General features: G+C 33.8%; 3 protein-coding genes and 1 pseudogene across 5 annotated transcripts; 3 read left to right on the top strand and 1 right to left on the bottom strand.

The window, feature by feature from the left end:
• The first annotated feature begins 1644 nt into the window (after positions 1-1644).
• LOC125840915 (uncharacterized) lies at positions 1645-7958 on the top strand. 2 transcript variants are annotated; one of them, XM_049519894.1, is made up of 5 exons: positions 1645-1772; positions 1847-2030; positions 2108-2314; positions 7470-7658; positions 7767-7958. In XM_049519894.1, exons 1-5 carry the CDS (start codon positions 1690-1692, stop codon positions 7920-7922), a joined length of 819 nt encoding a protein of 272 aa, XP_049375851.1. In that variant the 5' UTR covers positions 1645-1689; the 3' UTR covers positions 7923-7958. The 2 variants fall into 2 exon arrangements, with proteins under 2 accessions (XP_049375851.1, XP_049375852.1); XM_049519895.1 differs by having other exon boundaries at positions 1689-1772; positions 1880-2030; positions 7767-7952.
• Positions 7959-16906: 8948 nt separating this feature from the next.
• Positions 16907-18160, top strand: LOC125840913 (NAP1-related protein 1-like). The gene is made up of 3 exons (XM_049519893.1): positions 16907-17164; positions 17254-17349; positions 17459-18160. Exons 1-3 carry the CDS (start codon positions 16907-16909, stop codon positions 18158-18160), a joined length of 1056 nt encoding a protein of 351 aa, XP_049375850.1.
• Positions 18161-21656: 3496 nt separating this feature from the next.
• On the bottom strand, positions 21657-37383 carry LOC125840906 (katanin p80 WD40 repeat-containing subunit B1 homolog KTN80.4-like). Of its 2 annotated transcripts, none has more exons than XM_049519882.1 (18): positions 36863-37383; positions 36417-36547; positions 35577-35694; positions 35253-35479; positions 33454-33556; positions 32260-32330; positions 32052-32126; positions 31818-31961; positions 31486-31711; positions 30785-31312; positions 29455-29511; positions 29255-29376; positions 24691-24816; positions 22837-22911; positions 22556-22668; positions 22356-22472; positions 22207-22275; positions 21657-22111 (listed from the first exon to the last, which is right to left on the bottom strand). In XM_049519882.1, the coding sequence occupies exons 1-18, from the start codon at positions 36891-36893 to the stop codon at positions 22048-22050; spliced, it is 2397 nt and encodes a 798-aa protein (XP_049375839.1). In that variant the 5' UTR covers positions 36894-37383; the 3' UTR covers positions 21657-22047. The 2 variants fall into 2 exon arrangements, with proteins under 2 accessions (XP_049375839.1, XP_049375840.1); XM_049519883.1 differs by having other exon boundaries at positions 21657-22108.
• Positions 37384-48022: 10639 nt separating this feature from the next.
• LOC125840855 (phytoene synthase 2, chloroplastic-like) lies at positions 48023-62677 on the top strand (annotated as a pseudogene).
• The last annotated feature ends 9412 nt before the right edge of the window (positions 62678-72089 follow it).

The raw sequence follows: 72089 nt of genomic DNA, 5'->3' as shown, positions 1-72089 counted from the left end.
CACGAGACTGACTCGCGAACCGTCAATGGATCTACGGTCCGTGAGTCCCTTTCGTCAGCCAGGACTTGGAAAATATTTCAGCTTCCAAAAATCAGCCTCTTTGAAGCAAACGACGGAACTCCAGTACGAACCGTAGATCAATCTACGGACCGTCAATGGCCGACATGGTTCCACGTCAGATTTCCCTGATTTGCCTTCCATGCCTTGCCTGCTAATCTACGTTCACCATCTACGGAGCGTCAATGGACCTACGGCCCGTAGATCACTTCTGTAGATGCCCTTTTTTGCATTTCTTTCAGCTATCTCTTTACTTCCGTGCCTAAACATCTTTCCTGCAAAACATGATAAAAACACACAAAAACCAATACAAAAAGGCCCTAGACACACACAACTCTTACGTGAAATGTGTTAAAAATACTGTAAACTCACGGTATATCAATATTGTTCCATATAATTTTTCTTTATGTCACAAGATACACTCCTTACTAGCTATATAAAAATAGATAAGAAAATAGTGATTGATCATAAAATGATCTTAAATTAAATTAATGATTCTATAAATAATACTTTAAATTTTATTCATCTATTAATTTTAATTATTGAAAAATTTATATATTTTATATCATGATATAACTTCTATAAGATACTAGATATTTTCATTAGACAACAATTATATGATATGTATGCGGCAGAAAAAAGGAGAAGACTACAATTCCACAAAGATAAGGTAGACACTTAATGAAATGAAATATTTTTCACCATAGGTGATGTTATTCATATATTAAAATCAATTTTTTCTACTAAAGTATATATAACCATCATTCATGATAATAACCAAGTACATTTTTTGGTAAAATTGTCTCTCTATGATAGTCTTACTCAAATATTAATTGAGTAATAATATTTTGTAAAAGATATGTTACATATAAAGATAAAATATTGAAATACTTATGGTAATTCTTATTAGTGTCATGCACATACTAAATTTCAAGTATGAATATTTAAGACAAAATTTTTACTTAAATGGTGTACATCATTTATGTTCATAACCTCAAAGAGGAAAGGCTATTAGTGACAATTTTTTAATGGATATTTTTTTCTATTTTGTTGGTTAGAATTGTTTACAAAATTGAGTGAAGTAAGAAATAATATTATTAAAGAAATGTCACTTTCTCCCATATTTAAAGTTTGAATTTATTTTAAAATGTTTTAATAATATCTGGTCATTTTGATGTCAAAATACAAGTAACTCTGTGACAATATGTATTAATAATTTTAAAACACTTCTTATTACTCCTTGTTTACTAAAAACTTTAATTTAGTAATATTAATTCTATTTTACAACATCATATGCTATATATATATATATATATATATATATGGCTTAAGTCATCTACGGTCACGTAAAGTTGTCCGCATAATTCACTTAGACACTTCAATTTATCCCTGTGCCAATTGAACACCTTATTTGTTCAAAAGTCATTCCAATTAGACTCAAAATGTTGACATGGCAAAAAATGTGTGTTTCACTTTCTTTGAACGCGTTAAGTTATCAAAAAATAATTATTATTTTTTTCCCATAACATATGCACCTGAATTAATAATAAAAAAAAAAATTAACTAACAAAAAAAAAAAGGAGCAGTCGTCTTCTGAGTAGAATAGAACAGAAGCGATTTGGCAAAAAAAACATGTGTATAGCGGTGTTCATATGGAAAGCGCATCCGCTGTATCCCTTCCTCCTATTCCTCAACAGAGATGAATACCACAATCGGTAGGCTATCTTTTTCTTCTTCTTCTATACATTGTTTTATTGTTTATGATTCGTTTGTTAATGTTATCATCAAGTCCAACGAAACCTTTGTCATGGTGGGAAGATAGTGATATACTTGGTGGAAGGGATGAAGTTGCTGGTGGGACTTGGTTGGCTTGTACTCGCACTGGAAGACTTGCTTTCCTTACTAATGTTCGAGAAATCAATTCAAATTCACATACCAAAAGTAGGGGAGACCTTCCTCTTCGATTCTTGAAGGTCATCAATTTTTATACCCTTTTACCTGGGCATTTCTATTTATCCATTAAAACGCCTAATTAACTTTTGATTTGCAGAGTGTAAAGAGCCCTCATGATTTTTCAGAGCAACTTTTGAAAGAAGCAGGTGAATATAATGGGTTTAACTTGATAGTAGCTGATCTTTGTTCAATGACTATGCTTTATATAACCAACCGACCAAAACACACCGGTATGTCCGTCACTGAGGTTTCACCCGGTATTCATGTTTTATCAAATGCAACACTAGACTCTCCGTGGCCTAAGGTAACAAATTCCTTTGTTTCCTCATCCACTTCTTTCCTTTGCTTCCTCATCCATCTTCTTCTTGATGACTTTGTTAGACTATTTATATACTTTTAACTGCACCCTGGGACTTCTATCACCCACGGCATGGTATCCATATATTGCTGTCAAGGTGAAGTGCATACCTCCAATGGTGATTTTAATATGAATTAACTCGTCATTTGTTTGTATGAAATGAACATTGATGTTTATGCTTATCCCAGTTAAGCCATATATCCTGCCCTGCGCAGCAGTATTATAATTTATTGTTATGTTCCCAACTCCACTCTTGAGCAATTCTCTTCACAATTCTGGATGCATGCTTTGCTCCTACTCTATGTTCTAAAATATGTATGAACCCCACATCATTCTCCTTTATAAATTTATTCATTTCCCTATGCGTATTGAAGCCCCTCACATTCCGTGTGATGAGCGTATTGAAGTCTCAAAGGCTCTGAAGAGCTGGGAGGAAGCACGAGTACATGCAAAAAACAGAGATAGATGGAGAATTATCCCTGCTGCTATAGGGTGGTCAACCAGGAAAGAGAGGAATTCTAGGTGTTTTGAGGGCACAGAGAATAGTATGCAGAAAGTTAAACTAAACTGCATTGTGTTGTTATATTTTTGGTGTAATTAGGTATACTCAATTGAAATTGTCTCTATAGTTGATGTTTAGACTCAATTTAGGTTCAAAACATTGAAATTTGTTGTATATAATTTTGAACTTGTAAAAAAGTAAAAATATGTGCTGCAAATTTCACTGCTCTGAACCTAAATTAAGTCTAAAACATCAACTATAGAGACAATATCATTTGAGTATACCTGGTTACACCAAAAACATAACAACACAATGCAGTACTTATGTATATAAGGTTTCAGTACAAGAGTTGTACTGGCTGTGATATAATACAAAGTTACTGAGTTAAAAAAAAAGAAACTATAGCAAAGGAGGTGCACTACCTCCAGGTGTCTCATCATGATAAGACCCTATCCTGCTGTGCATCAGGATGTCCCTGTCCTCCTAATGCTAGCTTGGGTGATAAGACCTCAAAATTATTACCAGTGGAAAAGGTATCAGGTTTAGAGGTTGATGTACCGTTTGTTGCTGATCTCCTCTTAGTAATATGCCATTTATCCTCCAACCTAGCCTCACCAGAAGGAATATGACTAGACCCTGTCTCACCATGCAGAGGATCTTCCGTTGAAACTTGTCACTCCTGCCTAAATTTCAGAGGACCTTGCTGATAGGAAATTAACCTTCTCTTGGTTTTTTGGACAACCCCTGATGAGTAGGTTTTTCTTCCCTCCACTCTGAAGAACATTCTGGTTAGTCTCTTGTGCCTGTTGCTTCTGTTCCCTTCTCAGCTTGCCTTGGTCTATCTCTGGCACAGTCATCACCTAGCTGACAAACATGTGCCACGGTACATGGGTTTCCAAGCATATTGATTCACTTGATCAAACGTCCTACTATTAGGATGAAGTACCAGCACAGTTTGAGGGAGAGGTCTTGTAATGTCCATTTCCACCAAAACTCTAGCATAAGAGATCCTTTCAAGGTGTGTGCTACTTTCATCAGCCATAAAGAGCGGTTCCTAGTTCTACTACTAAGGGATTCTGCACTCCTACAATTGAGAGGGAGATTGGGAAACTTCATCCACAAGGGAATAGTCTTCAGAACTTCAGTAGCAAAGTCAAAATCAGGAGTCCAAGTTTGGATAATAATAAGCTAGCATTGGGCATTTGAGGTCCAGCACATAAGATTTCATTTCTATCTTCGAAATAAGTGCATTTGAGGACAAAATATCCATCATCATGACAGTGTATCTTAGATTTGGCTGTAGAAGACCATTTACTAGCAATGAACCTTTCCAAACTTGCAATGGTCTGTGAAGCTCCTATCACGTAGAATATAAGAACAGTCTTCCACTTCTGAGTCTCTTTATCAATTTCAACTTTCGGAAGCTCCACGATCTTCTGTGTCCAACCTGGATTTTAGGAGCTATGAAAGTAAAGTCTTATACCTTTCTCAGCTAGCTTATTGCCCTTAAACAGGTTAGACCTAGCTTTGTCCCTTGAACCCCAATTACAATGGCCTCAACAGTTGCCTGAACACCCAGGTAATTTGGCCGGCCTCATGGATGTGGTTTACATCTAGTGTACTTCCTTTCCCTTTACCTTTGCTTCCAGATTCAACCCTAGCAAGCCCAGATTCAGTTACTGTTCCATTGGCTGGAACAGATCTAGACACTGAGGAAGTGTTTGCAGTCACTGCATGTGGCGCACTCGATCCTTGTGGAACAAGGGAAAGGTTTCCAGTAGTAGTAGAAGGAGGAGTAGAGGTTTCACTAGTCCGCCTAAGTAGCGCTGGCCATGCCTCTGAGGCTTCATTATCGGTGCTCCGAGGTGGTGATAACACTCTTTTGGCTAGATCCGACTGTTCACTCTTGCGCTTCCCATAACCAGTGACATGACAATCAAAAGGAACGAGTTTTTTCAGTCGGAAAAGTCTAAATCTTCCTTTGCTTTCCTTTCTCGGCCTAGCCATGCCGGCGAGCTGGTGCACTATAGTAGCACATTGACCTGTATAGGTAGGAGAGAGGACAGAAAAAATTTAGCTTTTCCTTCCATGAAGTAATTTAGATGGTCAATAACAGCAGTGTCAGCTATTAGTAGTTAATTTAAAAGCTTGAATAATTTCATCCGCATAGAAGAGGCGCGAAATTTTTGATCTTAAAGGGCTCCCAAGTGTGGTAATCAACTGCAAGATTAATGTGGTGTGAGAGCATTTCCATGCATAAAATAAATAAATACGGGGATAAAGGATCTCCTTGACTAATCCCTCTAGTTGGTGAAAATCCAGGAGAACATTCTCCGTTAATGAGAATTTGAGTTGTGACTGTAGAGATACAACTCATAACAAGATTTACAAGATCAGGTATAAAATTAAAATTGACAAGGGTTGGCTTAATAAAGTTCCATTCTAGCCTATGATTGCCATTTCGAGGTCAATTTTTAGTAAATCTTGGTTCATTTGGCTTCAGAAGTTCTAAAGTGATCCAAGATTTCCTGAACTATAATAGCATTATCGGACGCTCTTCGATTTTGAAGCAAGCAGATTAGGATGGATGGATGAGGTTTGGCATATGAGGTTTAATATGATTTGCGATAATTTTGGGATTAGCTTGTATGTCCTATTGCATAAACTAATTGGTCTGTATTGAGCCATGGAAGATAGGCTTTGGACCTTAGAAATAAGACAAAGGAAGGTTTCATTTATTAGTTCAGAGATCTGCTTAGCGGAAAAAAAATGTTATTGCAAAAATTGATGACTGACATCTTAAGTTGGAGCCAAAATTTTTGGTAGAAAACTGGGTGTAATCCATTCGGCCCCGGAGATTTAAAAGGCTTAAAAAATTTAAGAGCAGTATTAATTTCCATTTCAGTTAGAGGAGAGTCTAACATCATTAAGGAGTGTACCACACTGGGAAGGAGAGTAGTATCGTGGAGATGAATCATGATCAGTAGTATATAAGTTTTCATAGTAATTAAGCACAGTACCCTTTATAATCACGCTTAATTAGTCAAAACAAAATATTCTTTAAGAGGCAGAAAGAACATGCAACATTTCTGAATTTAAATTGTTGGATAATTATGTTGTGGAGCGTTGAGATATATAGGTCACCACGCATTGATGGACGAGATTGATGAAAAAAGGGCCAGGTCATGGATATTATTAATTTATTTTAGCAACATGCAATTCTGGTAAAGAGAGATTCACTACCTAGATTAAGGGACAGCTTTATCAATTTATAAATAAGAAACTCACCCTGAGATTGTGTTAAATAGTTTTTAGGACCTCCCTATGATAAAACTCGACAAAGCTTATATAGAATAAACTAAAAAGTTCTGAGAGCAATAACTCAGTTCAGAAAGAGACGAGCATTACAATTTCAAGCATCCACATGAACATGAACATAGTAACAACAATTCATATGGAAAGTGTTTTTTTGTCTTCCCACACTTAATGTTCAATTCCAAAACTTCCTTCCTTTGATGACAGACTATTAACAGAGCAGGAAAAAATAGTGTTGCAAAAGTTGGTAATGGTTTATATCTATAACTGCTCTACAAATGGTTGTTTTGGATATATTAATGCTAAGTCACACGCTCATTCCAAGACCAAAAGGGGTAAAGGAAAAGAAGTGAAAACACAGATCCATACCCCTAGCTTTTTCGAAGGACATCAAACTTAAATGTAAAATCCTAAATTGTCCTGTACTTGTTGGTTGGCATGGTCTAACTTGTAACATGAGAGAAATTGAACAGTCTGCATTCGCATTGTTTCTCTAACTTGCAACTCAGGTTTTATGTTATAATACTGAAAGCATTAATGCTTTTGGCTTCTATCAGTTCTCAAGTGTTTTTGCTTGCTGTCAACCTTGTGGAGCAGATTTCATTTTACTGGCTTGCCTGAGTTTCCCCTAAGCCAGTTTATCTTTTATGTTTCATTTGATTTTCTCTCTTATGCTGTTGTGTCCACTCTTCTCTTTTCTGATAGGTGCCTACATTTTTTATTTTATTTTTGATTTGGAGAATTCTAACTGTGTATTCAGCAGCATTAAGGAATGTTGGACACCTTATTTACCATTCAGATCAGCAAAAAAGCTTGTCCTTTTTACAAGTACAAAGCTTCTAGAAAGTCTAGTAATGATTAAGTATTCTCTACATATTTTCCTTTACACCAAAAGTACAAATACTGTTTACATTCATCTTAATTCTCTGATTAGAGCTGCTATTGTCTTCAAAACACCTTGGATTTCTCTCTTTACACACAGTCCACCATAAACAAGCCTATAATAAATTCCACCTTTTCTTCTACCTTTCCCTTCCACATTGCTCCAGCACTTCACAACTTCAATCGTAAACTCTGCATGATCCAATTCAATCCAGTCATGCTCAAGAAAATCTGCCAGACTGATCATTCTCTTGCAGTGTAACAACAAATGACTATTATTCTGAGCATTATCATGACATAGGAAGCATCTTGAGCTTAAATGAGTTCCCCTTCTTTGCAAAAGAAGTGCCTAAGATTATTAAGAATGCCGTTGCCTCCATATACTAACAATCTTTTTCGCAGTCTCAACGGCTGGAGTACAGTTTCAAGCAATTATTGGATGAATATGGCGAATCTGAAATTCCAATAGGGCACGCAGCTGAAAGAATAATGAGAGACTTGGCTAAAGAAGATAGCAACCTGCCAGGCATCTATTCCCCCGAGTGTGAGTACCAGTTGAGCTCCATATTCGTTGACACTGAAATGTCCATGGTATTACTTTTACCTCCTCTCTTAATCTTTTTTCAACTTAAAGAAGCACTCACGTATTTGCCTGTTCTTGATTAAAACAATAAATAAACCTTAACGGCTGGTGCATAGGGGCGTTTTGGCACAAGAAGCACTTCTTCACTGGCAGTGAGAAGTTCTGGTGACGCAACCTTTTATGAAGTGTATCTTGAGAAGGATGTATGGAAGGAGCAGCAGATGACCTTTGTAATTGAGAAAATGATAGATGGTGTTGTTTCTACATCCTAAGGCACTCTTCGAACATGAACTACCAAGATGCAGACACGGTGATCTTTCCAATGGACAAAGCGCAGAGTTATCTTCCTGTCCTAATCTGCATAATCAAATACTATTTTAGTTATCCTATTGTTGAATTTCATTTCTCTTGCTCCAGGACGTCTTTGCAAAATCTTCTATGGATGATGCAGTGGTTCTGCTTATTAAGAGGTACCATATTAGTGTATATCTAAATCTTAGCTGCTGGCATTAGAATAAGTGTTGCAGCTAAGCTGTGTTGTATATATAATATGAATGTACACTTGACAGGCACTGATACTGATTTATGAAAAGCATATTTAAAAAAGATCTGTATGGTAAGGATGGCCGAAGGTACTCCGTACTCGTTGGAAGGGAGTCAGTCAGTCAGTCACTGATGACAAACTTAGCTCGAACTGTTGAAAGATCTGTTGACCTCGCAACATAATTAGGATGGAATCCAAGGCATGCTAGAGTTGATTCTCGATAGGCCTCCTGCTGGCCAAGATTAATGGAGGAGTACTGAATTTGATAGAATTCAAGAAATAATTAATCACTACATTTGACAAAATTAGGGTGTTGATATGAAGAGTTCAATAAACATGGACAATTGATGAGTTCCTAAAAATAAGACAATTTCAAAATATATTACTACTTTCTTTTGTAATTTTTTTAATCTTTAAAAAAGAAGAACAAAAGAAACTAAAGACAATTCGAACAAATGAGGAGGAGCATGCAACGCTGGAAAGAAATACACAACCCCCTAAATATGTAATTCTTATTAATTATTTTTTATTTTTACTAAAAAATTAAGAATTACTTAAAATCAACGTGACATAACCATTTTATTTAAAATTAATTAAAAATTTGAAGATCTGTTTCAAAATTATAAATTAAATATTTTCAAATTTTTTATTTAAATAAAATTGCAATATAAAAATTGAGTAACTAACTAAATATTACAAATCTGTATTTTGCCAGAAAAAAAAAAACGTATGTGAGCACCAAAATAGGGAATTTAGTTTTTTCTGGTATTTATCTTCAAATAAATAACCATATCAGTTAGGTTTTTTTAACTCAGTGTTAAAGATATAATTGTTTACAATACAACTGAAATAATTTATCTATGTATTACTTTTCCTAGAAACACACTAATCCATGACACTACACTCAAAATAAGAAAACAAAAAATTATAACACATTATTTTATCATCTCAAATAACCATATCATAAATCAGATATCATATATAAAAGATGCGCATCCACGAAGGAGGATTTTCACTCATCTTTATTTCTCATTTTTAAATCATTTTTCTTATTATAGTTTTTGAATATTTAAAATTTTATTTTAAAATATCAAATTAATATAATCTAATTTAGCTTTAAAAATTAGTCAAATCGATTCTCAAAAACAATAACATAACAACTAAAAAGAAATGGAGGAAGCAATGTGAACAAAGAGTAGAACTTAAAAAGAGATCTTCACAACTAAGCCCAAACTAGGGTGAGCATGATATGGTACGGTACGATATTTGAAAGTTTCGATATCATAATTTTGGTTTTCGGTTTTTAAAATGTTATATCATTATCATATCAATTTAATTCGGTATGGTTTGGTATATTGAAGTTCGGTTTCTATATTTTACGGTATGGTAATCGGTAACCATAATTTGTTCAACTTCGACTAATATATACTTGTATAATAGAGTATTATGACTTCGACAATTAAAAAAAAAGTCTTAATTATATCATACTAACACATTACACATGTAGAAATATATATGCAAAATAAAGTACAAACAACTCCTTTTGTTAATCAATTACAATTCAAATACATTTCAATCAAAATAGAGTAGTTAAAATTTTAGCTTCTAAACATTTAGTTTATACTAATACTAGGTTGCATATTTGTTACTAGTAGTTTAATAATGTATATGTTATTTATGTAACTATATACTTCGGTATGTCATATCTAAATATCAAATAAGTATCGAATATCAAAAAAATTAAAATATATATCATATACCACACCAAATACCATAATATTAAAATTACAGTATTAAATTTTTTGATATAATATATATGAAATTTTGATATATACCATACCATGCCTACCCCTAGCCCAAACTCTCTTTTCATTATTCTTCATCGGTTTCGTAATTAGAAAATTTTGCAACAAAGATTTCACAAGAAGGAATCAAAAGGCTTGACAATTGACATGACTATTAATGAAAGCTAAATTATTTTTTGACTGTAAATTTTTGTTAGGATCGAAATAATTAGGTGTAATGCGAAAGTTAGCAAAGTAAACCTCCAAAGACTACGAGTAAGAAGACAAATAAGAAATATACCAAAAGACACAAAAATTTAACGTGGTTCGGTCAATCGACCTTCATCCACAAAGGAGATGCGCAATCCACTATATCAATATGAGGTTACAAAATATAGAGAAAAATAACATCAACCAATTCACTCGGAATACAAGGAGGTTCACAAATTCTCTCCCATAACCAAAGCTCTCAAAACCTTTAGGACTACATTGTGAATGTTGATTAAGTTAGAAGGAATAAACCTATATTTACAGAGTCTTAAATCTTTTCCTACAAGAAAAAGACCAGTCAAATCTTAAACCTTCTCCTAAAAGAAAAACTTATTTATGGCAAGAAACTCAGGGTAATTAATATCCAACAACTTTCACTCTTCATATATTAAAAATATATTTTTTTTAATCATTTTGTGTGATTTTTTTTGTATTTCACCTTTAAAGAAAGCAGAATTTGTTATTTTCCAAAATATTTCTCTTTCTTTCTTACTATTTTTTTTTAGGGCAACTTACGGAAATAGCTACCATAATTAAAATAATTATTCTCCTTAACTATTGTTTTAATAATTACTGACTGTAGCTATATTTTTAGTTGCTATAGGAATGATCGTTTGTATAATTCACTTCTTTTCAAAGTTGTATACAAAACTAAATTCATTTTTTCTTAAGGTAATGGCGGTAATCTCGGTTGGGAAAATGCATACAATGTCGTAATTCGCGGAATATTAAATCGTTAGACTTCATACCAAATACACCACAATTCCTTCGTAGCAACAATCCAGTAATCACACTTTGTTATACAAACTTATACAATGTTATACATACTTTGAAATTGTTTTAAATTGAAATCGTTGCGCAATTGCATATTCCTCCATTACACACTTCAAGGGTAGCATTATTAATGTATACCTGGTCTACCTCCATTTAAGCTTGTTTGACAATAAACTGTAATTCATAATAAATTGTATAAAAATGAATTATACAAGATACAATCTGAATACAATGACAACAAATATAGAAATATACAATTTGAATTACAAAATACAATCATGAATTTATACAAATTTGGTACACTGTAACAAAAATCCCAAATCAATGACAAAAATATTTACAAATATATAATTTGGATACATAAAAAGGGCACCTGCATAAAATCAGCCTTATTTTCCCAAGTAATGTAAATTCTGGAATTGTATAAGTATTATAAAACTAAACAAGTCAATATAGTTTATACAAAACACAAAACATCATAAATATACAATTCAAATAACAATATATAATTTCGAGTATAACTGAGAAAGAAATCCCAAAACAAGGACAAAAAATATACAAATATACAATTTGAATACCTAAAATCGGATTTCCTTTCCGATATAATATAAATTCTAAAATTGTATAATTATAGTAATACTAGACAATTCGTTATAATGTATACAAACATAAACATCAGAAATATATAATTTGAAAAGGCATATATACACGAATGCATTTTGTACAAAAAATGAGTACATATGGAGATTCAAAGTTTAAGAGTTTATACAAATTATAATATACATATTATTATTTTTTTAAATGCAGGAAGAAAGTAAAATTGCATAATAGTAACCCCAAAAATCTGGTAGCAGATTTGAGAAAGATTGGATGAAAATTTTAAATTTTGAAATCAATTTGTTTTGAGTGATTAAAGGAGAAAATAAGGTAATGGATTATGAAGAGAGAGAAGGAATGAACTTGTATGTAGGAAGAGAGATAGCTTACACGTTTATATAAAACTAAAAAGTCGTGCCACGTAATTGTAACTTAATGTTAGAGGCGAGCTGTAATTTTCAGAAACTATAGCTATAACCAATAATAAAGTAGTATATATTTGCTTAAGTAGGTAATTTTCCCTTTTTTTATCTTGTGTGTAAATTCTCAAACTACTATTCTATTTGTTTCGTAAAGTTTTGAGATAATAACTCAAATAGTGACTCAACTATGAACTTTTTTCTGAGAAAGTCACTCAATTATGAGTTATTTTCTCAACTTTGATAAAGTCACTCAATCATGAGTGTTTTACTTAAAAAGTCACTCAATCTATTCAATTAATTTTTTTAAGTTAAAATTTACTTACATCCAATTTTTATTTCTTAGTAATTTTTTTTTAAAAAAATAAATAAGTATCTATTTGAACTGCCAATTATACTATGCTAAAATAATTATGTAACATCGTCAGTATACTATGCTTATTTTTTTTTCAAACGGTAGAGAAGTTCCCATAAACACAGATTAAACATAGTGTAGGAAAAAAATCATAAAACATACCGAATTTAAAGGTTCTTAAAATAATAAATCATAACTATTAAATTTTGGGGGAAAAGGTAAAATATTTTTTAGCGGATCGAGTTAAGTAGGTGGATCATCTTTTCACAATTTTAGTTAGAAATAAAAATTTTCATTTAAGTAAATTTTAATTTTAAAAAATTAATTGAATAAGTTGAGTAACTTAATAAGTAAAACACTGATAGTTATAGTTGAGTGAGTTTATAACTAAAAATTAATATTGAGTTAAAAATCAAAGTTGAGTTTTTCATTCAATTAAAATTTTGTGTTTTAATTGAAGAGAGAGAATAGCTGAAATTTTAGGTGAAAATATTTTGGGTTATAGTAATTCATATTTAATATATTTCCAAAAAAAACCTTGTCGGCTTCATAACACCTACTCTCTTCATAGACAAGCATTAATAAAACCAGTGGCGCTATTCTTCTTCTGGAACTAGTATATTTCCTTCGTCTCCCATAAAAGATATATAACAAATGATGATATTTGGAGTTAGTTTGCTCTGTCTGAATTTTGACTCATCGAGTGACTATTTACTATTACAATTGTTCTTTGTCCAGCGTTGAAACGATGAAGGGAATTTCTCTGTTTGTTTCCTCTTTTGTAGTCGTCTTTGTTACAAATGTTCGAATCTCATATTAATTTGTGAGTCCGGATGGATAAATAACAGGGACTTTTTAAAACATTGAAATCTGCTCCAAGTTGAGAAAAACAAGGAAGATAGATAACAAGCCACGAAAATAGTGGACTAAGAATTAATTAATTAATTAAGAGTACTTGTTTTTTTATTCCTGTTCATGTTGCAAGTTCAAATAAAAGTCCTAGTTATTCAATCAAGGAGGATAGTATTTCCAAATTCATTCATATCTAATATAGAGGAAGATAACGAAAAAATTTGAAGCAAATAAAGTAAGTGAAAATAGTTAATATTGGCATTCGCAATGGTATTTTCGGTTATATTTGAAAAGAATTAAGATAGCCGGCCAGTGCTTTACCACATTTTTAAAGATTCATTTGCTACTTAATGAAGAAAAAAATATATTACAAGAGTATACCATTTTATAAGTGGGATTGTTTATAATTAACATAGAGGAGATGAATTAATGCATTTAGATATAGAGACTCGAAATTAGAGTATTTATTAATTTAACAGTTAAAGCCAAGCTTAAGTGTATGTTTATATAATATCCCACAAAGAAATAATGACGGGAGTGTGCTAATATCCCCATATTCTATCAAATAAAGGTCACAAACATAATAAAGATTATATTGTTGTAGAAATGTCTATTATCATGAATCCAAATTAGTCAGTCCCAACATAATTAAATATGTCTTTTTATACATTAGATTAAAAATTGCAACGCTTTATATGTTTTGAATGTATTGATCGAAACCAAAACAAGTAAAAATGTCTTTTGACAATGCAAATTAATACCATCAACGATTTTGAAGGACTTGCTGAGACGTCAATTCAAATGGTCATACGTTATTTCACCAAACTCAAAAAGATGTACTTTTGTATTTACATTAACTTTGACAACTATACACCAAATATAATAAGATATAAGCTAATAGAGGTAGTTTATTTACCTAGTGTGAAATATATAAGTACCACTATTTGATTATGAACCACACATAATTTCCAAATGGTTTTGATGTAATCAAAATTAACCTTTATCTAATTTCAAAACACTTTGTAAATTAATGAATATTAATTTATTAATTAAATAATATTTCTATAAAATAATAATATTTCATGGTACCACCTATATTAATTTAGTGAAGTTTTAGTGTATATATGTTTAGGAAGTTGTCAAATACTCTATAACTCCTATGGGAAATAATATTATTCATTTCGTTCATTTTTATTTGTTCATTATTCTAAAAATAGATTTCTACTTTTATTTTGAAAGACCTAAAGACTAAATATCAATTAATATTAATATTATGATAAAATTATACTTTCTCCGTCCATTTTTAATTGTCATATTGTGTTTTTTAAAAGTCAATTTAATTAATTTTTAAAATTAAATTATATTAGATTAATTCGGTATTTTAAACAAAAAGAAATTAAATATTCAAAAACCATACAAAAAGTAGTATAAATTACAATTTTTTGCATAAAAAATATATTGTATAATGTTAGTCAAAATTCTTATAATCTGACTCTAAAAAAGGAAACTAGGAGAATTAAAAGTGGACGGGTATTAATCAAATGTAAAGCGAAGAGGTAAAGGTGACGGAGGGTGTAATAATAAGTATTGATATTGAGATTTGACAAGTTGATAGAAGCAGGTCAGGTCATGTCATGTCTGCTTAATTTTGTGTGTTTGATGCTTGGAGTTGCTTCTTTCTGTCTGTATCAAAACTATTTCTTGTTGCAATGTTGGAGCTTTCTTTTTCAGTCGGAGTTCGATGTTGGAGTTGTTTTCCCCTCTTTTGGATTATTAATTAGTAATATATTTACTTTTCTTTTTATAAATGGAATTTTGTAGAAAAAAAGGACTTTTGGCAGTAGCAAATCGTTTGTGCTTAAACCGAGTATACACATGCACTGAACTTTTTGGTTCAATTGTTAGTTAGTTTGCTTGAAATTATATACAAGCATTTGAATGAGTATGTAGACAGGTTTCGTCTTCCTCCATCTCTACTGCTCACTTTTAAGCATTCTGACCCAACACATAACATAGAATTTCGCTTTCTAATTGTTCTGCTTTTGATTTTGTATTACCCTCTTTGATTTTTCTCTGCACTTTGAAAAATATTCCTATTGCTTTTATCTCTGCTTAAAACGAAGTGAACATCACCAATTTATATATTACTGAGCCACCCACTTTTTCAAAACAAGTTGCTCCAACGCTTTCGCGCAATTTATTATCTTTGACAATGTGTGTTAGTAATATACCTGCTGTGACATTATTATTGCTCATGCTTTTTAACATCTTCCAGCTTATGTTTTACTTGCATGTCTGCTAATATCACTATATTACAGATTACTGAGGACCCGCAATTTCTTCAAAGAACTCAAACTAGAGCCATATATATATATTGAGAAGAACAAAAACAGTAAGACAATATATCTCTTACTATTTTGCTTATATTAAATTTCAAGTTATAACTTCTTACTTCTGCTCTCATCGTTCCCCATACATGTATCACCCGATAATAAAATAGTATACATTGTATAATTGCTTACATCCTGACCTCACCGTGAGTGAGTGCTAATTGACATGGTAAACAACAATAGACATCTCCAACATTTGCTCTTTTAGTTTTTCGTTATGATGTATCATCTATCTCTATTTACAATAAAGTTTTCGTGAGTTTACTGTTACATGTTGTTAATCATGAATTACAGTCTATTTGGACTCACTTATTTCATTTCCTCTTCCGTCACATGCTTTTCTCTGTCGCAAATACATCTTCTTTGTTTAACATCTATGATTTTTTCCCACAGTAACGTCTACTATCTGGAAAAAATTAATCTTTGTGATTGTTTATAGCGATAAACTTCATATGTTCATTGCCAATGTCGATAACCTCCTTAGGCTGTCCAACACTTTGTCTCTATGCTGGTTACATTTCTGCTTATTTAAGTGTTCATCGATTCTTGGTGAACTACTTTGAACTCTGCAGATCCTCATTTCAAAACTAATTTTTTTCAATTTTATCCAAACACCTCAAAAGTGCTTCAATGCAATGGACTCTTTATTTGGGTCTTTTCCTCGTGTATTTCAGTTCTGATCTCTTCCATTTTCGGTCAAAATTATAGATGAGACAGAGGAAGAGGGAGATGGAAGTGGACACACACAATGCATCCATATTTTCCCTAAAGAAAACAAGTTAAAAGTTTTTATGAGAGTGTAGCTTTTGTCTTCTTCTCTTCTTCGTCCCTTTTCAGAAGTGAGGGATGACTGCCAATGTTGTTGTAAGATATATCAAGTAATGATCAGAAACCTCCTTTTTTCCTCAATCTATCAATTTTTGCTGCTCGAATTTAGCGTTATACAAACTAGGCAGATACACAAAATAGCTTAACCTCACTTTTATATGTATCTGTTTTCCATTAGTTGTATAATAAAGCTCTTTTGTTATAGTTTGATTTTCCAGTTGCTGGATCCATTTATTCATATATCTACTACTACACACCGCTTATCTTTGTATTCCTTCTTTGCTCTTTAACTTTATTGCATGTATCTAAATCAATTATGCCTGGAAATACATAGATATTACGGGCACCACTTATCTAGTCTTGTTTAGAGAAATGTAGTACTTTTGAGCTACTCTTTAATTTCTTTACTCAAAAAATCTTTTTTGGTTCCTAAAACTGAAGGTATGATGAATATGTGTTTGTGGAACAAAAAAATGGAGGGCAGCAGGTCCAGGTTGATGGAAGAAAAAAGCAAAAAAAGATCACTTGATTGGGAATTTGATATAAAAAGCATGGCAGAAGATATAAATCTTGTTTTGAAAACCATGGTTTGGATTCTAGGAAATCATAAAAACACAACTGTTCTCCAGTTTAAATTGTTGTTGAAGAGCTTACAAATTCAAAAGCTATTCATGACCCTTGTTCTTAGGGTTCTCAACAAGGTATAAATCAGTGTCTCTTCTCTTTAATTTGTCTCTTTTTTATTATTATATGCACAAAATTCATGAATTACTAGTATTGTTATTTTTAGGAATATGCTTGTGAACAAGAGACATTGAATAAGATTTGGGATTTGAAGATGGAGCATATGAAATTGATTACCGATGCACGTGCTGATTTGAACAAGGTACTCAAAATTTAAATAATATGTATCTTATTAGAAATTTGAAGGAGTAACAACTTAAGAGTTCATATAAACTTATTTACTTCGGGGGACTAATGAATTGTCAATAAAGATTGGGAATGACAAACGGAAGAAGAAGAAGAGGAGGAAGAGGAAGATGGAGAAATTAGTTGAGGATGATGAAAACAATAACGTTATTGATCATGTTGGAAATCAACTCGTTCTATGCATTGAAAAATTGCAAGAGTTACAAGAGGAGTTGGAGAAGATTAACAAAGAGGCGAGTGGTGAGTTGTTGAAAGTTGCACAAAAGTACAATCGGAACCGTCAACCGTTTTATGACAAGAGAACAAATATTATTAAAGATATTCCTGGCTTTTGGTCGACAGCTTTCCTGAGGCATCACGTACTTGGTGGGCTTGTATGTACTGAAGAGGACCGCAAGATTTTTGAGTTTCTAAGCTCAATCGAAGTGGAAGTCTCTCAAGATGTCATATCAGGTTATATCATTATCTTCAATTTTGATTCAAATGAATATTTTGAGAATACAAAGCTTTGGAAGAAGTATGGGCGTACTAAAATTAGTGCATCGTCAATACAATGGGCACAAGGCAAGGGAGTTGATGAACGAAGCTTCTTTAAGTGGTTCAGTGAAGTTGATAAAATGGATGAAATCGGTGAGATAATCAAGGATGAGCTGTGGTCCGATCCTCTCTTTTGTTTTCATCACGAGGCAGATGAAGAAAATGTTGATAATGTGGCAGTGAAGAAGAATGAAGATGGGGTAGTGAAGGACAGTGAAGATGAGGAATAAAATGATTAGAGGTTGGGCCCTTGTTATTCAAATGCCTTAGAAATGGTTTTGCACTATTCACAAACTTTACAGCAGGGGCACTCTATAAATGAGTTTAAATTGTCTCATCTTCATGTGAGTTTACCTTACTATGTTTGATAATTTGGTATTAGTCATGTGTACAAATTTCTTTTGTTTAAAGGTATATATGAAATTTTTATCTCCATAGAAAGAAGATCAGTACAGCAGTTCATTGTCCGTTTATTCAGATGTGTGATCTCATCTCCTTAGCAATAGAACTGCTTAATTAGTTCGTGGTGAGCTTGCTGATTAATCTGAGAATGGACTAGATTACAAGTATTTCTTTATGTACAGTAACATTGTGCGTGCATGCAGTTTATTATTTAATATGATTTTTCACACAGAAATCAGGTTATAGTTTCTCATTGAAGCTGGTTACTAGCATCCGTAAAGACCAAAAGCTTCAAACTACAACTTCCATCTGAGCTATGCACTTAGGTGTTACACTATTGATTCATTGTAGTTTGTCAGGTTTAATTTATTTTGAGTATAGGTATACCTGGTTGTATTGTGTGGTGAGATTATAGTTTTTTTCTTGTATATGCATGTCGTCTAGAACTTTACCACAAATGTGATTTAAGGCAAAATCCTAAATATGGCTTGTCTTGGAAAATGACCCTAGGCCCTCTTTGAATAGTCACTTTGCCTAAAGTTTTCTTCCCTTGGCATTAATCTTAGTTAACGTATTCCTTGGAAATCATGTAGCACCACACCTTGACCTTTTCGAATCTACCATTCTAGCACTTATCCTCCTTAATGGCTAGTGATGAAAATATGGGTTGAAAGCGTAAGTTTGAGTGAGGGAATGCAAACAACGAAGTATAAATCAGTGATGTAGGCAAACACCTATGTTTGGGGCTCATCAAAGAATGAAAGAAGAATGGGCTTCAATGTGTTATGGCACCAAATGTGTGAATCGAAAAGTGCTTTATTCAGGTGTGTTCATTGTGCACAATTGACAAATCTATTAGTCTCCTAAAGTCTCTCAGCCCAATTAAGAGAATTTCACCCCAAGTCTTTGTCATTACTTAGGTGTCAAATTAATTTTCTCATCATCATATGCCTTAAGTTAGTTATCCTATCTCTGGCTCAACCTAAAAGATGCGGGTTGGTAGCCCTAAATCCCTAATAATGATTTGTTTTCCTAATCTTAACCTCTTTTGTCAAGCAAGTTAGAATACAGACGAGTTCTTAATGTTTGCAACCATTAAAAACGATCTTTCTATAAAATGATCACCCATTCATGCAAAAATTTTGTTATAAAGAATCAATTATCCTCATCTCTACTCTAAGTTCAATAACCCTTACTCATAATTAGTTGTGAATATATGTGTGTTCATACTCAAAAATTAGCTAAATTAAATATGAATATGGTGATTGGATGTGTAAATACATCCAGATCAATAATAATCACAAACAGTCTTTAACACGCGGGGTTACATCGATAATTTGTTAGCTATTAAGTGAGCGACTAGACCCTTTTTGTACGTATAGTCTTTCAATTTTCTTCTCCAATTTATAGCTATAAGTAAAATGTAAACATATATTTTGGAGCTAAAAAAATAGGGGGCCTTGAAAATGTTTGTCTCAACCAAATGAACACCATGTCCACACAACTTCCAAATAATCAAAGTCGTCACATCCTCGTTTTCCAACAAAAATGTCAACAACCAACCTTTTCATGAGGTGGAATTTTTTTTACAACTAACAACACCAAGTAGGTGATTCATCTACTTGACTGATCACTTCAATTTTTGGTCATGCATCCTAAAGTAGGTGACACGCCTATTTGTCCTACTTTTTCATCCTTTATCCCTTTCATTTAATATAAGCCACGTATATAAGTAGCTCTATCAAGTTGAACGTCTTAGCAAGTAGCTCGCTTAATCAAGTAAGACATCTAAATAAGTAGGTATTTTTAACCTACATTTTGGCTTTCGGAATTTTATTCCCTTCGACAATTACTTTCACTTTTGTACACTTGAACAAAATATAGACTTTAGACACAATTATAGTCTCTTTTTCCATGCTCGAATAATCTCAAAGATGATATCTTAGACGTGAACACAAGAGTCGATCATAAGGAGAAATATTCCCGACAATGTCTTCTTCAAACTTCCCTAACTCTTGATATAGAATTTAGATTGACGAGCGATTTATTTTGCCGGAAACTAGGCTCAAAGATCTTTAATTTAATAGTTATTACACCCTCTAACTCTTCATATGTTGGGAGATGTGCTTGTTTAAAATCATATCATATGTTGGATCACTTGAAGTGACCCTCCACAAGGTATCATTTGATTTGAACTTTTATTTTAAGGTTTCCCTTGGCCAAAAACCTTGGTTTAACACTCCAAAATGAGTTTGTTAAAAATCGAATCGAATCGAATCGAAACCAATTACCTGAACTGGAAAGAAGTTATTGGTTTATTAGTAATGGATTATTGATTTAGTAGTTTTGATAATGGTTATGATTTTTTTACATCGGGTCATCAGTTCTAAACAGTTTGAGGTTATTTCTAACCGGTTAACCAATAACCAAATAGTAAATTAAAAAAATAAAAAATTATACCAATCGAAATATAAAGTCCTTGATTTAGGGTTTAGTTTCATACCTTTTGGATTGTCTCAAACTCTCGGTTATTCTATAAGGTGTCAAGGTTTGATTTTGAGCAATATGCAGTATGTCAACTTATGTGCATGGTTCATTTGGTTTGTCGCCTTAATTCCAATAAATGATTTTCAATGATTTTTTTTGTGTGAAAACTTAACGGTTAAACCGATCACGATAAATAATCAATATATCTTAATAGTTCTATAACAATTTAACATATCTACAAATTGATAACTAATAAGTAGAGCCGATAAACTTCACAACCAAACAAACTTATATGCATCCCTACTCCAACCGCATTCATATATATGTTAACATAATTAACATAGGGGTATTACAATTTAATCCTCTTTTATAGCTATTTTTAAATATCACATTATTTATGGACAAACACTTGATTTGAACAAGAATAATAACCGTTTGAAGACAAATAATAGAACTTGAGAATTAACAGTTTGAGGCAAAGTGGACCTCCAAAGAATTTGATGGTTTTTGTAGTACCATGCAACACTCACATAATTGTGTAATCAACACTAGCATTACTGTATATTGTCAATAAAATCATGTCACAAGAGTATTGTCTGAAATTATAAAGACTTGGTTCGTGAGTCGAGACAGTTTAGAATGAAAACAAATAGAAAACGAGAATTTATAACCAACATCAAGAAAATGCAATTTGCATTCTTCTTTTTTTTTTTTTTTTTTTCAAATACAACGTAGTTGCAACATAGATTTCATACCACTCTTTGTGTCATGCCCAAGATTACTCGTTAGAAATGCTATATATCTATCTAATTGTCGAGGCTGACAAGATTTTACAGATTTCACGCAGCTTAGCACTCTTCTATTGAAACTGAAATTATCATATGGATACATGACTTTACTCAAACCTACAATACAAATCGACATGTGAATATCAGGTATCCAAGGTTAGATGTGAATAAATACGATGGATCCTCCACCATGCACGTTCAATTGCCAAACATTTGGAGCAGCAGCCGTGTAGATCAAGTTGTCCCCTAGCTCTCAATAATCAGTTAATAAGAATATGAGTTGTCAATGTTTTCGTCTTGGCAGGAATATACATGCAGAATGCTAACTCTGCAAGGTAAAAGCACAGGCAGCTCCAGAGCTCCAAAAGCCACTCCATATGAACATCATGGTTACTGCCGAAAATATAACTCTTACTAATCCATCCAATATTGCATTTAACTCACGAAAAATCTTGAAGTGCTAGACTCAGCTCCTGAGCAGACTTGGCAATGGACCCTCCCCTTCTGAATGAACAAATGAATAAGCGAAAATAAATAGAAAGAGCAAATTTAATTGTGTAACATTTGGACCAAAATTGGGTGAAGATGCACTGACGCACCTAGTTAGAGCGGGCAGCCAATTTTTTACTTTTTCAAGCTCAACAAAGCAAAGGTTGTAGCGCTCCATCCTTAGTTATCAATAAGGAAGAAAAACATTCAAATTAGAAAATAGCAAAGCACAGAAATATAAGAAAATATGAGATAGTACCTTTGCTCTGCCTCAATATCAACACCAACTGATGCTGGTGCAGACATTGAAGAATAAATCACTGAACCATATACTTTAACAAGTTTGAGCAGCATAATCAATGAAATGTCTTGATGCCTAAAGAATGTCACCAAAAGCCTAATGAGAATCAGACTACACAATTACAGCACAGACGAAAATAATCAAACTCAAATTTGTACCTATCCAAGTTGCTCTCAAGCAACCCCCCAAGTAGTGGTAGAAGGCATGTGCAAATCTCTAATGTAATCATGTCATTTTTCTCTGTTAAAAAACTTATTACATCAGCAAGCACCTGTATCATGCATCAGAAGGTCCACATCGTGTTAAAAAGTTAACTATCAAGGTCGAGAATAGCATAGAAAGGACAGACTTACAGCAGGATCTGCCATCTTCTCCTTACCACATCTTGTTAAAGGGTTATTTTCAAGATCGAGAATAGGGCACAGAAAGAAAGACTTACTGCAGGATCTGCCATCTTCTCCGTTGCATTAAGTGCCCCTTTAATGTCATGTCTTTGCCAGTACTGATAAACAACCTGTGAAAAAAAAAATATGTTAAATGTTTGCTTTAATACAAGTGACATGGTTTTTAATTTTTCACCAGATTTTCTAGATAAGTCTTTCCTAGTCAAATTGGTATCCTATTATATAGGAAACTGTTCGCTTTTGGCTGATTTTCAGGATAGTGAATAGCCAAATAGGATTGCTTTGTTTTCATATATTTACCTACTTACAGTTTGTATGTCAGCTATTCAAATCAGGAGGTGATGATTCAACAAAATAAGCTATTTACAGAAGCATCAATTCTTCTCCTACTATATTTTCTCAATTCCTTTTCGCGAATTTATCTTTGTATTTTCTTGCTTCCCTCATTCTTCAAAAGGTTCATATAATGAATAACAAAGCCACACAACATGACTATTGCTAAAAAAAGTAATTTTACGCCACCCCCTACCCCTACCCCCACCTAGGCCATTCCTGTCAAAACAATTTTTTAAGAAGTTGTTTTTGGGAAATATTAAAATTTTCATTTTTTATGCCAACCCCATCAAAAAAAAAAAATGTTTTTGAAAAATATTTCAAATTAAAAAAAAAAATTGTTCTCTTTTCTTTGTTGTCTTGCCATAAGAAATTCCTCTTGATAGTGTCTATTCTTTTCCTTACCTTGCAGGTAAAGGGAAAAAAGACATGACATATGTAGGAAGGGCATCCAAAACACTGTTGACTAGTGTGACCCTACCACCCAGAGAGAGATATTGCCCCTTCCATTTGGCAAGCCTCTTTTCACACCTCTCAATGACACCATTCCAGATCTCCAAGTCTTTACTTTTTGCACCTAAAGTTAGGCCCAAATAGACAGTAGGTAGGGATCCTACCTCACAACCTAAAACACCTGCAAGCTCTTGGATGTTGTCCATTACATTGACCGGAAATAAACTGCTGGTATGCCAGTTGACTTGAAGTCTTCAGACTACTTCAAAATCACCAGTATAGTTCTCAGGTGTCATGTCCTCAGTAAGTTGCAGGTGTGCCATTTCTTGTCTAATCACCTCTCCCCACCCCAGTACTTCTTTGGCCTACCTCTACCTCTACTCAGACCCACCATGGTCAACCTCTCACACCTCCTCACTGGGGAAAAAGCATAGAGGGAACGCTGACACATCTATGTTGCCCAGGTACAATGCTACAAACTAGAAAGACAATTCTCATTGACCAGTAATGGGGTTCTTACCTTTCCAAAGTTCAGATCAATAAAGGGATTAATTGAAGACATACCAGTCAATCAATCAAATATTCCACAATCCCAAACTAGTTGGGGAAAGGGATTTCAGTGAGGGTCTACCTTTTCTGGAAAGAGAGTGGTTAAAACAGTGATTCAAGTATAATAATGAAATAGACATTCAAATAAATTTGCAGTAGACATAACAATGATGTCTACATTAGCGAAGAGTTTGTTAAAGGCCTCTTAAACTAGTTTCATCGCATGAGAAGATTTCTGAGCAGACCTGTTTGAATTTTCATTGAGCATTCTTGCAATTGAACTTGTTTCTACTTCACTATTTCTGAGAAAATTTAGATGTTCAAAACAAGGACTGCTGTAAGTCAATGACCGAATAACCTTATCCATTAATCCTCCAAAGCTCGTTATCTATAAGGACAACTTTCTACTTCTTTCCAAATTGTAAGTCGCAAATTAGCACAAGCAAAGACTAAAAATCATCGCACAAAGAGTGTACTTACACTCACATCACAAATCAGAGCATCTAAATAACGTCATTAGGAAGTCATTTTGCATCTGTTATACTATTAGTTACCTGTAATTTGGCCAAACGAGATTGCATTGAGCCAACAAATTGGTCATGTTGTTCCATCAAGTCAGTGATGGCATCCTCATCTGTAGCAGAAACTGTTACACTTCCCGCTGATGAAGGATGCCCTCTCTTTTTTTCCATACAATCAAAAAAGAGCGAAAGATGAGTTAAAATCTGTATTAGGATAGTGATACAGAATTATACAGAACTTCACATTAATGGAGAGGAAAATAACACAAAACTTGTTATATAACTTCGCATCAACAGGTGTCTATTCTAATTGAAAATTTTAAAAGAAACCAAATCATCATGTACATAATGTGGAAGACTTTCAAAGAACTAGCAGTTCATTTGGGGATTTACAAATTGTGACCTTACGTTTTGTTTACATAGCCATTGAAAGGCTCGTCTATCTAGAAAGTCTTGTAGTGACAACAGTGACTTTTGTTTAATAAAGTGGCAGTACATTATATACTCTTCCTTGGGTCATAGATTCTGTAGGTTATAGCAGAAGAAAGGACAATACGGCAAGTCATCTTAACACATGTGCTTGAATGATTAACAATGGGTTGATATTTTTACCATCTTTTTCTCCAAATTATTTTTCCTTCTACTTTTTACGTGTTTTAAGCCTATATTCGAATGTTCAGAATAATCTACAATTCTTTTCTTCTTGTACTAAATTTATCAGAAAATGTACATTACTGTTTACTTGTACTGATTTTTAAATTGTAGCATCGCACAAACTTACTATCCTCCATCTCAATTTTTATGTCATACTTCTATTTTTAGTCTGTTTTCAAAAAGAAGATCAGTTTTCTATATTTAGTAAGTTTCTAGTTCCAACATCTTATTTTACCCTTATTAAAGGAAAATAGCATGTTTAGACCAAAAGATTCAAAGGGTACTTTCGGTACATTATACATACCTTTAGTTTAAGACAAGATTCAATAGTCTCCTTTACCTTCTTAAATTTTGTGTCCCAATCAAACTAAGACGCTTAAAATGGAACAGAGGTAGTTTAGTTTAATGCATGTTGCTAAAGAAATTAGAAACTAGTATAGTGGTACCTAATGAAGGTAGAATTAATAACATTTTTTTTGGCCAAATACATATAGCCCCTAAAAGTTGGAACCACATGTTAGTTAGATACCTCAATTTTAGTAACAACCAGATAAACACCTTAACTTGTCAAGAATGTGTTCCATGGATACACAGCTTATATGGAAATTTGCATGTTCCACCTCCCGGTTTGAGCGTCTATATTGACTAAAGGGAAAAGGGTCTGATATGCCCCCTCAACTTTGTCATTTAGAGTTGATATACCCCTCGTTACAAAAATGACTCACACATGCCCATATCGCCATAAAATTGGCTCACATATACCCCTTACCGTTACAAGAGTGGCTCACATATACCCCTACCGTTACAAAAGTGATAAAATTAATTTTTATTTATTTTTATTTTTAATATTTAAAAAAAATCATGTATTTGATCTTTCAAAACATAAATTATTTGTTGACTCCTTTGATTATTATTATTTGAGTTTCTTATTCTTCTTTCATTTTTTCTTTCATTCTTTAGTGTAAAAATAAGAAATAAAAAGGAAGAAGTGTGAATGGAAAAAAGAGAAAATTTAAAACTATTTTTTTGCGGCTTTACTGTAATTTAGTTTTTATATCTGTAAAAAAAAACATTGGGGCGTCTATAATAAATTTAAGGGAAAAGGGTCAAAAATACCCCTCAACTTTGTTTTATTGGTTGACTATACCCTTACCATTAAAACGAAGTTATTTTTACCCCTACCGTTACTAATTTCATCATTTGTACCCCTCAATTGATGGAAACCCCTAAATCAACCCAAATTAACCGATTTCAATTGAAATTACCCAATTATCTATTTTAACCCAAACCCGACCCAACTAACTTAACCCAAACTTATTTCACCTCCATCTCAAAACACTATCATCTTCTCCCAAAACCCATCTCCTATGAGAACCCAAATCGGCAAGAACTCAATGGATTGTAGACAAGTTGTGCTCTTTCCTCTAGAGTTACATATTTATGTTAGTTAGCAATTTAGAATTTTCAAAGTGAGGGGATATGATCAGTCGGGTATGGTGATCCCCTTGGAAGCATGTCTGTGTATGTAATTGCAAAGGCTTATGACGACTTAACATTGGGAGTTGTAATTTGTCTATTTCCACAGTTCAAGAGTCCAATTTAACTTGCATTTTTTGCAGGCGTAATTATGAGGCCTGAATTTATTTATGATATGCGTCGTGTTGAGAGAGTGAAATTGCCTCTAGGTATACTTGGTTACTGTTGGGTGTATCTTCTTCATCTCTCATTCTGTTAGAGTAAGAAAATTGAATCGACAAGCTGATGAATCCACAAGAATATATGTTGTTGCAAATGTATGAAGTTTTTATGGAGCAAAGAGATGAAAATATTTTTTTTATTCAGGGAGGAAGAAGATGAAGAAGAAATTGATTTTGGAATTTAATTTGTCATGGTTTTTGTTTTGTGGGTTGGATTCGAATTTGGGTCACAAAAAAAAATCGGGTAATTTCAATTGAAATTGAATATTTTGGTCAATTTGGGGCTTTCCATCCAATTGAGGGGTACAAATGATGAAATTAATAAGAAAATAAGTGAAAAGAATAAATTTGACCACCCTCTCCTATGTGGTTTGCGAGCTATTGCATAGGAGCGGGGGTTTTACCCTGTGCGCACCCAAAGGGTAGCGGCTGCGGGTTTCCCTTGTCATAAAATAAAAAATAAAAAAAATTTGACCACCAAAATAATAAATTCAAATTAGCCGTTTAATTAAAATAGTTAACGGAGCGTAGGTGGCAAGCTGTTATATGGATACGGTGCTTTGCCCGTAGACGCTTCTCCAGCTCTCGCAAGAATTGTATGGGAGTCGCCCTCGGAGGGACTTCCCGAATGACCGTACCGAGGAATTCTACCGCACTCCGTGCAGCTATGGTTGTTGATCCTGCAGAGTCTACCCAAAGGTTCAAGCCAGATTGTAGGAAGTGGGCGATACGTTTTTGTATTTCTATGAGAAGCTCGACGGAACCCACGATTCCCAGTAGTAAGTTGTCGGCATATCGCGCGTAAAAAATAAAAAAAAATAACGTGTGAGAATGATCAAATATATACCTACATGGATTATTATTTTTTAATTAAAATTATTTTTTTCACTTAGTGGAAAAGTATACACGAGTCATTTGTGTACCAATAGGGATATATATGAGCTACTTTCATGACGAGGGTATATCAGCTCTAAATGATAAGGTTGAGGGCTATATAAGACCCTTTTCCCTTTGACTAAATATCAGAAAGCACATCTTTGCACCTTCTTTCTGCTCTCTCTACTTCTCTTCACTTCTTTTTCCAACCAAAAACTCCATAAACAAAGTTGCCACAACTCGGTGAACGTGAAAGAAGATAATGAAGAAATATTCCTCTATTAAATCAATCAACTTAAAGTATATGAAGAGCAGCATTATGTATTGAACCAATGAGACCTAATAGGATCTCTTCACTTTTCACAATGTATAGCCATTATCTACCACCTTTGGAGTCTAGTGAAGCTTCTATTGTTTACTGCTCAAAAAGCATAATTGGAAAGTTCCCCATTGTGATCTTAAGAAAAAATACTTTATTTTTGTTAAATCTTTAACTAATATTTCTACTTCTGATCGACTACATTGATCCATCCTTGCTTTAAACATCTATCTTTTCAGAAACAATGGCATTGTAGCCCCCAAGGCCTAGCTCAAGTGGCAAAAGGTGGAGGATTTGTGGCTTAGGTCGCAGGTTCAAGCCCCACACCATGCAAAGCGAAACCCGGTATTTAAGTGGAGAAGGGTAGAGGGGCGGGCCCATTATCCACCGAGTTTAGAAGGCCGTGATTGGTCCAAAGGGCGGGTCACAGACGGATTTCTCGGTTATAAAAAAATAAAAATAAAAACAGTGGCATTGTATGTGAAAGTTGCTGATTTCTGTTCCCTGCTAATCTAGTAGAAACGTTCGCTTCAGATCTCAGACTTATCTAGTAAGGACTGAGGAGCTCTGCTTTTCTTTTTGATGAGCTAAAGCCTTGATTTTTTTTCTTTTTTTGCCGTGATAGTTTTGTTTGAATTTTAGTGTTCACGCTTTCTTTAATTTCAGTGAAGGACCAAAATTGTTTTTCTTTTGGGTACCGAAAGACCTATTTTAGGTACTATATATGGGCTCACCTTTTCCAACCAAATATAATTACTCCACGTGTTTTTAGTAAACATAGGGGTAGGGTCTGCCTACACACCACCCTCCCCAAACTTCACTTGAAGGACTATACTGGGTATATTGTTGTTGTTCTGCTTTTAGAAAACATGGAAGCACAAAATTTATCAACATGCATGAATATTATATATAAATGACACAAACAATATACAAACATACATATGTGTGTCTGTCTGCACGCGCGCGCGAAAGAGAGATTGAGCTCTTAAGTCTTAACATAGTATTAAAAGATATGTAGAACTAAAGAAGAAATCTCAGATTAGATTAATACCGAACTGATTGGAAGCATATTCAGAGCCGGTACTGTCCCAACAACATTGCTGGGAGCAAGACACTCTTGATATTGAATCCTCTCTCTCTTCTCCCAATTTGCAACAATAGACCGTGTCCTTGCTAATTAACAAAAATGTTGCATTACGTAACTTTTATAGGAATGTGCAGACAGACTCAAGATTAAAGTTAAAATTATACCTCTTCTTTGACCTTCCATGGGATTAACACTCCTAACAACATTTCCACGTGCTTCATCTGGAACAAATTGCAAGGTTTAATAAATTGCATCTACTCCATGTTATCAAGAAAAGAAAAAAAGAACAAAGAAATTTCATCTGTTAATACAACAGTAACAACAACAAAGCTTTGATCTCATCCTAGTTTGGTCAACAATACAAATCCCTATATTCATTCCGCTCCACTTCAGTCCACGACTCCATTTTGATCCAATAGGTAAAAGGTCCAATAAACAATGACCTTCCAAAGAAATTTTACAAAAACAAGAAAGCAGTAAACTGCAAAGAAAATCGCTGAAAAAAATAAATAAAGAAATCATAGAAGAGAAGTAACTTCTCCTTCTACTGCAATGATGGTGGAGGGGACCAAAACAGAAGGCAAACAGAGAAACTAATCCAAACACCATATTTGTTCTAGGAGATGAGTAAACATAGGCTAGAGCAATGAAAAAAATCAATCAGTTTAAGACAAGGCAGACTTAACATAAAAGCACAAGGCAGAATGAACATTGTTCAGTGACAAATATAAATACACACAGGCGTATAAATCAATGGAAGATGCAGGATACTATAGCTGGGGCCAAACATTCTACATGGAAGGTAAAAAGAGTTGATAAAATTTGAAGGGTGAAATGCATGTTACAAAAAAAGTCAATGGGCTGTCCTGTATTCAACCATAACTTGTGATATATATGTTTACTAGCAGCAATATTGTTATTCATTTATTGTACTAGTGAAAAAGTTTGATTGGTATGCATTTCAAGGAAATCCTATACAAGTCCTACCACTCAAAGGTTAATAAACATCAGATGGCAACAGAAAGAAAGAAATGAGAAGGGAAAACAAAACATTATCTCACACAATTTTCATGCAAAATTATTTTGAAGGTTCTAAGATCTAATATGATATATGGGCACATAGCACCCAAGGGTGTGGGCCTAGTGGCTAATGAAGGAGGGGGCCTTGAGCTCTTAGGTTCAAATCCCAACGGAGGCAAAAAAAATACTAAGTGGTTTCTTCCCATCTATCTTAAGCTTTGGAGGACAGGTTTTACCCGAAATCTGTGCTGGTGGAGGTAGCAGTGCCCAGTGGAATTAGTTGAGGTATGTGTAAGCTGGCCCGGACACCACTGTCATATATATACACACACACACACTATTGCATTCATCAGAGTTGCTCAAGATAAATGATACTTCATAGAACAAACATAGCAGACAACAAAAGGATAGAAGAAAGTAGTCACCAGATATCAGCATTTGTGAAAAGAAAATGACTGACAAATTAATACGCACAATTTTCATTTTGGTTTCTGGAAAGTAACTCAGGTGCTGAATGCACTTCAGGTTTTGTTGAGACAAGACTATTGTCATCCTTCACATTCCTCTCAGTAGCTGCAGTTCCAAGTATTGAGCATTTAACTGAAGGGAAAATATTCTTGTCTGCTATACTGCCGAATTCAATAGCATTAGGGACTTCAATGTCAGACTGTGACACAGCATTTGACCTCCCAAGGTCTTCCTTGAGAGTTGGAAACTTCCGTAAATCAGAGACTTTTGTCTGCAATGACTGCTGCACTGCCCTTGTTGCGATTCCTTCTTTCCTGGATTCAGATGCTTGCTCCATTCTATCATTATTTCTAGGCACGATAACAGGTATGATCTCTGACCTATTGATAATGGAAGAATTCGCTGTTGAATGGGCTTTAGCTGAATTCCTCTTTAGAACAGTTGTATTTGGAACTGCTGTTGTATTAATTGGAGCTGCTTTCGAGCCAACACTCAGATTTATTCTTTGAGGAGTGCCAGGTGCATTTGCAGTAGCTTCATTGAGAAGATAAATAAAGACTGTCAGAATTTTCTGGGAGCCAAACTTAGATGAAAGAAGTAAGCAAAAATGCTATCAAAATGGGAGGAAAGAAGCAACCTTGAGACAGGGTACCAAGCTAACATATTAACAGGAATGGAAAAGGAAAAAAAAAGGAAGAATAGCATACTAGTAAGAGCCCTAGAATCCCTTTGATCCAAGTTTTGTGAAACTGAAAGTCTTCCAAAAGATTTGGTCTCTTTAACAGGATCAGAATTTTGAGAAATTGAGAGTCTACCCAAATTGGCTTTGCTAGCATCCTCGGCCAGATTGGATAAATTCACACGCGAATTCAATTTTACATCAGAATGACCATTCAATCGAGTAGTACTACCCATTGCATATGGTTCAAGACGCTGCATGATAAAAGCAAGATACATATATATTAAACCTAACTTGAGAATCAAAACATGAAGTATATCATCCAACATAACTCCAACCAAAAAAGAAAAGACTTTTTACCGAAATATCCACAACCCACACTCCAACACAACTTTGATTGTAAGAGCAGCCAAGGAGTTTCCCTTCGTGAATATTAAGATCCGACAATCGAGACCATCCAACATCTACTGTATCATGACATTTAATTGGTTCCCACGAGCAAACCTACAAAAGGAAAAAATTTAAAGGAAAAACACATATGTGACAATTCATGGAACAACTATTTCTCAAGGAATGGCAAGTAACCAAGGCTACCTTCAAACTCTCATGCAAACCACAGAGAAGGGTTCTTCCATCGGGATTGAAGGTCATACAGCGCACCCCAGATGTCTAGAATTGAGATAAGCAAATAGTTAAAAAATTTACAATATCAAGACATTTCCAAGAAACATTCAGCAGCGATATTGTATCAAATATGAGAACTGAGATCAAAAAGAGATGCAAAGACGATGAAATTACTAACCTCAGGTCCAGATGAACCTATGAGTTCAAAAGTTTCAAGGTCCCAGAATTTTACAGTTCTGTCAGCAGAACCTGGTGAAGATAAAGAACAAGAAAAAAAATGAGCAACTGATTACTATGATGATGATGATCAGAGATTAATGCAACATCCAACTCTGAAGACCTCTTTTTTATTCATTTGATCCTCCCACCACCACCATCCCACAATCCTACTTTCATGGGGTTATCAGCATTACCATGCAAACTTCAACTAGATAGAACCTTTTAGTTTCTAGAAAGTAGAAACTTCATGCATTGCCCACATTTCCCTGTTTCCATCCCCTCTTGTCTGAACAGTCATTTCAAACATGAAAAAGAAGCATCCAAGCAAAACTCAGAATGAACTAGTTACATGGAAAGATTTACGCATCATGATCTAGTGAGTTCTTAGTCCATTTTACATGAAGCTCTGCAAAACAAAACAAAAAAAAAAAACAGAATCTCCAGTTTCCACCATACTCCCTCTTTCTCAAAATTTTTGCAAGATTTGACTTTCAATGGCCAGATTGGGCTTCGGTTAAAGCCATTTGTAGACTACACTTCAATATATTTTACAATCACACATTATTAATTAAAAATAAAAATAAACCACATGAAAAATATTATCATGGGAGAGCTTAGAATTTTCTGAACCTTTATATATTTTTTTTAAAAAAAACCATTTAACTGAAGTTCAATTTTACTTCTGAAAAGTTAGCATGGATGATTTTTGGATTGGAGGGAGTATTCTACAGATATGATTGGTGAGGAAGGTCATTTTTTCTTAGAGCATTGAGAGATGAAAAACTTCATTGTTAAAAAATTTAAAGGAAAATAAAAAAAGCTTCAAATTGAAAAAATATTTAAAGCACTAAGAGCTGGCAGGCATAAGTAGTCAAATCTACAAGTCCATAAAAATCTGTATACACTCGCCGCTTTTCAATTTAAATATGCAGTTATCTTATGAGGTAACACAACCTACAGCATTAGGAAAGAGTTAGACTGCCAACAAGTTCCACGTTTTACACAGGACACATAGCACGCATTAAAGATCTAGTTGAATGCAATTAAAGTTACTGGAGCCAGCACAACAATATAAGACCGGCATTTTGAATACCAGATTAACCCTTGTGAGAAAAGAGACAATGTAACACTGTGTCACAGCTTTTAATCACACCTGTTGCAAGTAGAAACTCATGGGGGTGAAAGTCTATGCACTGAATCTGCCCTTCATGACATTTGAAATCGTGTAAAAGCTTTCCTGCAGTCAAATCCCAAAGCTGCCACAAAATAGAACTGGTATCAAAAAATTATAATAATGAAAAAAATGCTCAAAACTTCCTGCATCTACTTGATATAATGTCCACCACTAAAAATCATACAAGAAGACTAAATGCACATGAACGGAACTACTAAAAATCCTGAATCGGTTATTACTGATATGGACATGGCTATTGGTTTTTCTTTTTCCTTATTTTGACATGTAAATGGGTAGAGGTGATTAGACAGGTCATGGTATAGCTTCAGCTTACCAAGGACATGACCTTAGATAGGAGATTATGAAGGACACAAATTTAGGTAAAAGGTTAGCAGGTACTTGAGTGTTGTCTAACTTATCCTTCCATACCAGTAGTTGTAGTATTACTCTTGTAGGTTCTTATTCCTTCAATTTCTGCTACTATTTCTTGTTCTTATTCCTTCAATTTCTGCTACTATTTCTTGTTCCTTGTAATTCGATTATCGTATTATTTTGTTGTAATTATTGTTCTTTCCTCAGTATGCTTTGTTTAGTATTTTGTCTTGGTTTCTTCACTCATGTTATTTTTTAGAGCCGAGGGTCTATCGAAAATAGCCTCTCTACCTCCCAAGTCCAAGGTAGGAGTAAGGTTTGTGTACACACTACCCTCCCCAAACCCCACTTATGGGATTACACCACGTATGTAGTTGTTAACATGGAAATGGGTAAATACAAAGATTAACAAAAAATTATGTTTTATCATCCATTCACTCATTAAGTTAGCAATAGACCTATCTATCGCAATTAGGGGCGGACCTACCCTTACCCAAGGGGTGTCAAGCGACACCCCTTGGCAGAAAAATTACATTGTATATAGAGGTCAAATTTTGATTCAATAACCATAAATATACAAGTATTAACACCTCTTGACACAAGTTAAAGGTTTAATCTAGTGGTTAAGGTGTTGCGAAAATTCCTTGAGGTCGTGTGTTCTAGTCCTACTATCCTCATAATTATATTTTTTACTATAACTATTGACACCCCTTAATGACCATCCTGGGTCCGCAACCGATCGCAAAATAGTCTCAATAGGATGCAGCAAGGTTTAAGTCAACAAACATAGGGTGAATGTTTCATCAAGTTAGATTATGTTGATAATGGTTAGTGAGTTGCTTTGAATTCTTTTTTTCTTTTCTTTGAAACTGATAATGGTGTATTCCTCAGCAATAAGGATATGCTGGTCACCTTCAAAAAGGAACAAAAAAGAGGTAAAGAAAAGGAAAACCTACAGAGATCCTAATAAATCTACAAGTTGTTCCATATCCTCTATACATTGTTTTTTTTTATAACCGAGAAATCCGTCAGTGACCCGTCCTTTGGACTAATCACAGCCTTCTAAACTCGGTGGATAATGGGCCCACCCCTCTACCCTTCTCCACTTAAATACCGGGCTTCGCTTTGCATGGTGTGGGGCTTCACCTCTATACATTGTTATTTACACCAAAAATAAAAAGATACAATACAATTCCACTTTATTTCTCTCTCTCCACATAGTCTACCAAATGCAAGATGGTATTATCCTCTACTTCGAATTTTATGGAGTAGGCATATTCTAAAAACTTCAGCGCTTTGAAAGCGACATACCCAATATAGAAGGCAGTTCAACATGGAATATTTCATCAAGCTCTTTAATTGAATAAATTATTGAATACATGGAATATATTAGTGTGGAATCTGACCTTGACAGTATTGTCTTCCCCACCAGATACAACCCATCGGCCATCTGGAGTGAATCTGATGGCATTGACACCTCTGCTGTGACCTTTGTATGTGTGGATACACCCTTTGCGTCTGATATCCCAAATCTTTAGGTTTGTATCAAGAGACCCAGATGCAAAAAATTCACCAAAGGGATGAAAGTCCAATGATATACAGTTGGATCGGTGTCCAGTGAGTGTGCGAACAACTGAGGAAATGTGTGTGAGAGAGAGATTAATATATTCCATTTTAAAAAACAGAAAATGATTTGAACTCCCCAATGAAAAGTATTATAACAAGCATACTCTTGGCCTCCTCTAAATCCCAAAGCTTGATAGTACCACTTGCCGCTCCAGCAGCTACCAATACCTCTGAAGAATCAAAGCTAACTGAATCAATTCCGCTTGAATGACCTGACAAGCTCTACACAAATACACGGAGAAGATCATCTGTAAATACGAAGTACACAGCCACCAACGAAATAAAGAAACAACAAAATGGACAACATCCAACTAGAGGCCTCGATTACGGAAAATGTCCCATTATGCCCATCCAGAAAAGGAAAAGACTGAACAACTTAGGGTGTGTTTGGTATGGAGGAAAATGTTTTCAATGGAATATTTTCTTGGAAAACAAGTGTACTTCTTACTTATTTTCTAATGTTTGGTAGGTAAGCAAAAAAATATTATCTCAAGAGTATTTATATGTTATCTAGCAAAACACTATGGGGGTGGGATGTGGTGGGGAGTGGGGGTTCGTGGGTGGTGAGGATTGGGATGGTCAAGGGAAGGGGGAGGGGGTGGGGGTGAGAGGTGGGTGGGTGAGGAAGAGATAATGAACTTGCAATGTCACTTATGTAACTTGTTTTTCCTACTTGATTAAGGAAGCCATTTTCCTCATTTTTAAGGAACTTATTCCTAGAGAAAATATTTTGACCAACCAAACATGGAAAAATTGGAAAACATTTTTGAAAAGTATTTTCCTCCATACCAAACACACCCTTAAACAGAGCAGATTCTTAAGTTAAGCCTTCTAACTCAAAAGCTTCTCCTTTTTTTCAAACTGAAAAGATTTTTATTTCAGTGCGGGTATAAACTAAAAGATGAAATGAAATAACAACAAAAGAAGATAAGAGAGAAACTAACCAAGATGGCATTGGGCTTGCCAATGGCCCAAAGGTTAACCTTGTGATCTTCTCCCCCAGTTAGAAGAACCCTGGATGACTTCCTTCCAATCTTCAAGCAGTTCACGCTTAAAGAATGAGCTACGAATTCCTCTGTGACAGTATTGTCAAGGTTTTCTAAAATTTGGTTCAAGTCCTCTACTTTTACCTTTTTTACCCAAAAGGAAGTAACTCAAAACATTAATACCCTAATCAACTGACTATTAAGATCCACAAGAAGAAGAATACTATTCCTATTCTCTATCCACTAGATAGAAGCAAATTCCAAGGTAAGTCTCCACATTTTCCAGCAAAGCAAACAACAAACTAAGAAATACCATTCTCTTACTTAGGATCAATACACATTATAGCAGCAATGGAAAAACAATACATAAAGCGAAGAAACAGAAAAACAAAGGAAAAGGATACGTAACTTATAAGCACGCTTAGTAGTTGTCATGGAGACAAGTCAAAATCCAGTTCGGGAATGGAAATGTCTACGGTAGAAAACCCTAGTACAGACGAGAAATAATGGCAGGGCTGTCGTCATACTAGTGAATCTGAGAGCGATAAACGCTCAAGATCTCGATGAACCTCCTCCACATTTTCGCAACAACAATTACTATTAGTACTGCAGGAAAAAGTGCTTCTCAATCACATTCCTCTACTCAAAATGCTTCGCTACAGAACCACCATTTCTCCCATTCGAAGCGTGCAAATGTGACAGTTGTTTAATCGTTCTTAGGTTTGAAGTGAGAGTTGCAACAAACGAATTGGTTTAGCAATAATGGCTCTCCATTGCTCTACTCAATTGTAGCTCCAACACGTTCTGATAGCTTCCTCTTCTCAGCCTGAATAACGATGGCCAAATACAAAGAGAAAAAATGGCGTTTTCAAGATCCCCTTTCACCATCGCAGGGAGACAACAATAATAGTAATGTTTAATCTAAAATTTTTGAAAAATGTTTAAATTTTTAAACTCAAAAAAATAAATTATTAATAATAACTCCAATGTTTCTGAAGCCAGTTTAACTCATAAACTACACTTTTGAGTCATTTTTGTAAAAACATCTTTGGTTAGTCATTGACTCATTGTACTATGACTGAATATGTACTTGGATATTGTAATATTTGGTTAGACATATTATTTGGAGAAAATTTTCGCAAATAGTCATTATAAATTTAATTACTTTATGTTTTATAGCTATATTTGCATATTTATGAGATGTAGCTATAGTTTAAGATGCATCATTTGAATAATTCGCGGGTGAGTTTGTATAATTCAGTTATTTTTGTATAAACTCGAAATAACGAATTTGTACAAAGACAAACATCTGAACTTTGAACCATTATACAAATTATACTATACAAAATTACATTATAATTATATTATACAATTTCTGAATTATACAAACGTGTGAATTATACAAAATTAAAAAATCGAGTCGCGTAATTATAGCTAGAAGTAGGTCGGGATTGTAATTAAGGCAAGATATAGCTATTTTAACTAATTAACTAATATATATTTGCTTATCCGCGTAATTTTTCCTATTTAGAATCCATTCCATCATAAAAATAATTCATCTTTTTTTTAAATAATTATTTCATTTGGTGGTACATATCATTCTCTTCTGGAGACTTAAATAACTTTTCAAATAGATTAGATAGCAATGATTATTCAAGATTTTATTAAGAAATGCGAACTATAGTTATCTTTAAAAGAAATATAAATTATAGTTATCTAAAATGGAATGTGAACAAATTTTATATATTGTTGAGTATTCAAATGAATGATATATATTTCAAAGTTACAAGTAGATTTCTCTAATTCAGTTAAACATCCACATTAGTTAGCTATTTTGAAAATTTAACTTATGTTGTAAAACTTAAGAACAATATAAAGAAGAAGACGATAAGAATATAAGACAAGAGGAACACTATAAGATAACTTTCTTTCTTTCAAGTATTCACCAAATCTTCAAGTGTATACAATATGAACTCTTATGCCTCTATTTATAGTGTATCATAGAGGCATACAAAAGGTTAGTCATAAACATGAATATAATGGGAGAGGTTATGGAAGTGAAATGTTACAAGAATAATGGTTATAAAAGTGAAAGTTATGGAGGTTATGGTTATCTTCATAATGGAGGAAAGTAATGGAGATAATGGGTGAGAGTAACTTCTTGGTGTAGCGGACATCCACACTATAATATTTTATAACAACTTACTAGTTATAAAATCAATATTACTCCAGAGCGCATGTCTAATTCGTCTCATCTATTTAAACTACTGGTGTGCATAATGTGTATGATTTTTGTTCTTACTCTATTAGATTATAGTGTAGTTTAAGATATTGTTCCACAAAGATTGAAGAATATATCATACAAAATCAATCATCGATTTTACTATTTACGAGAGAGATTTGAATTTGTAATTTATTTGAAAACTAGAAAAGTTGTTTTTAATGATTTCACTTAATACAATATTATAACGGGGTTTAGATATTTTATTTTGTATTGAAAAAATTACTTGGATGAGTATTTTTTAATAAATATTATTGATTTTAAAAATATTTTTTTATTTACTATCATTTATAGCAATAGTATGATAATTATGTATTATGTATTAAAAGTGAATTATGCATGCAATATAGATGTATTATATGTGTTTTAAAATATATTGTTCTTGTTTAGTAAGAAATTGATACGTTGTATTATAATTGCATTAAAGTTTGTGATAAATGTATTATCCATCAATAAAATTTGTATTAATTGTGTTTTATAAATTATCTCTGCAATATCAATTAAAACTGTATTTTAAATGTATAATAAGTGTCCAGCGAAAAAAATTGTATTACTATACATAATAAATATTTTCTTAATATAGCATATCTATGCAAGTTTTCATTTTATATTTTGCATATTTATTTACTTATTTCGATTAGCAGACTAATATTTTTAGTGTTATTTTTTATTTTAAATACACCTCTTTTGATTAACATAATAAAATGACTAACTCCCAATATTGGAATAAAAATATATTTTCTTGAATGAGTACATCATACAAAACCCTCTTTTGACTAGCTTCTATAGAATTTCATATTTTGGCTAAATGAGTTTCTTCTGTCGAATAAACACTCAAAAGGATCAAGATAAAGAGTTTTGATTGTTTGGATATAATTATTCCCTTTGTTTAGTTTTTATATCTTTCAATAAAAAAAATTAAAGAATGATAGTATAACATACAATGTATATGATTACTCAAAAAATGAGACACTTGAATTTATCAAGGTAATTTCAGAGCACATGAGTTACATTAGTATTGAAAAATAAAATGATAACAAAAGAAATCACAACAATAATGAACTATAATAAATAGAAAATAAGAATTGATCAGGCCATATATTAAATTTTGAGAAGTGGGTCTTAGATTCTTAAGTACAACATGTCCGAAATGATTTAGGAATTGTGAAATTATTGTTAGGATAGTTGTAATATAAAGGAATAGTTTTCATTTTGGTGGGAGAAGCCATCTTTTAGGTCTTTTTAAGGCCTAGCTCATTTAATCTATTTAATAGAGTAAGTGTGTGTATATTTCTACTATATAGAAACGTGAAAGAGCAGGACGACCACAGCTATATTTGTTGTACCTTACGCAACAATGATTAGACAAAAATGTACTCTCCGTAATTTTAACCAAAAGTGAGGGTATTTATGTCTTTTAAATATGTTCTTTCTTCTCATCTGCTTCTCGATCATTCTCGGCTCTATTTTTCTCTCTCCTTGCCCTTCATTTTCCAGATCAAACGAGGAATTTCTCAAATAGTACATCATGTTTTAAAACACCCGCTCCGAGTTTATCAGTAAAAATTTCAGCCTTTGATAGAGGTTTTCCACATTGTTAACCGATAATACTTCCGATACAGTTATTTAAAGTTCAATTTCATCCTCGAAATATCATACCAAATCAAATCTGCAACTTTCGTTCACTGAGCCTTAAGTCCTCAAATTGAAGGGAGTAACTAAAAATGAGCCTACATACTCATTATTTGAGATACTCATGGTCCATTTATGTTGAAGTGAAGAAATTGTGGATTTGTTATACTACAACTAAGGTACGCTCGCATGCATGATGATGCCCATAATTTTTTTTCGTTTGCAATGGTAATTAAATTCCATTGTTCCGTTGTGGATTTGTTATATGTTGAATTGAAGAAATTGCGGATTTGTTATTCTGCAAGTAGCCTTTTTAACTTGCAAAGTTGTCCTTTTTTACTTTCATGTTCTTAATTGATTTTAAGACGCCCTCTTCTTCTTTTTTCCTGTTTTTTTAAGCTACAACTAACGTGAGCTATGCCTTAACTTATCGATCCTAATCAAATTTTTAAGATACCTCAAATTAAGGGAGTTAATAAAAATTCAATCTTGCAAGTCCTACTATTTTTATTTTATGTTAAAAGAAATGTAGGTTGTTATCTCACATGTATATAATATTATTAGGCTATCAAATTAATAAACAAGAATTTTATTTGGCACCTCCTTTGAAAAACATGCTATATTGATGATTTTGTATATTTCTTCCTGTGGATACTATTGAAAAGGTGTATGGCAGATACATGACGCTACGATTCATAAGAAAATCTTCTTGCATTGGCAATTGTTATAATTTTTTTCTTACTACTTATATTCTTTATTCATATGGATTAGTGAAGGTGGGAAACAACATTGCGTACACTTACCCTCTCCAGACCCCACTTTGTGCCACTATACATGGTATGTTGTTGTTTTAATAGTGCTGATGGGATTTTTTTTGGAAGAAGCAAGGTCTGTCAGGTTTTCGTTTTAAGTCATATAAGTTTGTTCTGTATTCTAGAATATTAAGACCAAACTATCTTACTTTCTTTTGCGATCTCGAGGTCAATTACCTAAGCATATGTGAAGTAAGATCAAACACATCATAATCAATCACACAAGATTGCATTCAATAAAGATTTAGTTTCTCGATGATTGTAGTGTCTGGGCCACTTGTGTGCACCTCAAACTAATTTCATGAAATACTTGTTATATCCCTTCAACACAAGTTACCGAGTTACTCTTATAATTATCAAGATTTAAATTGTTTTCTCGATAACCAAATAAGCTCTCCAGATGATTAGTTTATTTTTAAAATAATGATCTCTATGTGAAATTTATTGATAAAAATGTCTCATTGAGGTCTAAACCACAAGAAGCTTATGTGAGCAGTAGGCATGTATTTGTGAATTTGATGTTTTTCAAAGTGACAATAAAGTAAAACACTTTTTATTAAAGAGAAGAAGGGCAAAGGCCCTCACAGGAATGAATTAGAGACATTTACAAAATTAATATTTCGAATGATATGGTTATGACTCAAGTAGAAGGCTGACTAGTGGATCTTTGATCTCTGCCTTATTCATGGGGAATTGAGAATGAAAGGATCATGTTATTGTCAATGGCTTGATACATATTCAGAGTAAACATAAAAATTTCTTAATAACTTGAATCCACAGCCTTTTTGTTATTTATTTTGGTAAGTTGATCGAGAGGGAAGGTACCTGAAGGCTAATATTTATAATTTCTATGTTCTACCTAGTGGTTTAGAATTGTATCTATGTGTCACAAAATCACTGACTGATATAAGAACATGATAAAAAGAGGATAATAACAGAGAGGATAAAACTTGCCTCTAAATTGAAAAATGAAAGAAACGCGTAGAGGTTGATAAAATTGACCATATTAATATCGAAGGAAGCTTGAGATCTTGACATCTGGCCTTACCGAGGAAAACTAATCACATGTATGGGATTTACTCGAAGTATTTTAGATTTGTAAGAAAATATGCTTTTCTTAATTCCTATAGTTGCTTGTGTAGCATTGTTACTTGCAGGAAATACCTAGAATCTGTAGTAAATGAATTATGTTTCTATTTCAGAAAAAGTATTCTTTCAAGTTTCAATTATTTGGTGATGGTTTTAGTCCTATATAGTCCTATTGGACTGTTTTAGTTTCAAAAAAGTTTGAAAATGCTTTCATAGCAATTGTTTTTTTTTATCTTTGTGTTGTTTACTCTGTACTTTAAACTCAAAAGAAATACAAAGTTCTTCCAGTAGTCTGCAAGATACATTAGGGCAGAAATCTTTTGCTTTCAACCTAAGTTGCTCAGATTTGGGTGAGGGTGTTCGATACCCATGTGAATTTAGAGGTCAGATTCATCATGATTCTTATTTCATGATATGAGGGTACATATCCAAGTACTGATACTTAGACTATGATCTAGGGTAGAAATGTGGTGGTTGAAATAACTTTCTTCTATTTGAATAAATCAAATACTAGGTAAACTATATAAGCTAGCTTCTATTTATTTCAACATGACATTTTTTCTATATACATTCTCACAAACGTAGTAATTTTCTGTCTTGATGACGTTATCTGACAGGTCCTGATGTTTTCGTGAAGACCACGAATAAAGGAGACTGATAATGACTAGCGGGGCTATCCCTTGAAGTAAATACATTACATGGTAGTACCAAGCAAGCAATTGGTATGTAATAGACACATCCTCTTTCTGTTGTTTTGTGTAATAAGTTTTTATTAACTATGCCTCTGAAATTGAAGATAAGATTTTGAACATGAATTTGGTATTCCACATTCTAATTTTGTGGTGTTGGTGGTTTTGGATTAGCTTGTTATTACTCTATGTGGATGAAATTACCTCATAAACATACTAATAATCTTGAGTTTATACTGCCTGATTTTCAAGAAGCTGGAAAATTTCATGTTACACAATTGTCACTTAGTCTTGTTATAGCTGATGGGAATAATACTTTTTTAGTTTTTCTGATGAAAAATCTCACTTTGAAAAAACTGAGATGGGGTTGAATAATACAGTTGAGGAGTTTGAAAATAATGGATTGATGTATTTTAGAAGGAAGTTATGTATTCCTGTTTGGGCAATAGGATCAATACTTTTTCAAGAAAATGATACTCCTAGGAAAGAATCAGGAATTCCTTTAGTAAAATGTCTACCAAAGATTCGTTGTAGTGTAGAGACAGTAAGAAAATGTCAACTTGCCTATTATGCCTACAATTACAAGAAAGTAGACGAACGAGGCTTCAAGGTGAGTGTTTTACCTCCGTTAAGTTTTTTATGTTTACTTTGAATATATAATATGTGCTAGAGTATATATATGGGCTTTAAGGATAATAACTATTGATAAGAGAAGGCTTAAGCTAAAGAAATATCTTGCATCTTGTAGCAAAATGACACAGTTTCATAGTTTTGAGTTTTGACTATAAGGCCGGAGAGGAAAGAGCTGTAAGAAAGAACTAGAAAAACTAAAGTGAAAACAAGTCATTCAGAAGCTCTCACTTCGGTCATGGAGGTACTTCTATTTTGAAAAGCTTCTTGAACTTTTAGTAATTTTGAAAATTTTTAGTACATTTTTGTTATTTTTCTAAATATTATTACACTTCTGCGCATATGCCTTAAAGTACATGTGTTTTATTGTAGTACAAATGAAAATTGAAGCAGTAATTCTGTTTTTCATCTGGCAATGAATTTGTAAACTCCTCTATGAAGACGTCACTTTGTAGTATGGGCTGAGCTAAGCAATAACAAATCGAATTACCACTGAAATCTATGAGCCATTTCAGAAAATGAATGTCATCTTATGACAGCTGAGTATGAATTTATAATCGAGCTTATATCACTTTTTGATTTGCAGCTCACTCTCTTGCAATTTCTCGTCTAGCTCCCTCTACTTGATCTCAAATTCTACCAGGGAGTATCTTCAATTGAGCATAAGATAAATTCTAATGACGTATTTATTGTGGCATTTGTACTTTGAAAACTTTTATGTAATTGTAAAAATAGTTTAACAATATTATCATACCTTATCCCCTTTTTATTGTACAACTACAATATTTGTTATGATAATCAAACTACAAAAGAGAAGTCGTAATCGTTCTTTCAGAATGATACACGTTGGGCCCGTGCATAGCACGGGCATTTCATATCTAATATATATATATATATATATATATATATATATATAAAAGACTTGGACTTGGGCCACGAGCCGGGTTGGATCTATAATTAAATTTAAAGATTTATTTTTTCGTAATTTATTGTGAAAAAATTGTTTATTTAAAATTTGAATTCAATATTTAATGTTTAAATTTTAAATGAAACAAAAACTTTTGTATGTTTAGATAGGGGGAAACAAAAATTCTGTCATTTCAAAAAGGGAGCAACTAAAGGTTGTGATTGTTTAGAAAATGAATGTCTATCGCATGAAAGTCATTTGTTCATGAAAGAACATGATTGTTATGAAAAGTCATCTCTATTCATGAAAGAACATGACTATTATGAAAATTCATCTAAAGAACATGACTATTATTAAAAGTCATCTATGTTCATGAAAGAACATGACTATTATGAAAATTCATATCTTAAGTTCTATAAATACGATTATACGAAGCATTCCCAGAAGTAGCGAATTAAAATTGCATATATGTTTTTGGCTTTGTTGTATCCTGATAGAGAATTGTTTGTCATCCCTAAAAGAATATGCAGGCAATAACTCTTGAAAGATAGTGATCTTTCGCAGCCTCAAAGCTTTTAATTTCTCTGTTAATTTTCTTCTAACAATTATGAGATTTTGATTGAGTAGAAAAAGTATGCTAAACAAGTATGTGAACCAAAAATTTGTGCTCCAAACATTAGAGGCTGATAAGTTATTTATAGAAAACAAAATAGGTAATTGAATACGTAGGTTTCAGATCTTTCATAGTCTTTCATTTGAGCACTAACTCTTCGACTTTGTATTGATTGCGAAAATCTCTGTCTCTCCTGTGATTTTTAGGTTTACAAGTTTATCGTTGGTTTTTGTGTTTGGATCCTACTCTTCTAGAACTAGATGAATTATATTTGTGAAGCATTGGTTCCGGTGATTACAATATCATAATCCTTTTGAGTTGAACTTTATTTAGGGATGGCCATGGGGCAGTGTGGGGTGGCGGCTGGACGGGTTGAGCTTAACCCGCAAATATTTTAAGTCACCCTACATATCAATTCTTTCATTTTCAACCCGCACTACCCCACATAAATTGTTTAATATTTTCCTTTTCTAGGTAAGTTTGATACTAAAAATACAATTCATAAAACTAAATTTATTTTTACATCAAGTTATATTAATTTAATAGAGAATGAGTTAAAATTTATTTTTTAGAGGTCAATTGGGAAGCATGTACGAAATTGTATTAGTTTTGATTGAACCATTTTCATTACTATCTTGGATATTTTAGTAACTTTAAAGAAACTATCTTAATAAATAATATTATATCACTGTTGTAACATGTAAAAAGTTAAAATTAAGTGTGAACTCGCATAAAATCGCATAGATCCGCAACCCGACCCGCCCCGCCCCACCCTGCATCAGTTTCTAAAAAACCCACTCCAACCCGCTCCATATCCCCCGCCCCGCATAACCTGCACTGCCCTGCATAGCCTTAAATCTACCCCGTTCCGCATTCGCCCCGCCTCATTGTCATCCCTAACTTTACTTCTAGATTTAGTCATCATATCAATCCGTTCAATATTTCTTGATTTTTCTTAAGAAATGGATACCCATTCCAAGTGTCTCTATATTATTCATTTATCTAGATAAGATTGGATTTACCTCATACAAGTAGTTCCCCATTTGTTGGTTGCTCAAGTGTGAGAGGAAAACCCCTTAATGTTTATTTATTCTTTTATTTTTATTTTGAAAACGACAGTGACATCTGCTCCAACTTGATTTACCCATTTGTTGTCTTTTAAGAAGCTCTTGCCAAAGACTTTAAGTAAATCTGGAGTATTTGTTAATGAAATTTTATTTTTCTCTCTTGCTCGATTTCATTCATTTCGAGCATTTTTGTTTTAATTTATTTAATTAATCAAATACCATAGTGTATTTGTATCTTACTCTTTTTGAAATGAACCTTAAAGTTTGTTGTTTTCAAGCAACTTAGGTCCGATCATATATCTGTCAACCAACATCTTCTTCTAATGAAAATGAAAGCAACTTTAGCCTTTTGCTAAGTAATCAAAATTCATTATTTTTTTAATCGGGTGAAAATACTTGATCAAGCTTTTTAGCATTAAAGTTTTGAGCAACCAACATCGGGGAATGAGTCTTTCGTTACCTTCGTGATTGAATAAAGGTATTCGATCTTAGCTATTTATTTGAAAGCTTTTAATAATTTAAAGATCCAAGAATGAAATATCCGTTAACTTTTGTGACCGAATAAATCCATTTGATCTCAACCTTTTATTATAAAGCTTTAAATTATTCGGGGTACTGAAATGAAATATCTGATGACCTTCATGATAGAGAAAAAATATCTGATCTTAGCTTTGTATTTAAGGCTTCAAACAATTCAAGGTCCGAAAATAAAATATCCAACAATCTTTGTGACCAAGAATAAGAATATTATTTCTTAGCCTTTTCAATCTAAAGCTTATATATTTTCAGGTTCAGAAACAAAGTATTTGATAACCTTTGTGGCCGAGTGAAGACATTCGATCTTAGTCCTTTTATGTTAAGACCATTTTAATTAAAGAGGACCCATGTATTTTTTGTATGTTTTAGTTCGCATGACATGAATGTCTCTTATTTATGAGAAAAATGTCTGAAATATATACGAATTTTGACAGAAATTGCTGTAACAATTCCAAACTTTGGGTAGAACCTATTACCTCCATGCACTATTTAATAGTGTATTTTAAAGATATATATGTGCCCACATGGACAAGTTACTATTTATAATGATGCATATTTATGATGTCCATGTGGACACTTATATATTTTTAAAATACACTATTAAATAGTGCAAGGGGGTAAAAGGTCATATCCAAAGTTTGGGATTGTTATAGCAATTTCGATCAAAGTTCAGATATATTTTGAATATTTTTCCCCTTATTTATTTGACAATTTAAATTCATGATTTTTGTTTATTGTGTGTGAGAATACCCAGATAATACATTTAAATCAATCTGAGAATGGGTATCATAATTTATTTATTTTTATAATTTCTTTGATGCGACAAATGATGTGGGGTGAATTTACACTCTCTTTAGTCATACATCCCTTATATTTAAACATTGTTTTGAGTAATTTCTAACTTAATATTCCTTGAGTTCACTCAATTATATCATTTTGAGCTTATAAGCAATTTTTTACTTTGTAGGTGAAATGACTAAGTATGAACAAATAATGAATAAAACTTAAAAAACAAAATTCAAAATGGCATACTTAGGATGATTTGGCGAATTCTTTTGTGAATCACTATAAGTTTCATGTTGAGATTGCTCCTGACATAATTTCAATCACAAAATTGAAGAAGAAATCAACTTAATCATTTTGAGAATATGCTATACGGTGAAGGGAAAAAGCATCTAGGGTACACCCACCCATGGAGAAAGAAAAAATGATCACTTTTTTTCATTCAGGCACAAGAATCAGAATATTATGAATGAATGCTCACAATAGGTGGAAAATATTTTGTTGAAGTGATCAAAGCCGGAGACATGATTGAAGATGGCATCAAAAGTGGAAGAATTACAAGTCTAGCAGCATTACAGTCTACCAATAAGGCCTTCCAAACTGGTGCTCTTGAAAGTGGAAAGAAAAAAAGAGAAAAAAGTCACTACGATAATGGCTCTGGAGGTACTTCATATCACCATCAACAACCTTCACAACATCAACATCGTATTCCCCATTCATAATACCTACAATTTCCCTCACATCCATACTATCAATCTCCATCATCGTACCAGCCTCATCGATTATAATTTTCATATCATGTCTACCACATACAACTAACATATCGAGCTCCACGACCACCGGCCTATCAAGCCCTACCACCACAATTCTATCATCAAAATAATCCATCAGCACCACGTCCAAATAGACCTTCCCGCAATTTTACACCATCGGGGAAGCCACTGAGTGTTGTGTTTGAAAGGTTGCAGGCATCATGCTTATTGTATCCCGTGGAAGGTAGAATTCCAGATCCATTGCCAAGAAATCTTGATCCCTCTAAAACATGTGCATTCCATTCGGGGGGTTAAAGGACATTCCACATATCGTTGTTATTCATTGAAACACAAGGTTGAAAATCTCACTACGATGAAACAAATCACAGTCAAGCAACCGTCACCAAATATGAACAACAACCCACTCCCGAACCATAATGGTACCTCTGTGAATATGATTGGAGTAAATGATGGTGATGATGATCCAACCAAGTTTATACTCTTGTGGCTGTTACTTCTCCTGCTATAATGGTAAGAGGTGCTGCACCTATTGAGATATTATGAGTACCAAGTCAATCGTATGTGTATGATACTAAAGAAAGGATTTATTTTAGAACTTGAAAAAACTCTTGGTCTATTTAACTTAGGCTCACTCGACGGACTGCGACTAACATCACCGAACGCATGCGGCGAATTACCGAAGGAGCTTAAGCTTGCTGATGAGGCCTGAACGACCAAACCTGAAGGTTGATTCAGCGGACTCGATGGAAGTTTAGTGCTCTTCAGCGAATCGCCAATTGAAGCTTAGACCACTTAAGTTGAAAGTACATTTTTTCAGACAAGAAGGCGAATTTAAAGAAGTCCGCACAATGCATTCGACGGATCACTGGCATGGTTTTGGCTTCAGCTAAATTACCTTTCTCAACACTTTGACTTCATTTCAACCTACACTCATATCACACATTATTGAAAGCAAGAAAATAAAATAAAACTTGGGTTGCCTCCCAAAAAGTGTCTTATTTAACGTTGTGGCATGACATAATTCTCATTTTCTCAACAATCATTCTTGAGATTTAGGATGGTGTTACTAGGCAATGTTCCCTTTTGCCTTGGATTGAGATAAGTGTAGATCTAACACATTTGAGTCTACACCTGCTTGATAGATACCGAATGAGAGGTCGCTGTTTGAGTTAAGGTAGATAAGTTATTTTTAAGTCCTTCAATACCTTATCGAACCCTTCAACCTTGGTGAAGATCCTTGTTAGCATTTCCTCGGTTCGGTTTCCTTTCGACCCAATTGGTTTCTTTGGTTTTGGGTGATCATAAGGTGGGGTATACTTGTCTTTTTCATCTTCTCTGTCTCTTCAACTTCCACATTGATCTCACCTGTCACGCCTCGAGCTACCCCCGACACATGGACACGAGACCTAGGATCACAAGTGACCCCAAGCTAACCCTGTTGGCACAATCATGAGCATACTAAATATAAACTGAGAAATAAAACTGTTGCAGAAGCTATAATATGTAAATCTGAAATGATGGGGAATACCCATATACTAAAACTGAATATCAAATCTAAGAGTTTAATACAAAAGAAATATCAAACTCAAATACTAAGCTGGATCTAACTATGTCTGAAATAAGCCTCTAAACAAACTGGAAATGTTGGGACATTCCCCAACTAGATCTAGCAAAACTGAAACTAAAGACTAAAAACGATAAAGATAAACATGTCACTAGTCCTCGAAGAATGAGGACTCACCACTGATGCTGCTGAACTGAAGATCGGGAACTGACCTAAGCGTGATCTAGATGCTGAGAACCTGAACCTACATCACGAGAAGATGTAGCGCATAGTATGCGTCAGTACTTGAAAGGTACTAAACATGCAGGATAGAGTGAAGCTGAAATAAACATATAACTGAACAGAGCAATAAAACAATAATATAATCTAAACATGATAAATATACTAAATACAGAGCTAAGTGAATGCAATGGATCATTTTATAAGATGCTAAGACTGAATATTAACTGTACTGAAATGTGGTCAATGCAATGGAATCTGACTGAGCTGTGGGAGCTACTAATAACTGATAATAAAACCACATAAGCTAAATGTGAAGTCCGATGTATACGCCCTATCGAGAGGACCCAATACACCCGGCCAAAGGTATATAGGTATGCTGGCGTGATCACTAAAATGATGCCCACAGAGGGGACTTACAACCTATCTGGGACTATATGGGTGACTGACCCTAGTCCAACTCGGTATTATGCTACTCCCAATGGATTAAGTGATTAACACATTATGACTGAATTATTGTGATATACTGGATAGCTCAAAATGACATGCAAACTGAGAATGCGCATAAATAACTGATAATGACACATTTAAGACTAAGGCATGTATATCTTAAATAATTGAAATATCTAGCCTAGCATGTGTAATTCAAGAACTACATAGCTAGGGTTCTGAAATTCGTGCAATAGACTGAATATTAACATACTAATTTGATTTGGATCATTCTAACAGCTAAGAACCCAATAATCTTAATCATTCAAGAAACCCTAGGTCTAGTCATAATAAGAGAGTCAAGAAACTGACTGAAAACTAGGGACCTAATGGGTGAAAGGAACCCACTAGTGAAATCCCACATACCTGGTGACGAATTCCACAGAGAAAACTTTCAATTTCGGGGCTGGATCTGATGGAATCTTATTGCGTTCTTGACCTCTTTTCTCATCTCAAGCTCTAATTTTCTAAGTTTTGATTAATGATTTTGACTAAGGTAAGTTCTAGTTATGTTTCTAGGCTAAAACTGACCAAAACCACATAGTTTAGGGTTAAAACGATGTCGTTTAGGGGTCCAACGCATAGGGAAAAAACCAAAACGACCCTGACTTGAAAGCTATCGGGACCAACCGATGGACCTGGTCCACGGACCATGGTCCACCCTACGGTCCGTCCTGATCAGCCGTCGTTTGGCTCAAATGATGGGTTTTGCGGACCACGTTTCAGTACAGTCAATATTTAGTCTTAGCATGTTATAAAATGGTCATTGCATTCAGTTAGCTCAGCATTCAGTATCTTTGTCATGTTCAGATTATATTATTGCTTTATTGCTTTATTCAATTATATGTTTATTTCAGCTTCACTCTATCCTACATGCTCAGTATCTTTCAAGTACTGACGAATACTCTGTGCTATATCTTCTCGTGATGTAGATTCAGGTTCTCAGCATCTAGATCACGCTTAGGTCGGTTCCTAATCTTCAGTTCAACAACATCAGTGGTGAGTCCTCATTCTTCGAGGACTAGTGACATGTTTATCTTTATCGCTTTTAGTCTTTAGTTTTAGTTTTTCTAGACTTAGCTGGGGCATGTCCCAGCACTTCTAGTCAGTTAGAGACTTTTTTTAGACATAGTTAGATTCAACTTAGTATTTGAGTTTGATATTTCTTTTGTATTAAACTCTCAGATTTGATATATTCAGTATTAGAATGGGTATTCCCCATCATTTCAGATTTACTTATTATTAGCTTTCGCAATAGTTTTATTTCTCAATTTATCTTTAGTATGCTCATGATTATGCCAGCAGGGTTAGCTTGGGGTCACTTGTGATCCTAGGTCCCATGTTCGCGTCGTTCGGCTCAGAGGATGAGTTATGCGGACCACGTTTCATGGACTTGGTCCACGGACCGTGGTTCAACCTACGGTTCGTAGGTCAGGTTTTTTTTTCTACGGACCACGTTCCACGGACCTAGTCCACGGGTCGTGGTACCACCTACGGTTGAGGTTTTCTGTGGACCACGTTCCACGGACCGTGGTCCAACCTACGATTCGTAGGTGGCCTCCATAGGTGGCACCTACACTTCTGGAAATCTGCATTCTGGTCTTCTAGGATACGGGGTGTTACTTCACCAATCTCTCCAAACGTTGTCTCGATCCTTGTTCCAACCTTGGTTCCCACCTTGTCTTTTGTAGTTTGGGTGAGAACCCCTATTTAATTTCCCAAGTATTGTACTTATACAATACCTCAAACTTGGCATCTCTTAGACATTGCCCACTGCTTGAACCAACTGTACCATTTTCAATCCTCATCCCTTGACATGTTTGGACAATAAATTGAGTTGGGTCATCATTTTTGCCATGTTTTCATCTCGCTCATGGTCTTTTTCAATTTTTTTCTTTTCAATTGTAAAGAAGAACCTTGGTCCTCTCTAATATGTCATTTTTGGTTGATTTTGGCCATATCATCTTGCAACAAAATTGCTACATCAAATGGTTGTCGCATCAACCCACCTTGTTTAAGTTGATCAGCCAAACCCTTGTTAACGGAATAAAGGCTACAATAAAAGTATTGCAACAACAAATTGTATGAAACATCATGTGTTGGACATTGTAAAAGCAACTTTCGGAACCACAACCATGTCTCATGTAGAGGTTCACCTCTAATCCTTTTGAAGTTTTGGATGTTATCCTGAAATTTGACCATTTTCAAGGGAGGAAAGAATCTCTCTAAGAATTCTTCGATCTACTCCTCCCAAGAAGTGATAAAATTATTTGACAATTCTGCCAACCATCTTGTAGCTTCTTCCATCAAAGAGAACGGGAATAATCTCAACCTTATGGACTCTTGTGAGATGTTCTTGAACACGAATGGTCCACATATATACACAAAATGTAGATGATGTTTATAAGGTTCCTCATGAGCCAATCCTCTAAACATTCATCTCATTTGGAGCAGTTGTAGCATTGTTATGATTACATGGAACATCGCCATCCGTGTTGTGGGTGGTAACCGGATAGCTCCATTGGTTATAATGACATTCATGTGCATGCCATTTGAATCCCTCATGTTGTCATTTTGCTCGTAGTGACTATTATTGTCACTACCATTATCACTCATGATTAGACCTACAAATCAACAACAAACAATGCCAAGCAACAACTACTACAATCCAATTAGTTTACAGGCTTTCACAAATTGAATTCATAGCCACCATTTCCCCGCAACAACATCATTTTTTATAACTCTCAAACTACTCTCAAAAACCAATTCAAAGAGTAAGCGATTGTTGTTAATAAAAATACCCAACTAAGAGTCGGGGTCAAATCTCACAAGGAATTGTATATTGATAAAAATTCAACTAAGAAATTAAGAATGTGGACTTGTTCATTGTAGTAGGTTAGAACAATTGGGTGGATGATTCCACTAAATTTACCAAAATAATTAATAATATTAACTACAATAATTAAACTAAAACTCAAGTAATTAACAAATAATCTAGGGGTGCGGGGATTGGAAATTGATGTCACATAGGTAATTGTGTTGCTCAATAGTGTTAAACATTTATGGATAGGCTGGGTCATCTTCAATGATACTAATGATCTTCTTTTGATCTCATAATATCACTTTATAGAATCTCCTTTTGGTCTCATCTATGTGTATAACTAAACAATCCATACCTTACGCTATCTCTCTTTCGAGCAAAATTAGGGCAAATAGATCCTACCCATTATCTCTTTTTCAATTAAACTATAGACGTCTAACTTAAATTTCATGTATCAAACTAATTACTCACTCTAATCAATCTCTTTTGATCATTAATCGGAGATCGCAAGTAGGATTAAGTTTGCAACCTTAACCCATAAGCCAACCCCATGCTAATTAGCCTTAATCCATGGATGAACAACAATAAAACAGAGCAAAATACAATAACAACTACATTAAATCAACACCCAACCCCATAATTGCACCCCTAGACTTGGGATTTTAGCCACCTATCATAAAATGTATAGAAGTTATACTTATTATGATAGCGACAATGGATGAGATGAAATTAAGTAATTATATTCAACACCCACTTTGATTTCAACTTCCAATTGTAAATTTCAAAAGTAAAATTGAAAACCCCAAAGCTAAAGATGTTCTTCACAAGGTAAATAATCTAATGCACTTAAAGAAAAGAATCTAGGAAGAATTTCCAAAACTTTCTTAAAAAAAACTCTTCTTTCTCTCTTCTTTGGGCTATTTATAATTTCCAAAAATTTGGTCCAAAATTTACTATGTAACCATTTCAACGATGTTAGTCGGGCTCGCCAAGCTAATTCGGCAGAGTGTCGTCTAATCCTTAGATCCCTTTTATCTTGCTTCAAGCTTTAGGTGTTTGAACCTTAGTTGGTGAGCTCGTTTGACTCTTCGTTTCACATTCGGTGAATCACCGAGTACCACATTTGTTCGCCTTTTAAGCCTTCATATTTTATCCAAGTCCTGTCACCTTTGGCAATGGTCATTTAGTTCACCTATTACAATCGACAAGTCACCGTTTCTCTTCAAGATCACCGACCTACCTCAAGTATTGAGCACTGTCACTTAATGTGAGGTCGTGCCATTTGCGCGATCCACCCTTTTGGTTAGGAAACTCCCAATGTGGAGTTTACACTTCTTTCAATGTTTTGTCCTTTCTTCCAAGTATTCAACCCCATCATGTCCTTTAGAATTTATACCTGCAATTCATCAAAATATCATTAGAATAGGACATAATTAGGTAATAAGGACACTAATTGTTGAACTAAAAAAGTCTTATATGAGTGTAAATCAACCACTCATCATTAGTTACTTGAATTTTATGATTATGAGTGTTGAAGGTTTGATTAAAAATAAGAATATATTGTGTGATTAAAGGTAAAGTCTTGGCTTTTGGGTGCCTCAATGAGGTTCATGGAACACTATAGATGATAATGTGTAGGTTCTTTACTGTTTATTTGAAGAAAGTCTAGCTTTGGTGACCTCAAAATTGGTAGTTTTTTAGGAGAAGAGAAACGAGAAGAAAGGGAGGGAGGAAAAGATATGATCTTTTATTCCTTAGTCTTAAATTTACATACTAACAGAATATAGATAAGACATAAGGAATTCTTAACATGTCTATTAGCTAATCATACTCTATAATTAGCTAACAAATTATAATCTAACTTAACAAACAATATACTATTGACGCAAATGAAATAATGAAACTTACTTTATTTTTGTGGTATAAAAATCAACATACTATTGTCGAAACTTATACGGGTTGGAGAAGAGATGCGAACCTGCAATAATATATTTGCTAAGTTGTTGTATGTTGCTATCTTGTTGCCTCCACTGCATATTTACTACGTCACCGTCTCACCGACATATCTTATGTCTGTTTGTTATAAACATTAAATAATGTGATGGGTAGTTGAATTTTTTTGTATAGTATATGTTTAAACCAAGTATCAGCCATGTTGTCACGGAGGTGTGAAAGCAGAGATGTTGAGATCAGACTTTCTAAATGAGATTGAGTTCCACGAATATGCAGGCTAGAAAGATGTTATTTGCTTTTATCCTATCTATTTGTGCATTAAGTTTGAAGTTGATCTCAATTTATAATGAAGAAATGATAGTAGTTCTATATATTATAGGCTTTATCATATTCATTCGAAAGTGTTTAGGTAATACTTTTAAAGTGACTCTTGATAATTCAGGCTATTCAAGAAGAATCACAACAATTCTCCAATTCTTCCAAAGCAATTCCTCCGAAATCCAATGAACAACAATGATTACTTAGAATCAACTTGTGAATTTATGGCACCGTAGTAGAATTATTACCAATGTCACATTGTGTCACTCCTCGAGGCTATCCCTAGGTGTTAACACGGGACTTAGGATCACGAGTGACTCCAAGCTAACCCTGAGCTGACATATCAAAAACATACTTAAACAACTGAACAAAAGACACTATGCAGAAGCTTAAAACATGAGATAAACTGAATGATAGGGAATACCCAAAATAGATCTGAATATATAAATACTGAATAAGAGTTAATGATACTGGACTACAGCTCAAGTACTAAAGCTGAATCTATCTATGTCTGCAATAAGCCTCTAACTGACTAGAGATAACTGGGATATGCCCCCAACTAACTCTAGCAAAACTGAAACTGAAATGAAAGACTAAAATACGAAACATGTTTATTATCCTTGAAGTATGAAGACCCACCACTGACATTGCTGAGTATGGATCGGGGACCGATCTATGCATGATCACGAAAAGATGTAGCGCAGAGTATGCGTCAGTACTTGAAAGGTACTGAACATGCATTATAAGATAAAGTTGAACAAACATATAACTGAACAAAATGTACTGAACAATGATATAATCTGAACATGATTAAGATGGTGAAATATACTCACTACAATATTTTAGGCCTATGACCACACTAATTTTGGACAACACTTTTAAAGTGTTGCATAAGATACTTTTGGGGACGCTTTTAAAGTGTAGCCCAAGTTTTTAATTTTTAGCTTCGACAATATTGGCAACACTTGTAAAGTGTACTCTTTAATGGTATAAGCTACACTTTATTAGTGTTGTTACAGTATGATATAATTGACAACAACTATTTACATATATCGCCACACTTTTAAAGTGTCCTATTTTTATAATTGTAAAAACAACACATTACAAATATGGCCTTAATGTTTTCACTAAAATATTATATTCTTTCCAACATTTTAAACATTAAAACTTGTTCTCCCTCCAAATTTCATTGGGCAAAAAAAAACAATTAATAAAACATTAAAACTTTTTCCCCCCAAATCAGAAAACATTTCGTCAAACTTTCCTCACGGAAGAACAATACGCTTTTGTGAAGAGCTGAAAGAACAATACGATTTCCCTCACAGATTTCCGTCAAACTTTCCTCACAGATTCCTTGTTGAAGATTGAAGAGCTGAAGAACACGATTTCCTCACAAATTCCTTGTTAAAGAGTTGTTCCGTCAGATTTCTAGTTGAAAATTGAACAAAATGCTTCAGAGATGAACACGCCTCACGTCTTAAAGCTTTAGGGTTGTTGGAATAGGGTTTATCAGGTAAGAAATTCTATGTTTTAAAGTCTGAATTTTAGCCTTAGGGTTTTGATATTCTCTTGTATCTTTGAAAGTCTAAATTTTAGCTTAGGGTTTTGATATTCTTGGGTTGTTGATACGATTTTTGTTGATTTTTGGGAGTCTCAATTTATTTATATTATGCTATTGTGCTCTAGTTTGGGTATTAGGGATGTGTATATGTGTATTTTTGTGTATGTGAAGGTATGCTCTGCTACTTCCTTTAAAAGGATTGCTAATTCTCATAGCTTAACTTAATGAAGCTTCAAATTATGTACAGACAAACACGATTTCAATCTTGTGGTAATTAGCATAAGCATGTTGAACTTCTTGTACAACTAGTTTCAAATTAGTTCTTTTGTGTGGTTACTGGTAAGATCATCATACCATAAGTTTTAAATTTTTATGTTAACAACCATAATCTGTGAGTTATGTTGGAATTATGATACTCCCATTACAGTAGTCGTACTTGAGCTGGAAAGAGTGAAATGGAAGGCTCGAAGCTAGTATTGTTTGTAAGCAACTGAGAGCAGCAGTTAGAATTCTTTACGTGTTGAAAAGGTTCCTCATAGAGCTTGAACTTGTTCACGTTCATCAGTAAGCATACCTGAAAAGGTGTTTCAAATTGGTTAAATTACACGTGAGTATATGTATTGAGATTTGGGAATGAAACGTGCTTTATGTTTCTAGAATTGCAAAGCCCTGATCTGAATGATTGGTTTGCACAATATGAGTATCTCTGTGTGGTGTTTTGCTGGATTACTTGGGGAATTTGAGATGTAGTTTGTAGTAGATTTGATGGGTATTTGGTTTCTTGATCTGCTAGATCTTCTATATTTTACTTTCTTATTGTAGTTTTAGACTCAATTGACTTCCTTTTTATGGTAATATGTGCTTACAACTGTAGGATACAATGTCGAAGCTAACAATTTTGCTTAAGGGTGTTCAAAACTTCAGGATATATATCTAAAAAGTTATTTTTGACCTATATACACAATATTATTTGCTATTAGTTGACAGTTGTTTTGATTTTGGGGTTGTCACAAAAGTTGGTTGGTAGTTACTAGCAATGAAAACATAAACAATTTAGTTTCTAGAACCTGTAAGGCTGTAACAGTGTCTGCCAAAGTGTGTGCAGTAGCACGCTGAATAGGTATGTCAAAGTGTGTGGTAACAAATTCTACTACGAGACGAACTTCATGTTTTCTACAGACCGATGCCTTATAAAAATTTGAATGCCGGAGATATCTTTGTTAACACCCACTATTATACCAAAGCTTTGTCGATCAAGTTAGCATTTGAAACATCTGTTTAGAATTATATTTTAGTTAGACATGGAATATTATAGGTGCAAGTTGATTTCTACTAGCTTGTGAAACATTATTATATGCATAAAGAGAAGAGATCTAATTTCTTATACCATATACAACAGTCAAAATTAGTGGAAGAAATGCTAAATTATTAGACTGGATCCATGGGAGTGTAACATGCTAACTGTTTGTTTTATCAGCTTTCTTGGGAATCTTTGACATAATTTCAACTTTTCGCTGGCCGGTAGTTATGCTCTTTATGTACCAAAATATTATGTTGTTATACAAGTCAAAAGGTTAAAAAAAAGTAGCATTCAAATAATTTAACATTATGGGCACTTCCCACTTACAACATTCTGGTCTCTAGGTGTAAAACTGGTGATCTGATTCTCTTTACCGTTTCGTTTGGCAGTCTTAAAAGTATGGTCTAGGTTTGTGCATAGTCAATTATGGTATATCTGGTACTTTTGGTGCTTTCATGTATTCACGTTTCCAAGAAGGACTAGATCTTGCCAATGAGAAATTTTCACTTAAAATTGAAAAAATATGTGGTGTTTCTGGCTTGCTCGTTAGATTAATTTGTAGTTCAAGCAAGTTAAGACTCTTGGGGAAATTGACAACGATTTTTGTCTTAGAGTATTTTTAAATGACCTTGTTGTCTGGAAAGTTGTGTTCTTTTTAAACAGTGTGATGCAGGAGAACTGATGAGCTTGTTGATGGCCATAATGTGTCACACATAACTCCTCAAGCTTTGGATAGGTGGGAGGCAAGGCTGGAAGATATTTTTAACGGACGGCCATTTGATATGCTTGATGCAGCTTTATCCGATACTGTTTCCAGATTTCCTGTTGATATTTAGGTTAGTCTCTCTAATTCTATCACCATTATCTTCTCCAGATTCAGATTATATTCTTTTTTGCTGAGTGCTTTTCCGATGCAAGTACTTGTGGAATTCGATACTTCTCTTCCATATACTTCTATCTCTTTCTAATATCATTGTCTACTTATATTTGTTATTTGATTAGCAAATTAGGAAACTAGTTTACATTTGCTATCACTGGTGGCTGACATTTATTTTGTGTTTAATAACCTCGATCTCTTGCTTGCAACCATGTGAAGTGTTTGATAATTCATCTAACTGGTGCAGCCATTCAGAGATATGGTTGAAGGAATGCGTATGGACTTGTGGAAATCCAGATACATCAACTTCGATGAGCTATATATCTATTGTTATTATGTCGCTGGTGCAGTAGGATTGATGAGTGTTCCAATTATGGGCATTGCACCTGAATCAAAGGCAACGACAAAGAGTGTATATAATGCAGCTTTGGCTTTAGGAATCGCAAATCAACTAACCAATATACTCAGAGATGTAGAAGAAGAGTAAGTATGAAGCTATATTTAATTCACATTGATCATTTCTCTAGTAACATGCCAAAATATATAGAAAGAGTAGTCTATTTCTCAGATATAAGTACAGTGTAATGCCTATTGCTCCATTCTGTTTCTATAGAAAGATGAATTAACAAAGTCAGGGCTCTCCGATGAAGACATTTTTGCTGGAAGAGTGACTGATAAGTGGAGGATCTTTATGAAGAAGCAAATTCAGAAGGCAAGGAAATTCTTTGATGAGGCAGAAAAAGGTGTCATAGAACTGAGCTCTGCTACTAGATGGCCGGTAAGTAGTCATAAAGTTACAATTGATCGTACGTATCTGCTACTTTTTCTTATATTGTTAATTGTTATGGTAGTGAGGTAAAAAACAATATGAACTTAAGTTTTTTATAGTGACACATTCCATCACATTGTTATGCAAAACATAATAGGCTTCAGTTCAAAAATAGTGTCCTCTCATTTGGCTATAGTTAGTATGGACTAATCATCATACTAGTAGACATTGAAAGGTATCATAGTTTTCGATTTCTAGTTCTTAAATCCTCTAAATTTTTTATGTTCCTTCATCACAGAGGAGAGGAAAGAGAGCTTGAACAACGTTCGTCATAAACTGCAGGCATGTTCTGTGTCTAAGAGCACAACTTGTTTTAGTTTACCTCTCTTGTTCTGTTTAAGAAGTAAAAAGAACATTGTATAAGTCCTGATTAAGGGTTGTCACACTAAATAGTTGGAGAGTAGATACCTGATATAAAAACAATTAAACCAGCCCAAAAACAGAAAAAATCATCATTTAGCTAATTGGATAAAAAATCAAATGAGAATTAAGCCGATAAGGAACACATTTAATTTTTGGCTTCAATAAAACCTAGCATATGCTATGGGCCAAGGCTATGTGTTGGTAAAATAATAAACTTGCAATCCTCTTCAATTAAAGAAAAGAATAAGACTGACGGGTCACTAGTCAATAGATTGAACACTTTGGTCTTAAGTCAAAACAACTTTGCAGATGCAATTAAGAGTGTTAGTGAAGTCAATAATTTGGTATGTCAATATGGTCTAATCACAGGAATTTGATAAATAGGAGCATGTTAAGCATGATCACAGCAGAATAAGTAATGAGACTCACAACTTTAGTCTCAATGCTTCCTTTTTGGGATGATGGTTTCATATCTTGAGAGATAGCTGGAATGTAGTGTCCTTGCAATAAATCAACTGCATCCTTCATGATATAAAAAATAGCATAAACGAATTCAGTGTCCAAATTGGAAATATAGACGCTCAAAGATGTTGCAGCCAATTCCAACCTAGATACTAGGACACATAACAGGTTAAACATTCTTAATGAGAGTATCTCCTAAAAGTCAACAAGAAACTAATCCAATAAAATGGCAGCACACTGCAAATGATGATACTAGGTTCAGTTAATACTTTGTTGATGGCTTGCATACATGAAGCTTAGTACTATTTAAAGAATGCATTCCAAAATTTCAACTGGCGGATATGATACCAAGTTGCAAGTGACAGCACATAATGAACGCTACCAACTTGATATGACGTACAGACCTGAGTAACAACTAATTGCTGGAAAGAAGCATCATTACCTGTTTAGTACCATCAACAAAGTTGTTTAAGTAGTATCGTGTTAGGGCATTACATCCGTCAGCGAGAACCCCCAGGGCTGTTCTATGACCACATCTGCATATCAAACAACAATGTCGATTTTATCGTGACATTGATCGACCAAAGAAAAAGCTTGAGGTCATAAGATCAATTTTTTTTACTATAACTTATAAAGTTTTATGTTATATCCATCATGATCTCGAGATAAACTATAGATGTAATTGTGCAGTTGGCATTTAAAGATCCAATCCCAGATTCTTACTCTTGATATGAAAGTAATTGGCGAAAAACTAGTACTAATGTCAATGATGGTTGTATTATGTTTGTTGATTTAGGAACTTTGTCAGGGTTTGCATCCTACTATCTATGCATTTATATTAATGCACTCTCCAAAAATATGTTTTGTACTAATGCTGCCTTCATATGATACCATCTTCTTTAAGCAGAACAAGAAAGTTGTTACCTGACAAAATCTCCCTTTAAAGCCGGAGTACCAGAATACGGGATGCTTATATCATCCCCATGGTTGGCCCACACTGCAAATATTTTTAAGGTAAAAGAATAAACATGTCTTTATTATTTTTATAGAATGAGAAAATGATTAAATTGGTCCTTAATGTGTGGTAGTTTGATTAGTTAATCCTTCATATATTTATATGGTGTAACTTTCATGAGACGGGGTAGGTCTGTGTATACTCTTACCTTCTTAAACTTCACTTATGGTCATAGAATTGTAGAAAAGTGATTATTTTAGTCCTAAACAGTCTCATTTTGTTTTCTTATAAAGAAAGAAATCTGAACTCAAAAAATCTGCTAGAATACTTGAATCTGCAATCTGAACAGGCACAAACTGTTTTAGTTTACCTCTCCTCATTTTGTTTATCCTTATCAGCTTAATTTATTTGCTTAGGTATATTCATGTTTTTGTGTTCCAAGCATATACTGAATCTGCAATCTGCTAGAATACCTGAATCTGCAATCTGTACTCAAAAAATCTTTAAGCAGTGCTGCAATCTGAACTAAAAAAATCTGCAATCTACTAGAATACACTGAATCTGCAATCTGCTAGAAATTAGAATACACAGTGCTGCGTGAACTCAAAAAATCTGCAGTTTGGAATCTGCAATTTGGAACTGCTGCAATCTGGAATCTGGAACTTCTTGCCTCATCTATAACTGCTGCAATCTGATTTGTTGTACATGGTTTGTTTTGATTTTTAATTTCATTTTAAATGTGTAGGAAAATGGAGGTGATCAAATTTGAAGGGTTGCCACAAGTCAATTTGATCTCATTGAAGTGGATGATGAAGAGTTTTTGAACTATTGTAAAAGTTTGAATACATTATATTTGATTTTGTGAAATATATTCATTGCTAGAATATATTGAACTATTGTAAGAGTACTTTTTGAACTATTGTGTACACATATTTAGAATATTTCTTTATAAGTATGTGTATGTACACAAGACATACTATCTTTTGAAGTTTATTGCAAATCTATATATTTGAATTACTTATTAGCTTATTTAATGCTTGAGATTATTTATTGCAAAACAATATTGGTGTTTTTTAATTAGAAATTGTGGCATATAAATATTTTATAGCCAAAATACTATAACCACACTTAAAAGTGTAGCCATAGGACTGTAAATTGTAGTATGCACATGGGCAAGGACTACACTTCAAAGTGTTGTCATACATTAGATGGAAAAGGCAACACTTTAAAATCGTGGGCAATAAGGAAGCAAAGGCCATGCTTCAAAGTGTAGTTTGTATGAGATAGAAATGTTGCTATTTGAGGTACATCAAAGCGTGGCCTTTTTGCCTTTTAGGCTACGCTTTTAAGCGTAGCTGATAAGACAACACTTTGCCTAAACTCTAAGGTTACGCTTCTTTCGGCCACCCCTGGAAAAGCGTGGCTAAAAGTAAAAAAGTGTGGCCTTTTATCAAAGGCAACACTTTTTCATAGTTTAGGCCACACTTTTCCAGGGTGGTTGTTGACATAAAAATGTTGTAGTGACTGTATATAAACTAAATTGAATGCAATGACCAAGTACATAACATGCTGAGAGATAATACTGAATCAAATGCATTAGAGTCTGACTACGGGAGCTACTACTAACCGACATAAAACCACATGAACTGAGTGTGGAGTACGATGTATACGCCTCATCGAGAGGACCCAATATACCTTGCGAGGGGTATAAATGCATGACTGACGTGATCACTAAATTTGATGCCCAACAGGGGGACTTATAAACCTACGAGGGCACTTAGTTCTGAGACGATGAGGGTGACTGACCCTAGTCCAACTCGGTGTTAAGCTTACTCCCAACTGAAATTGTGTACAATACAACATAACTGAAATATACCAGATAGCTCAATATTCTGACATGATAACTGAAAATGCAACATTTAAGTACTGATAATGAAATATTTGAAATTTGAGGCATGTATATCTGTTTATTTGTCCTAGCTAGTGTAATCCATGAAGAAAACGAATCTACACAACTAGGATTTTGAGTTTCATGCAAGGAACTAAGCAACAATGTTACAAAAACATGATGAGTAAGAGCACTACAACAACTAAATCACATCAATTCTCTAAAGTTCAAGAAACCCTGGTCTAAACAATATGAAGGGAATCAAGAATCTGACTAAATTTTATGGACCTAATGGGTGAAAGGAACCCACTAGTGAAATCCCACATACCTAGTGACGAATTTCACGAAGAAATCTTTCGATTTCAGGTCTGGAACTGAAGAAAACTTGTTGCGTTCTTGGAGAGGCTTGGTCGGCTGTTTCTTCTCTTTTTGCTCTAGTTTGGCAAATTTTGGAGAATGAATCGCTTAGGTTAACATCTAATTAAGTTACTAGGCTTAAACTGACCAAAACTACGTAGTTTAGGTGCTCAACGCATAGGGAAAAAGACCAAATGACCCTTGACTTAAAAGTTGTCGGGGCCATCGACAGGCCTGACCGACGGTCCATCCTGTCAGTCCGTCATTTGGCTTCAGAGAGCTGATGGCTGGGGGTCTGAACCACCAACCTGGACCACAGACCTTAGTCCCACCTACGGTCCGTAGGTCCTATCGTTGGTCGAGGGTTTTCTGGGTGGCCAGCCACGGACCCCTCCTACGGTCTGTGGTTCAGACCACGGGCCGTGGGTGGGTCTTATCGGTGGCACTTGCAAGTTCTGAAGTTCTGCATTTTGGTCTTTCTAGATTAGGGGTGTTACACGTTTTATTTTAAAAAATGAGTTAAATAGTCGCCACTTAATTTTTAAAGGGAAATTAAGAAAACTATTGTTTTCAAAAGACTAAAAACAGAAAATTTAATGAAAAATAATTAAGGGGTTCGGGGTTCATATTAGTGTTCTAGGAAGGGTTTTAAAAGCATCTTGAACACCCGCTAATGTGGTTATCCGGCAATTAATCATTTGGCTAAAAATTAACTTAATTGGAAATCGAGCAATTTTTATAGCTAGAATCGTTTTAAAGGGGTAAAAGGGAAAAAATACGGGAATACTATCTAAGTGAGATAATTTGCAAAATTTATTCTTTAAGTCTTGTTAAACGATGGCTGATTTAGTTAAATTGTTAAATCAAAATGGGAGTCTTTCGGGGATTTGAATTTTTCGACCTTAAGATTAGCGGCAAATATTAACAAGCACACAAACACAATAAAATAAGAGAGAGACACTTGGGCCCAAGTTTGGTTTTTCTGTTCGCCTGGGCCAATACTTGGGCCTAATTTTTGTTTTGGAACCAAAGGCCCAATATTTAGTACATGTCCTAACTAATCTTTGAAATTTGCTTTTCTTTGGGCCTTTGACCCGATTTTTGTCTCCTTGTACCTGTCTTAATAACTAACAAATAATAATAATTACAATAAAGGGCATCTTACATAAATCTCACTACTTTATATTTCAATTACTAGGATTCCCGATAATTTGTAATATTACTTTTTATACCATATTTTGGTCTCGAGATACATGTATCATTGATGACGAGATACATGTATCCAACCATTTTAAAAGCTGAGATACACGATTAATTAACTTGAATTAAAAGGGTTGTAACTTATTTCCTTAATTAAAGGATTAATTGCTGACTAATTAACAACTCAACAAATTTACAGGATCTTGGGTATCATCTCTAACAAATATTCCTAAAATAACGAAATCATAAACCTAATTAATTTTGTTATTGTACTCTTCATCTTCTTCATCGGCTTGAATCATTAATGGCGAGATACATGTATCCAACAGTTTTTAAAGTTGAGATACACGATTTATTAATTTGAATTAGCATCTTCATCAGCTTGAATCATTAATGATGAGATATATATATCCAAGCTGAGATACACGATTTATTAATTTGGATTAACCTCTTCATCTCTTCTTCATCATCTTGAATCATTAATGACGAGATACATGTATCCAAGCCAAGATACACGATTTATTAATTTGGATTAACCTCTTCATTTTCTTCATTGGCTTTAATCATTAACGGCGAGATACATGCATCCATCAATTTTTAAAGGTGAGATACACGATCTATTAATTTGAATTAACCTTTAACAAGAATCATCTGATTTTGTGAACAGTCAACCATTAAAATAGTTGAGATAATGTAAAAACCTGCACATGGCTTCATCGGCGTTCGACGACTCGTCGGAGTAAGGAGGAAGTATTTAATGTAAATTGAACTGAAACAAGTAATTGGAAGAATTGCAGAGAAGAAGAAATGCCTAAAAAGTAGAGAACAAAGAAGAAGTATAGAAAATTCTTGTTTAGAAGGGCGGTTGCCTCTTTGCCTTCTAAAATGTTATACCAAAGCTATAATCACACTCTAAGCAAGCATATAGTCTACATTACATTCATAATGCGGTTATATGAAAAAGCAAAATTTTGCCATTTTCGGAGTTCTTTTTCGAATTGAGGGTGAAATCCAGTAAAGGGGTGGGGGTGGGGGGGAGAGATATTGTTGGGGGAGAAGACTGAAGGAGGTTGAATTGTTAAATCACCTTTAATTAAGGATTTAAATTTTAAGATAATTATTCAATTCCATATTTAAGAAATTTGTGTATCTAATTTATTTTTTAAAAATAATATGATATATTTATTAAAAAGTGGTATTATGAGTAATATTTTTAAACTATAGGTAAAATATGTATATATAGTAGTTATGTATGTCTAATTATGTAGTTTATCCTACAATAAAAGGGCTTAGGCCCAAAAATAACAAAATACAAGCTGAATTTCGGGGCCTTTAGGCCCATTTCCATTTTCGTATATACTAGTTGTATACTAGTGCATACAACTCGTATATCAGCTCCAAACACCTGTACTCCCAGGGACATGTTCTTCGATTTTTGCGAATGGCTGACTCAATAAAGGTGGAATTTGAGTCTTTATGGCTATCTCGAAATGCACGAGAATGGAGAGACCAAATGGACTCGAACGGGTGAGTTCATGCAAAAATTGAATAAAAAAAAGAAATTAGCAATTGATCAGTGAACAAGATCTATAGCAGTAATTACATTATGCAACAACAACTTGTCAACTGGTTATAAATGCATTAATATATGGATTATAATTGAGTGGCCAACAACTTAACATAATTAGATCAACAAATCTGCAAGAAGAGAAATCAACAAATAGAATTAAAACTCAAATAAGTTTCAAATTCAAGCAACGAAGATTCTGGTGACACACTAATTGATAAGGGTTCCAATTGGGGATGAAACCAATTGAAATCAAATGGGGAATGAAACAACACAAAAGTAAGATAGATGAGAAATAAGAGATGAGAAGAGAAGAAAGAAAGACAATTGAATAAACAATCAACCAAGGAAGAAGAGAAACTTGAATTCGAAAAGGAACAACTCAAATTGAAAACCACAAATGAGCAATCTCAAGTGAAATCAAGGTTAAAGAAGTCCTAAATCAACAATGAGAATCCACCCATCACTAATCTAGATTAAGCTACACTAAGCTAGACTATCCTAAAGGGATTCCACCCTTAAACTACACTCTTGAAAGAGTTTGTTCATTTCACATTCAAAATCCATATAGTCTAAATCTTCCAAAATAAAAGAGACTACTATTTATACTAATAAAATAAAGAAGACACTTATTTGACAATTTTACCCTTAATAAGGTAAGGGCCTTGTTTGGTTGACTTCTTTTGTGAATTCTTGAAATTATGAGATGACCATTGCACAAATGGCCCCTTCCACACATTGTACTTCTTGATTGTGTCCATCAAGCTCCTCTAATGCTTTTACGCGATCCATGCTATCCATGTTGTTATCACTAATGGCATAGAAACATACTCCACTTTCAATTCTTAAGCTACGTGAAGACCTTAAATATCATTAAAAAAAAGGAGAGGGGCCTTTATATGACTCTGATGCAAACAGTGAACTAGAAAACACTTCAAACATATGATTTCTACACGATATCAAATCCAAGATCACAAGTTAGCCTTCTGTACAGAATGGACATCAAACAAATAAATACCCTTCTATATACTAAGATCATAAAAATAAAATAAAGAAGATTAATAAGGGACATATGGAGTTAAGAAAAGATCTAACGATAACATGTAATTTAAGAAAAACAAAACAGTCAGCTAAAGAGGGATTAAGATCTAATTTGATGTAATAACATTGTCCTTTTAAGATTGAAACAATTTTTAAACAAAGCAAACCAAGGAAACGATGCAGAGGTCTGTAGCAAGCACTTTCAGATTCGAATGGAAATACGATACTAAAGAAAACAACTAGAACAAATACATTACTACTAAAAGGGAAATAAACCTAAACACTACTACTTAATCTTAAGCAAGATTCAAACAAGAGAAAATGGTAAATAAGAGGTTGAGTCAAGATGGTCACTCCAACAGGCAGCAACATTCAAAACAGGCTAATTAGATCACTGATTTGCAGTAAAAAACAAGTCAAAACAATTTGAAAATTTCAACATTTGAATGCCTCATACGATAAAATCAAACGACCAGCACATCATGAAGCCAAAGACACGAACATAAATAACTATTACCTTTTGGGGTGTAGCATTTTGGGACAAGACGGACTGGAGAAGATGAGCTTCCACCACCACACAAACTTGAATACGAATAACAAACAGGGAACCTGGGTAGAATCCGAATAGCTACCTCGAGTTCAAATGACCTTGAGAGGACGATGGACGACACCAAAAAAAGAAACAAAACCAAGTTCCTAAACGAGTCAACTTCTCTATTTTGGAGTGTATTTCAAGTATATTCACTCTCTATCTCTTGCTAAACCGCTACTTCCTATTTGTGAAACCTTGCCAACTTTTTCAATTTTTCCTCTTATTTCTTTCTGTTCCTCTACTAGCCAAAAAAAAACCCCATCTAAATAATGAAGAAGAAGATGCTTAAATAGAGGAGATGAAGGTACGAAAAGAGGGGGAAAACTGATTGAATTTGGAAGGGATTTTTGAATTTGAAATTCGAATCCCTTTGAAAGGATAAGGTTGGGACGGCTGGCATAGTACTAAATTTTACCAATCCCGCAACAAATTGCAACGGGCAAGTAACGGGAGCCATTCGATCTTGGCGCTAGGACGAGTGAACCGTGGAGATTGTTCCACCTGGCCTGATCGCTTACAGCAGACGAGAACAAAGGCTACTTTTGCTGGAAATTTCGTACGAGATTAGAGGAAGACGACAATGGCAAAGAAGCGTACCATTGTACTGGGCACGCCTCTTGTCACACCGTGAATTTCTCCGTCAAAGAACGTGACTGAAGTTGCTGTTCGGATTGTCGTTTCTGGGCGTCGTTCTTCTTCTGTGAACGTTGCTTCTAGTAACGTCAATGCTGTAAAGAATTGGGTCTTGTGTTGAATGAGGAAATAGGCCAGGTCTGGAGTTATTTGGGTGGGCTGGATTGGAGAGGTTGGAATTGACTAAAAGGACTTGGGTCACTGATTGACTAGTATTGGGCTGCTGAAAGGTGGCCCAAAATTCTTGGTCTTATAAATTGGGTTGAAAATAAGGTGAGGAAAAGGCTACAATTGTAAATAAAATTGAAGTGTCAATTATAGTCAAATCGAACTAATTTGTGAATCCAACTAAAATCAAAATAAGATGAAGTAACATAATTAATTTATGAGCTTCTCAATCTTAACGAAATAAAATAATTAATTTGAACTATACAATCACTGATTTTAAAGATTAACAATAATTTAAGCCAAACTAAATTAATAAATTATTTAACTAAAAATGTAAAATCTTTTGAGATGATTTTCAAATATTTATAAAGTATACTGGTTATATAAAACTATATAAATGTATTTATTATTCAAAATACTATAAAAAGCGACTGGAATTACTTAAAATAACCTTGAAACTATTTTGAATTATATAAAACTAATTATTCTAAATCGTTTGAAAATTTAAGAAGCTCAGAAATTAATTACTATCGGGAGGGTCAAAATTGGGTGTCAACACACGTTGTGTGTTTAAGTGCGAAAAGACAGTGCAAGCTTTGTTATGTCGAAACCTAAATGTTAAGTCAACAACACTTTCAAGTACCACTTCAGACTATCACATCCGCCTTCAGGACGATATACCCATAAAGATACACGTCTTAGTGGGGAAAAGATTTTGCCCCCAATGTAGATAAATAACATAAAAGTAGAATTCATTCGAGAGAGCTTGGTGGTCTTATGAATGGTTCGTGAATGCACTAAATTAGATTAATGCTTTAATAGGTGAAAAGTTCTTGAGTGTTGTTTCTTTTGAATATTTAATGTTCTTTAGTACATTAATGGTCTCTTGGTTAATATAATGTCCGTTTTGGTGTGGTTTGTTTGGATTTCACCTCATTCGATCCCTCTCAATGTGTTGTCCATTATGGATTCTTACAAATATTTTCTACATTTACATAATGAAATATGTAACCAAGAATGCAGTTGTGATTAAAATCATAGGTCGTACCAAATACAGAGGGCATGATTCAGGTTAGAGTTAAGTTTCATGATGATCATAATATATTTATCATAAGAAATGTCAAGGGACTAGTCAGAGAGGGAGCCCATGGGTTTGCGTTGAGCATATAACTATGAATGCTTGATATTGACTAGGATTTATTTCAAATGTAATAGTCTTCAATTTTCTTTGCTTATAAACTCATAAATTTGGACATGCCAATTTTGAGATTTCAACCATGATTCGAGTAATTTTGGTTCACTTCAAAGTTTTTGGAATTATTTATGATAATATTTTGGTGTGTGCTGAAATAGTCATCCAACTATCATGTTGATTCTTTTCTCCCGTCTTCATTTTATGTGGTTTTGGTTGTATTAGTTCTTTTCAAAATCTGTTATGTGTTAATTTTCGGTTGCCTTAAGCAAATATTCAAGCTGTTTGGTTTCAGTAAAGAGAGCTTTTCTAAATATCATTGAATCAAATCAATATTTACCTTTATTGATTGTCATATTTTCTTAATCCTAAAGCTTGCAACTTGCTTAGAGTTTGTTTTAGAGAAACAATTTAGTTTCAAGTCTCCTGATCAATTTAAACCATATATCTCTAGATTCATCCAATCAATTCATTGTGTCAAATTCAAACTTGATTATTCCTCCAATTAAATTATTCAAAGTCAAATATTAAATTTCGAGTTTTTGGATAAAAATAAAAAAGATCTTCCAAAAGTTAATTATTATAAGTTTCACGACAATTTTTTTGGTAGATTTGTCAAAAAATGATCCATTAATTTATAATTCAGTATGTATTGAAAAAATGACGTACATGTATAATGTGTAAGATGTACAATCAATATATAACTATGTTTACTTTTTCAAACAAATACGCAGTTAATTTGATTGACTACTTTCGACTTTCTATCAAAGATGTTTCTTGAGCAAACAATACAAATCCCAGTCTAATTACGTGTCTTCACCTTAGTTTATCTAGTGTAATTCACATTTATGATACACAATATGTGTGTATGTATTTGGGCCTGAAAACACAGTTGGATCCAAGATATAAAGAGCTGAAAGCCCAATATTTACTGGGCCGAGCTCTATCCCCTCAACCACGTAACCATACTTATAAGGTTTTTAGGGTTTAATCATTCTCCATTCTCTGATACACAGCAGCAGCATACAGCAGCAGATTTTTCTCACCGGAAGGTAAGCCGCTCTCGCCATCGAATCTCTCTCTATAATTTCCTTGAAAACACGTCAGGTTTTTCAATGTTCTGTAACGGATTTTTTCTTAATCAATTGTTTTTGCTCTAATTCTATAATAGGATTCAATTTTTTAGCTCAACTTAGAGTTGTGTTGATTGATTTAATTATTGATGCATTGGAAACTCCTGATTTGTTATTGTTGTTTGAATTCAATGTTGCCTGGAGATAAAAATAGGTGTTGTAAAACAAGTACTACTTTATTTTTGTACAAAGTTAATATTTGGATCAATCGAAGAAGGGATAAATGTGTATCAACGGCATTTTTTTTATTTTATTTTTTTTGTTAAAAAGTGAAGTCTTGCCTTTTCGATTGCAACTATGAGGTTCCCGGTTAAGTATAGATGAATGGATGTAGGC

The sequence above is a fragment of the Solanum verrucosum genome, unplaced genomic scaffold, assembly GCF_900185275.1.
Source record: "Solanum verrucosum unplaced genomic scaffold, falcon-dt-bn FXZP01000194.1, whole genome shotgun sequence".
Classification (NCBI taxonomy): Eukaryota; Viridiplantae; Streptophyta; class Magnoliopsida; order Solanales; family Solanaceae; genus Solanum; species Solanum verrucosum.
This window is presented reverse-complemented; position numbering and strand designations above follow the sequence as displayed.

Excerpts from the sequence above, each read along its gene's own strand:
- LOC125840915 (XM_049519894.1), top strand. The coding sequence starts at position 1,690 with ATGTGTATAGCGGTGTTCATATGGAAAGCGCATCCGCTGTATCCCTTC. Across the intron at positions 2,315-7,469 it reads TAGACTCTCCGTGGCCTAAG|TCTCAACGGCTGGAGTACAG; the intron begins GTAACAAATTCC and ends TCTTTTTCGCAG. Across the intron at positions 7,659-7,766 it reads TTGACACTGAAATGTCCATG|GGGCGTTTTGGCACAAGAAG; the intron begins GTATTACTTTTA and ends GCTGGTGCATAG.
- LOC125840913 (XM_049519893.1), top strand. The coding sequence starts at position 16,907 with ATGATGAATATGTGTTTGTGGAACAAAAAAATGGAGGGCAGCAGGTCC. Across the intron at positions 17,165-17,253 it reads TTCTTAGGGTTCTCAACAAG|GAATATGCTTGTGAACAAGA; the intron begins GTATAAATCAGT and ends TGTTATTTTTAG. Across the intron at positions 17,350-17,458 it reads CACGTGCTGATTTGAACAAG|ATTGGGAATGACAAACGGAA; the intron begins GTACTCAAAATT and ends TTGTCAATAAAG.
- LOC125840906 (XM_049519882.1), bottom strand. The coding sequence starts at position 36,893 with ATGACAACTACTAAGCGTGCTTATAAGTTAC. Across the intron at positions 31,962-32,051 it reads GTTTGCATGAGAGTTTGAAG|GTTTGCTCGTGGGAACCAAT; the intron begins GTAGCCTTGGTT and ends TTCCTTTTGTAG. Across the intron at positions 22,912-24,690 it reads CTCGTTTGGCCAAATTACAG|GTTGTTTATCAGTACTGGCA; the intron begins GTAACTAATAGT and ends TTTTTTTCACAG.